Below are 72089 nucleotides of genomic sequence, written 5' to 3' on the forward strand. Positions count from 1 at the left end.
ACTTCCAACACTATGTTGGAAAGCAGAGGTGATAGGGGACAGCCCTGTCGTGTTCCTGAACGTAGAGCAAAGGGCTTCAGTTTTTCACCATTAATTATTAGATTAGCTGAGGGCTTGTCATAGATGGCCTTTATTACGTTAAGGTATTTTCCTTCTATACCTATTTTATTAAGTGTTTTAATCATAAATGGATGTTGTATCTTGTCAAATGCTTTTTCTGCATCAATTGATATAATCGTATGATTTGTGTCCTTTATTTTGTTTATGTGATGTATCATGTTGATGGATTTGCAGATGTTGAACCATCCTTGTGCCCCGGGGATGAACCCCACTTGGTCGTGATGAATAATCTTTTAAATGCATTGTTGTATTCAACTTGTTAGAATTTTGTTTAGGATTTTTGCATCAGTATTCATCAGAGATATTGGTCTGTAGTTTTCTTTCTTTGTGCTGTCCTTCCAGGTTTTGGCATCAGGGTAATGTTGGCCTCATAAAATGAGATAGGGAGTACTGTCTCTTCTTCAATCTTTTGGAAGAGTTTGAGTAGGATTGGTATTAGATCCTGTTTGAAGGTTTGGTAGAATTCACTAGTGAAGCCATCTGGTCCCGGAAGGTTTTAGATGACTGATTCAATTTCGTTACTGGTGATCGGTCTGTTTAGATTTCCCAGTTCTTCATGGTTCAGGCTTGGAAGGCTATATTTTTCTAAGAACTTGTCCATTTCTTGTAGGTTATTGAATTTGGTGGCATATACTCCTTCATAGTATTCTTGGATGATGCTTTGTATTTCTGTGGTGTCCATGATAACTTCTCCTATTTCATTTCTTTTTTTAAAAAAAAAAAGACGAATTTTTTAAAAAAGTATTTTATTGGGGAAGGGGAACAGGACTTGATTGGGGAACAGTGTGTACTTGCAGGACTTTTTTCCAAGTCGAGTTGTTGTCCTTTCAATCTTTATTTGTGGAGGGTGCCATTCAGCTTCAAGTTGTTTTCCTTTCAGGGCCCTAGGCTTTGACCCGCCACTCCTTTTGCGGCCTCCCCGGCCCTTGTCCTTCGGGAGTGGCCCAGCCCACCTAATAAACCCACACCAGGGGTGGTGCTGTGGGGGCTGGAGGGCAGGGGGAGAGGAATTGGTGGCGCCACACAGCACTACAATCTCGCTGCCCCGACCCCACACGCAGCCCCTTCGGCCCGGGCTCCCCCCCCACGCACCCCCTTCTTAGTACCCTTCCCTTTCACAAGCCTTCTGCCAGCAGCCGTTCGCCCCGCCCCCAAGGCCCAAACCCAGGTCTGCCTGCAGGCGCAGGCCTGCCTGGGCCTTGGGCGGCTTTCTCCAGCCAAGGACGTGCTGGTGCTTGACACCTCGGGACCCAGCCCAGGGGAAGACCATGGCTCTGCCTGCACCTGGGCCCCGAGACAGAGATTCCAGGTGTCCCCCGACACCGGACCAAGGGGAACGCCACCCGCCCCACCCCACCGGATAGGTCCATCTCTGATGGCCGGCACCGCGACCCCTCCCCGCCCCCCTTTCATCTCCCTGGAGCGCCGGGGGCCCTCTGTTCCCGCCTGCCTCGGTGGCCCCGCCCACAACACCAAAAGAGCCAGGACACAATGGCAGGAGTAGGGAGCACACCTGCCCTCGGGCTCCAGGAGAGACCACCACAGGGGAAAAGCAGGCAGGCGGGCATGCACACCACAAACACTAGGAGGGTGCCTGGAGGCGCTCCTCTCCTCCCGCTAGTGGGACCCCAGACTGGGCTCGGAGCCCTGCGGCAATCTGCGGACCCTGGAGGCCTGCCCCGGGGTCCCACGGTGACTGCCAGCGCCAGGGCACTGCCTCCATAACGGAGCCCAGCCCCGGGCACCACCGCACTCCGGTTGGGAAGCTGCCATTTCAACTCAACCTCAGTGCCTCTGTCCCAGTCGGTGTCCCATGCTGTGCGTCAGTCCCCCCTCCTCCCCAACTCCCAACCCTTGTTTGTCTGTCTTCTTCCACCTCCAGGGAAGTGGTAGAGGCCCCTTGGAGCCTCGGATGGCGCGAAGGGGCCTCGCTGCGGGCAAGGAGCCAAAGGCAGTCCACCCAGGCGGCGTTTTGAGGAGGCGGGAAGCAGGCGGGAGGTCGGGCCCTGGCGGAGCCGGCCAGCGGGGAGATGCTCCGGACACGAGCAGCCTGGTTCGCGCTCACCAGGCAGGACTGTCCCCTGCTCTTGTGGCGCTGTGGGCCTGCTCCCAGCGTCTATGGCCACAGCAGCTTGAACGCGCCTGATCTCCTTTGATCTGGGAATCTAAGCAGGGTCGTGCCTGGTTAGTACTTGGATGGGGGACCGCCCGGGAATACCGGGTGACCTAGGCTTCGGCCCGCCACTCCTTTTGCGGCCGCCCCAGCTTTTGTCCTTCGGGAGTGACCCAGCCAGCCTAATAAACCCAGGCCAGGGGTGGTGCTGTGGGGTCTGGAGGGCAGGGGGAGAGGAATGGGTGGCGCCACACGGCACTACAATCTCGGTGCCCCGGCCCCACGCAGGCCCTTAGGCCCGGGATCCACCCCCACGGACCCCCTTCTTAGTCCCCTTTTCTCCCGCAAGCCTTCTGCCAGCAGCCGTTCGCCCCGCCCCCAATGCCCAAGCCCCGATCTGCCTGCTGGCGGAGACCTGCACGTGCCTTGGGCGGCTTTCTCCAGCCAAAAACGTGCTGGTGCATTGCACCTCGGGACCGAGCCCAGGGGACCACCATCGCTCTGCCTGCACCTGGGCCCCGAGACAGAGACTCTGGGTGTCGCCCGACACCGGACGAAGGGGAAGGCCACCCGCCCCACCCCACCGGATAGCTCCGTCTCTGGTGGCCGACACCGCGACCCCTCCCTGCCCCCCTTTCATCTCCCAGGAGCGCCGGGCGCCCTCTGTTCCCGCCCGCCTCGGTGGCCCCGCCCACCTCACCAAAAGAGCAGGGACAAAAGGGCAGGAGTTGGGAGTGCACGTGCCCTCCGGCTCCAGGAGAGACCAGCACAGGGGAAAAGCAGGCAGGAGGGCATGCACACAACCCACACTAGGAGGGTGCCTGGGGCTGCTGCTCTCCTCCCGCATGCGGGACCCCGGGCGGGGCTCGGAGTTCGGCGGCAATCCTCGGACCCTGGAGGCCTGCCCCGGGGTCCCAGGGTGACTGCCAGCGCCCGGGCACTGCCTCCGTAACGGAGCCCAGCCCCGGGCACCACCGCACTCCGGTGGGGAAGCTGCCACTTCAACTCAGCCTCAGTGCCTCTGTCCCAGTCAGTGTCCCATCCTGTGCGTCAGTCTCCCTCATCCCCAACTACCAACCCCTGTCTGTCTGTCTTCTGCCACCTCCAGGGAAGTGGTAGAGGCCCCGTGGAGCCTCGGATGGCGCGAAGGGGCCTCGCTGCGGGCAAGGAGTAAAAGGCAGTCCACCAGGTGGCTTCTTGAGGAGGCGGGGAGCAGGCGGGAGGCGGGGCCCTGGCGGAGCCGGCCAGCGGGGAGATGCTCCGGACGGGAGGAGCCCGGCAGCCTGGTTCGCGCTCACCAAGCAGGCCGGTCCGCTGCTCTTGTGGCGCCGGGGGCCTGCTCCTAGCGTCTATGGCCACAGCAGCTTGAACGCGCCCGATCTCGTCTGATCTGGGAAGCTAAGCAGGGTCGAGCCTGGTCAGTACTTGGATGGGGGACCGCCCAGGAATACAGGGTGCCCTCAGCTTTGGCCCACCACTCCTTTTGCGGCCGCCCCGGCCCTCGTCCTTCGGGAGTGGCCCAGCCCGCCTAATAAACCCACACCAGGGGTGGTGCTGTGGGGGCTGGAGGGCAGGGGGAGAGGAATGGGTGGCGCCACACAGCACTACAATCTCGCTGCCCCGGCCCCACGCAGCTTGTCAATTGCTGCACAAACAATTAGCTGGGATTCTTTGAAAGATTCCTGTTGAATTTGTTGATTAGGTTGTGTAAGGCTTGAGGCGAGATAGTGAAGCTAAGAGAGTCAGGCAGGTTGAGAAAAGTGAGGGCTTTATTCTGCGCTCCCAGGCAAGGTTCAGCGGTCCGCAGATGGGGCTGGTGAAGTGGCTCCCAGGGCAGAGGAGGGAGGCAGATATGCGATTTGGGGGAGGGGGTTGGCTGAGTGAGGTGGCAGATGAGCAAGCCCGCACCCCCAGTGCAGATAGGGCCCCAGTGGCTGTGTCTGGAGTTGTTTATTGCACCAAGGTCTGCTGCCTCTTCTGGGAAATGCCAGGGGCCCCAGTTTCCATCATGCGAGGAGGGGTCTGACTTGGCAGAGGGGTATGACTTTGCTCCCGGCCTCTTTGACCATGCCCTTATCTGACCTAATAGGTTGAGGAATATGGCCATGTTAACAGTGTTCAGACCAAAATCGTGGAATATTTTCCCAAGTAGGTTGTCTTTAATTTATTTCCATCAGTTTTGCAGTTTTTAGAGAATAAGTTTGGCTCTTATTTTGTTAAATATATTCCTAAGTATTCTATTATTTTTGATGCTGTTGCAAATTGAGTTGAAGTATGCAGAAATGCAACTGGTTTTTATATATTGATCTTGAATCCTGCAAATCTGCTGACTTATACATGCAAATACAGCTGGGCCTTGGTCAGAGTTGTTTCCTTATAACTTGCATGAGTTGTGGCAGGAATGCACCTCTTGTTTATAGCAGTCAGCCTGTGGTAAAATTGGTTTCCTTATATGTGGTTTCACTTAAAGCGTAAAACTTACCCATGATGTTAAGTGAGGACTTACTGTAGTTCTTAAGTGGAATTCTCATAATGTCGTATACTACAGGTTATGTAATCTGTGAATAGAGAGCATTTTGCTTCTGTCTTTCCAATATGAATGGCTTTTATTTCCATGTCTTACCTAATTGCTCTGGATAAAATATTCAGTACAATATTGAATAGAACTGGCCACAGTTGTCATCCTTTCGAGTTCACTGTCTTAGGAAGAAAGCATCCAGGCTTTCACTCTTAAATATTATGCAAGTTATAGCTGTTCTATAGATGCTCTTTTCAGGTTTAGAGAATTATCTCACATGCTTAGTTGGTTGAGGTATTTTTGTTGTTGTTGTTGTTGATTGTTTTTGTTTTTTGTTTGTTTTGTTTTTCATGAAAAGGCATTGAATTTTGTTAAATGCTTTTACTGAAGTTGTAGCAATGATCATGATAGTGTTTTTTGTTTAATTAATATGATGTGTTACATTAAGTGATGTTTGAGTTTTAAATCAACTTTGTATTTCAGGGATATCTCACATGGTCATGGAATATGCTTTTTTTCTGTATTTTGCTGAATATGATTTGCTAGTATTTTGCTGAGGATTTTTACATCCACTTTCATAAGAAATATTAGCCTTTAGGTATATTTTCTTTTGATGTGTTTGGTTTGGAATCAGTGTAACACTGGTCTCATAAAATGAGTTGAGATACGTTCCCTCATCTACCTTTTGGAATAGTTTGTGAAGAATTGGCATTAATTCTTTAACCTTTGGTAGAATTCAGTGAGAACTTCTGGGCATTTCTTTATGACTCATTTTTCGTTACCTATTCATATCTTTACTTAATCGGTTTATTTCTTCTTGAGTCAACTTTGTTAGTTTGTGTCTGTCTAGGAATTATTATTTCATCAAGTTATCTTATTTGTTGGTGTACAGTTTTTCATAGTATTCCTTTATTATCTTTTTATTTCTGTAAGGTAATGCCCCCTTTTTTGATTATGATTCTAGAATTGAGTCTTCTCTCTTTTTCTCTTGATCAATATAGCTAAATGTTTATCAATTTTGCTGACATTTTTATTGATTTTTCTCTATTATTTTTCTCTTCTCTCTTACACTAATTTCTGCCCTAATATATATTATTTCCTTCACAATTTCTTTAGGTTTAGTTTGTTCCTCTCTTTTCAGCATTTGAGGATGAAAGGTTAGATTATTGACTTGAGATATTTCTTTTTCTTAATATACATATTTTATAGCTGTATATTTTCCTCTAAGTACTGTTTTAGATGCATCAGAAAACTTTATTTATTTTGTCTTTATTTTTATTCATTTCAAAATATTTTTTATTTTTAGGATTTCCTTTGTGATTTATATTTTGACCGATTAGTATATATTAGTGTGTTGTTCTGCTGCTAGTTCTGCTTTTATTCCATATTGTCAGAAAACATAATTTGTGTTATTTCTTTTCTTTTAAATTTAATTTTTTATGGCCTAGCACAATGTCTATCCTAGAGAATGTTCCTTGGGTACCTGAAATGAATGTCTAACCTGCTATTGATGTATTGTTATGGTTATTGGCTTATTTGCGTGTTCAGTACATGTTTGCATTACTTTCCTGAAGCCTATTTTTCCTCCCCCACTGTTAAGCCTCTATTGTTACTCCCCAAGGAGGTGCAGCTTTGCATGTAACTACAGTCACCATAGGATGACAATGGTTTTGGTCGTGAATTTTTGATCTCTGAACTCGAACCCGAACTCGAACTCAAACGCGGACAATCCGAACCTGTAGGAAACCGTGCTGAAGTGCTAGCAGGTGTTGCTTTGTGAAATGTTGAACCTTTGACTTCCTTGAGTGGTTTGTGCCCCCAGCAAGGCAAAACTTGCTACTCTGAGAACACAGAACCAGACAAGGTCAGGAAGTGTGGAGCTGGACAAAAAACAAGCCCTTGTGTATCCAAACATTGTAACTACTAGATTGCAGACAGTTCTGTTACTTTTTGATGCCCAGAGGATACAAGCTGCAAAAATAAACTTGGGCTGAGGCATTCTACTTAGAACTCCAGCAGTCTACTTAGAACTGCGGCAGTCTACTTAGAATTGCCTGCCCTCCCGATCCCATCTTTGTCTCTCTTCTTTTCTCTCAATCCTCACTCCCCACTTCAGGGACTGTTCCTCTCGTGGGCAGGCACCGACAAGTGGCGCCCGAACAGGGACCTGAATACTGGGGATAAAGTGAAGGACACCGCACGGAGCTGAGACGCGTCGCATAAGGTAAGGGGTGCGGTGAGACACCACGGTCAGGAGTAAAAAATCATGGGACAGGGTAGCAGCAGAATGTCTTTTACTCAAATGTTAAAAAGTGTGCTAAACGGACTGGACCCCCAGGATGAGGAGGGCCTAGATGGGGAGGGGCCAGTGAGGGTGGTAGACGGTGCAGTGACAAGACAGCAGAGTGGGGCTGAGACATGGCAGAGGGGCCGGACGAGGCCCAAGGCCACCGTCCCGGGCGGGGCGAAGTTGGAGGAGACCAAGAGCCCGTCACTTCTCTGACGGGCCCTCCTGCCGCCACCCCGCATCCCTGGGACGAGCCGCGGGCCTCGCCTCCACTACGGCCACCGCCGAGGAGTGGGAGCCACAGTGCGAGCCTGTGAAGCGCGGGGATGCGATATCCAGCTCCGGGGCAGGGCTGCCCGAGCCTGCGGGCTGCGAGACGCTGGAGGCCAGAGGCCACGGCGCCGCGGGAGAAACCCGCGCAGCTGAGCGCCCGCGAGGACTCCCGGCAGGTGCACGCGTGGTTGTGGCAGTCTTATTGCGGCTACCTCACCTGGCACAGCGGCCTGGCCGCCTTCCCAGCTTACTGTGGCCCCGCAACAATGCTATGGGGCGCTGCCGCAGTTGGTCCCCCACCAGAGAAATCCATTCAGGAACTCTTCCCAGCAACCCCGGGCAGCGCAGGATTGGACCTCAGTAGCGCCGCCTACACAGTACTAACACCTGAGATGGGAATGCGAGCTATTCCTACAGGGGTCTTTGGGCCTCTGCCTCCACAGACTGTGGGACTCATCCTAGGAAGGAGTAGTATTACCATGAAAGGGATATTGGTTGCTCCGGGAGTTGTGGATATGGATTATACAGGAGAGATCAAGATTACGACACATTCGCCTGGAGGCACTTCAGTGATCGATAAGGGCCCACGCATAGCACAATCATTGTTAATTCCACATGTCAAACCGGGTAAAACAGCAGGCCATAAATCCCGAGGCGACGCGGGCCTTGGTTCATCAGATGCTTATTGGGTCCAGGCCATTCACCACCAGGCCAGAATTACCACTATCCATTAATGGCCGTTCCTTCATGGGCCTTTTAGACACGGGGGCCGATGTCTCTGTTTTAACTGCAGATCAGTGGCCTAGCCACTGGCCAAAGCAGCAAACACTAACCCAGTTACAAGGCATAGGACAATCTCAGTCACCACAACAGAGCAGTGATATATTGTTGTGGAAAGATCAAGAGGGACATGAAGGATCCTTTCAACCATACATAGTGGCAGGATTGCCTGTCAATCTATGGGGCAGAGATGTCATGAGTCAGATGGGAGGTTACCTGTACAGCCCTAATCAACAGGTCACTATGATGATGTTCGATCAGGGACTTCTGCCTAGAGATGGCTGAGGTCCTTCTGGACAAGGGAGAAAAGAGCCTATCTTTCCCTCGCCCTTACCACAAAGAGCTGGCTTGGGATATTTTTAACGGGGGTCACTACTCCTCCTGTACCCCATGCAGATGCTATCACTTGGAAAAGCGACACACCTGTTTGGGTAGAACAGTGGCCCCTATCATCAGAAAAGATACAGGCTGCAAGGTTGCTGGAACAGGAGCAACTCGATAAGGGACATACAGCACTTTCTAACTCTCCATGGAACTCTCCCATATTTGTAATTAAGAAAAAATCAGGTAAATGGAGGTTGTCACAAGATTTGAGAAAAATAAATGAGACTATGGAGCTCATGGGGGCTTTACAACCGGGATTGCCTAATCTTTCTGCTATACCCCAAAACACATATAAGATAATCCTGGCTTTAAAGGATTGTTTTTATACCATACCATTGTGCCCCAAGGATTGTAAAAGGTTTGCTTTAAGTAACTTACAAGAACCTATGAAGAGATATCAATGGCTGGTGCTGCCTCAAGGTATGGCTAATAGCCCTACTCTATGTCAAGAATGTGTGGCAGCAGCGTTAGAGTCTACCCCGTCTCCCCACATACAATCCTTAATCACACTCTTTGTTCTAAATTTTTTAAACCTGGATGCGCGTGGCAGATCTGCCGCAGATCGCTTCTGGCATCCTAACACTCAACAAGATTATGCCCAAGTGAGATGGCAGGATCCAGTTACTAACCAGTGGCATGGGCCAGACCCAGTCCTAATTTGGGGACGAGGGCATGTTTGTGTTTATTCACAGGACAATGGAGGTGCGCGGTGGCTGCCTGAGAGGTTGGTGCGGCTTGCTGATGAGCCTCTTCGAGATCCTGTTGGTTGCGCAGATGCCTCAGGGTGAGACATACTGGGCATATGTTCCTGACCCTCCCATGCTACACCCCACTGTGTGGAACGGGCCTGAAGTCATTGGTGGGACAAATGACACTAGGCTATTAGGACATCCATTTGCTCCTGCCGTCCTACAAGCTGTTGGATTCAATCATACCGGCTTAGGCATAGGACTCCTCATATGCTTCGCAAAGACTGTCAACGTTACCGGATGTTTCCGTGTGGGCAGCCAGACAATTCACGGAGACAACCTAGGACAGAGTGTCACATTCCATCAGCCAGCAGGATGGAAAAACATCAGGGATAAAAACCCACCTCCACCACAAGCCCATGATCCTTGCAGTGAGGAGAACAGAAAAAATAGCAGATCCATCCTTTGGAGACAATGTTATAAAGAACCCGGGGAATATAGTGTCCCTGGGTTTAATCAAGCTGTTATAGATGGTCCGGAGGCCATGACACAGGTGCTGATGTCCAACATGGGACTAAGACTGGAGTGGTTGTGGGATTATGGTATACCTCCCGGCCCCAAAGACATATTTGGAAACTAGTGGGAGCAATGGATACAGTGACTATGAGTATGGACGAGGGACGAGGCAAGGTAGAAGGCAATACCACTGCTTGTGTCAAGGCTCCATATGTGCTTATGATTGGAAATTTTAACATCACCCATATTGACAGGGTCCAGTTTAATGTATCTTGTATACAGTGTAACCTAAGTAATAGCATCAATTGGTCAAATGACAAAAGTAGAGCTGTAGTTCTCCACCGACCCTCTTTCATTATGGTACCTGTTAACATTTCAGGTCCTTGGTACTCGGACCTCAGAGGAGAATTCCCCTCCTTTCTAGCTCTGTTCCATTTGCTACTGCCTTTTGTAATAATCTTTGTTGGTGTTCTTCTATTCATGTGGTTTACTCCGTTGCTCACAAAGGTAATACTCAAGGGCTTCATCGATCTCCAAACAAAGGTTCATGAGTTGAGATTATCTGCCCAGGTCCACCGTGTCGCTGACACCCGTGTATAAAGCCCCTACAATGGGTCGGCAGCCAAAGATGGGTAAGGATTTGGTAAGAATGTACATAACCTAAGACAGGAACCGTTCGCTAGAGGGATGGTCTCCTATGACGGGTAAATGGACATATCTGTACCAACCACCTAAGCCAGGCGCAACCCTTGTGTTAATTTTATATAAAAAAGGGGTACCTGTGGGAAACCGTGCTGAAGTGCTAGCAGGTGTTGTTTTGTGAAATGTTGAACCTTTGACTTCCTTGAGTGGTTTGTGCTCCCAGCAAGGCAAAACTTGCTACTCTGAGAACACAGAACCAGACTAGGTCAGGAAGTGTGGAGCTGGCCAAAAAACAGGCCCTTGCGTATTACCTTTATTGTAACTACTAGATTGCAGACAGTTCTGTTACTTTTTGATGCCCAGAGTATATAAGCTGCAAAAATAAACTTGGGCTGAGGCATTCTACTTAGAACTGCGGCAGTCTACTTAGAATTGCCTGCCCTCCCGATCCCATCTTTGTCTCTCTTCTTTTTTCTCAATCCTCACTCCCCACTTCAGGGACTGTTCGTCTCGTCGGCAGGCACCGACAGTTAGTGTAGCCACAGCAGTTATATTAGTGGCCAGTGGCTCACTGGTTACAGCTGACGGCCAACTAGCCACAGCTGACGGCCATCCAACCACAGTTGATGGCCATCTACTACCTGAGCCAGCACCCCTCCACGTGAGGCCGAGAGCCTGGAAACTGCTCTCTGGGGCTCTGTCGTGCGGGGTACCCTGCTCGCTGCGCCATTTGTCGTGCAGGGTCTCAGCTCCCGCTCCCCGCCCAAGAACGCAGGACACGGTAAGGCCAAAAAGGAACACCCACGGAGCCATAGATAGGGGAGTCAAACCAATATATTCTCGCTGGCGGCTGGGCTGGAGACACAGGAAGTAGGATCTACATAATCTGCCTAACAGCAGTCCGCGCTTGCCAGCCACCATCTTCTTGCTAGCCCCCATTCCTTTTTGCTAGCATAGCCACAGCCGTTATATTAGTGGCCAATGGCTTACGGGTTACAGCTGACGGCCAACTAGCCACAGCTGCTGGCATCTGATCACAGTTTATGGCCATTTACTACCCGAGCCAGCACCTTTCTATGTGAGGCCGAGAGCCTGGAAACTGTTTTTTGGGGTTTTGTCCCCACACTCCACCCCTACAGGTTCTCGCCTCACAATCTACGCGACAAGTGTCTTCCGCGAGGGTCCCTGTGCGAGGAGCCTGGAGGTGAATGCAATATCCTGGACACAGCCAGGCTCTCTGAGCACAGCCAGGGTTTCTCAGGGCACCACCAGTACTTCTGGGCACAGCCAGACTTCCTGGGCTTCTTAAGGTACCACCAGTCTCCCCGGGCACAGCCAGGGTTTCTCAGGGCACCACCCCAGTACTTCTGGGCACAGCCAGACATCCTGGGCTTCTTAGGGTACCACCTGTTTCCCCGGGCACAGCCAGCTTTTCTCAGGGCACTGCCACTCTCTCTGGGCACAGCCAGACTTCCTGGACACAGCCAGGGCTCACAGGGCACTGCCACTCTCTCTGGGCACAGCCAGACTTCCTGGACTCAGCCAGGGCCTCTCAGGACACTGCCACTCTCTGGACACAGCCAGACTTCCTGGACACAGCCAGGGCCTCAGGGCACTGCCACTCTCTCTGGGCACAGCCAGACTTCCTGGACACAGCCAGGGCTCTCAGGGCACTGCCACTCTCTCTCTGGGCCTATCGGGGTACCGTGCTGGAACAACAGTGGCTCACATCAAGGTGCTTACATATTATCAATGGTGGCCAGTCAAGACACAAAAGCAAACATCCGCCAGTCCCACTACATGATGGTATGTTCCCAAACAGTCAAGCGTCCATTAAATCAGGGATAGAAGGCAATTCCTCATAGTCCATAGTCATTCGCCAGGGCTGTCCTGGGGGTGAGGGATGACCTTGACCTCACCCTCATCTCACAATGAGGACTCAGCAAGCGTTTCCTCCTGGGACAAGTCCCGCATCCAGGCTGCGTCAGCAAGCAGTTCCCAGCCCACAGGGCCGCAACAACCTTCGCTTTCTCCGCTTTCTCCGGCCTCTGCTGGTTGGGGAACCATCCACATCTTCCCACCGCTCCACGGAAATCGAGCTCTCCGGCAGCTGCTCCTCCTGGTCTTCCTCAGACTGAGCTTTCATACGCACAAACTGCTCCACTGCCCTTCGGAGAGCTTTGGCCAGCACCGTATCCTGCCGACTACGCCATGTGTCACGCGGTGGACCCTGCTCGCTGCGCCATTTGTCGTGCAGGGTCTCAGCTCCCGCTCCCCGCCCAAGAACGCAGGACACGGTAAGGCCAAAAAGGAACACCCACGGAGCCATAGATAGGGGAGTCAAACCAATATATTCTCGCTGGCGGCTGGGCTGGAGACACAGGAAGTAGGATCTACATAATCTGCCTAACAGCAGTCCGCGCTTGCCAGCCACCATCTTCTTGCTAGCCCCCATTCCTTTTTGCTAGCATAGCCACAGCCGTTATATTAGTGGCCAATGGCTTACGGGTTACAGCTGACGGCCAACTAGCCACAGCTGCTGGCATCTGATCACAGTTTATGGCCATTTACTACCCGAGCCAGCACCTTTTCTATGTGAGGCCGAGAGCCTGGAAACTGTTTTTTGGGGTTTTGTCCCCACAGGCTCTGTCCCCACAACATATGATACAAAAATATTTTCCTGTAATAAGGATTTCACATGCCATATATTTTGGGATACAATTAACATGTTGTTTAAACAGCCCAGTAAATACACTTGTACTATTTATATTTTAGAGCTTATACTTTTTTTTCAAATCGTAGACGATTTCTAGTTTTATATTCTCAAGTAGATTATCAATAGGTGATAGAGGAACTTTTCGATTGAATTTAGATTCAAATTCAGCAGGAGCTGGAAAGAAAAAGACAGAATTATGTTCTTTAAAATACAACTAAGTATAAGTGTTAAGAAGAATGAGAAAACCTCTAGATGAGGCCACAGCTCACAACAGGAGATCATATTCAATACAGTTTGCCCACGGCTGCACACTGACTTGACTGCTATTGTGGCCAAGTATCAGAGCTTCTGGTTGTCTCATCCTTCATTCATTTATAAACAAGGTCGTACGACAAGCACTGAAGTTACAAGACGAAGATGACACGGTCCAGCCCTGACCCATCATCTACTATAAGCTGAAGGAACAGATGAACAGGCAATTTCCATTCAGAGGCCCCTATACCATACAAATGCACAACAGGACGCGAGTGGGACCCACAAAAGGGACATCCCAGTATTGATTGTCTGCTCTCTGGTGGAGGTGACATGGATGTTGATGCCTGAAGGACAAGGACAGAGGATGCCAGAGAGAGGGAAGACGCAGATGCGAAGACTAGTGTGGGGGAGAACACTACGGAACGAGAAGTAGTCTGGTTTAGCTAGATGCTAGAGCAAAGGGGCAAACGAGGGTTGGTAGCAAGATATAGGCTGAGATGTTTGGTGAGAACTACATTGATTTGGGTGTTTCCATTCCATGCAAAGCAATGTGGAGTTTCTCCTGAGGGTACATGGTAAACTAATGACAAAGTAAATGACTGGAGATTTAAATGTCACCCATCAGGTGACAGCTACAGTGTTTCCTCCAAAAATAAGACTAACCAGAAATTAAGCCCTAATGCGTCTTTTGGAGCTATAATTAATATAAGACCTGGTCTTATTTTCGGGGAAATATGGTAGCTTGGCCCTTCTAGGAGGTACCGTATTTCCCCAAAAATAAGACCGGGACTTATATTCATTTTTGCTCCCAAAGACACATTAGGTATTATTTTCCGGTTAGGTCTTATTTTCGGGGAAACACCATATATGAACAGTAATTGCTTAAGTATCACTAGATAAGTCTTGTTATTGGGCCTCATTACACTGGCAAAAACATAAAAGTTGATGAAGCCCCGTTTTCAACGTGCAGGTGGAAAGTTCCATAGGGATGGCAGAAGAAAGGAAGGGGACAGGCCATAAATAAAAAGAGATACATAGACTCTTGAGATATTACTCATATGACCTTGTCTTCACTATGAATGTTTATGCTTTCACCTTTTTTATTTGCTAAGGCCAAGAAAATATTTAATGTAGTATCTATTATCAGAACATGGAAAGGGATGCCATTTAATATTTACATTTTATTCCAGAAATCAATGATATCTAACTTGAATTAATACATTTTGGCAACATACCGTCTTTGTATAGTTCTTTAGTTTTTTTTTCCTGGTACTCCAGCAGCGACTGAAATAAATCAAATCTTATTATAGCATTTAAGGTAAACAAGAGACTTTACTGTAGAAATGATATATCTTATGAAATGTGCTCTTTAAATAATGCCTTTAGAGAATAGACTTAACGTATGATTTATATAAATACAAAAAAGTTTAAAAATGAATAACATAAATTACTGCTTATTTTGATTGTACATAATAGAGACCATCTATATGAGATGCTATTTAGATTAATCTGACCAACAGTGCAATTGATATTGGTCTACCTAAGATACATAATTTCAAAAGAGTGACGTTTGATTTGATTGGTACAATGAAGTTTAAACAAGTCAAGTCATATTTTACACTGAATGCATTACTTTGCAATTTTTAGAAAAATTGTCCTTTATAAATGTTTCTTGTTCTTTGTTTTTACTTTAATGGACTTTTCCTTAAAATGAGCTTTCCATTCTTGCACTTCTAGAAAAGTAATCTTAAGGTGTATTCTAGGCTCTTCATTTTTCAGCATAGAACCTTAAAGACATAAAATGATGAAAGTGGTACTCTGCCGTCATGTGAAAATTCTACTGACAGAAACAATAACCAAAACGATTTTGCAGTCTATGACTGAAACATTACCGTATTCGTATGCACAGAAAGATTTCCGAAAAGCTGCTTGAATAAAGTAAGACCTAGAGCCAGTTTTCAAATTTACTTTCTCATTTATGACTTTGTAGAGTTAGAAACAAAAAATAATATATAATTTTTAAATGTGACTTTGTTCCTTAGAGATCAGGTCCAATTTTTGAAACACTAAAATAGCTGTAGTTATAGTCTATTTAATTATGAAATGTGTGGGAGTATTTCAAACTATATTACAAGTGTCCCAGTCTAGAGTGGTCTTACTGAAACCTTTCTTCTGAAAGCTATCCTCTCACAAAATGTCCAAAGTAGTGCTTAAAATAATATCCAGAAATTAATAGACACTATGGTGACAACAATGTGACAGCCAATCCTTGTACAAATTTAGGGGGAATGTGGGAAACCGTGCTAAAGTGCTAGCAGGTATTGTTTTGTGAAATGTTGAACCTTTGACTTCCTTGAGTGGTCTGTGCTCCCAGCAAGGCAGAAGTTCCTACTCTGAGAACACAGAACCAGACAAGGTCAGGAAGTGTGGAGCTGGCCAAAAAACAGGCCCTTGTGTATTACCTTTATTGTAACTACTAGATGGCAGACAGTTCTGTTACTTTTTGATGCCCAGAGTATATAAGCTGCAAAAATAAACTTGGGCTGAGGCATTCTACTTAGATCTGAGGCGTTCTACTTAGAACTGCGGCAGTCTACTTAGAATTGCCTGCCCTCCTGATCCCATCTTTGTCTCTCTTCTATTTTTTCTCAATCCTCACTCCCCACTTCAGGGACTGTTCTTCTCATCGGCAGGCACCGACAGGGGAAGACAAATTTGTTTTCCAATATTTGCATAACACTTTTTTTTGTGAATGGCTTGATAGAAAGGGCTTATAACGTGAATAATGTGACAACAACATCACCAGACAGGCCGTGTAAAATCAATAACTAAATACCATAGAAAGGGAGAGGACTTTCATGAAACAGTTTTAAGTTATTGTTAATCAACAATATAAAATGTAAATCACATTTTTACACGACTTGAATTAAGGAACTACCAATGTAGCGTTATTATTATTTTCCCCCAAAACAGCTCTTTTCTTAAATATTTACTTCAGCACTTTCTGTCGTGTTTCCCCGAAAATAAGATGTAGCTGGACCATCAGCTCTAATGCGACTTTTGGAGCAAAAATTAATATAAGACCCGGTCTTATTTTAACATAATATAAGAATGGGTCTTATGTAATATAAAATAATATCAGACCAGGTCTTATACTAATTTTTGCTCCAAAAGACACATTAGAGATGATGGTCCAGCTATGTCTTATTTTCGGGGAAACACGGTATGTTTATTTCTAGGTGAGGAGTGTGTTCAGATGGTGGAAGTAGCTTGAAGTCCAACATTAATAAGGACAACATATCTGCAGTCTTATTATACTTTTCCATTTATCAAATATATAGAAAGGTGAGAAAATTATACACAAAAAAATGTATCAGCAAACTTTAATTCAAAGGATTTCAACTAGAAGGATTTTCTCATTACTGGCAGTTCTCACTAGACTACGTCTCGGAGAAAGCTCAGGTTCCACTGGGGACACCCACGGGATAGCACAGCTTAGAGTCTGCATCCCTCCTTTAGCTAGGTAGCTCTACACGTCTCTGCTTTGGTTTGTTTTGTGTTAATTGGGGACTACTGAGGAACAGTTTGCTTTTCCCGGATGTCAAATTGTTCTTTTTTTCAATCTAGTTGTGGATGGTGCATCTCACTGGCCAATGTGGGACTTGAACCGGTTACCTTGGTGTTATGGGCACCTCGCTCCAACCACTGAGCCAACAGGCTCCCCACCAGCAGCCCAATTCCAAGCTCAACCCATTGCTTCTCACGGGTCTATGTGGGAATCGAACTGTCAACCTTGGTGTTATGAGCATAGTGCTCCAACCACTGGGCCAACCGGCTGCCCACCATGGTTCATCTCCAAGTTCAAGCCATTGTTTTCAATCTAGCGGCGGAGGGCGCAGTTCACTGGCTCATGTGGGAATCGAACCCACAACCTTGTTGTTAAGAACTTGCACTCTAACCAACTGAGGCATGTGGCCACCCTTGGTCTCTGTTTTTATATACCGTGTTTCCCCGAAAATAAGACCTAGCTAGACAATCAGCTCTAATGCATTTTGGAACAAAAATTAATTAAGACCCGGTCTTATTTTACTATGATATAAGACCGCGTATGATATATGATATGATGTGACGTGACGTGACCGGATCTTACATTGATTTTTGTTCCAAAAGACACATTAGAGCTGATTGTCCGGCTAGGTCTTATTTTTGGGTAAACAGAGTCATTAAACAAAAAAAATTTTCTCAAAGAACGGTACTATTCTTTGATAAAAAGAATATTTTTCAGGTCTGAAAGTCACTGATTTAGTGAAAGTCCCTAATTTTGCATAAGAGGCAACCAAGACTCACAGAGATTATATAGGTCACCTGAGGTCACCAAACCAAGGAGCTGCGGGCCAGGAATGGGATAAGTCTCCCTATTGAGGCTAGCCTGCTATGCCAGCTACTACCTCATATTCCGGAAAATTCCATCAATTTCTGAGTACAACTCAAAGAAAATGAATATGCAAAACTTTGTCATGTAGCTCAATAATGTTAAAGCATGAGAAACAAAATAGTAGCTTTCTAACTCAAGTATTATCTTTAAAGTCATAATTAAAAATAAAGACAGATTAATATCACAAGTCCTATTAACAGTAGTCAAACACACTCAATTTATAAAGCATAAACATTTCTAAACACAGAAAAGGGAACTTGAAGGAGAAAATCATGAGTTAAAGAAAGCAAACTCAAGTTGAGGAAATTCTTCCTTAAAATGACTTGTCTTTTCCTCAGAATCAAATTTGGCTGACCAATATAAACCAACACAGGTAATATTCATGGTGGGGGTTAAGTATAGCGAAATGGGAAAAACAAAACAGATTTCTCTTTACCATCTAGTGCACTTATGTCCAACCTCACATCATCACAATTACATCATCAGTCTTTCCAGTGTTCCCTAGTGATTTGGGACACTTATCTCTGGATCTTGACAGAGTGGGGCTTTTCCATCTCTTATTCAGCCTTGCATGATTGGGCAACCCAACGCCTCACAAGGGAACAACGTTGGCCTTGGAATGAGGGCATTGACTTTAACATAAACAATTTTCCAATTTATGAGGAAATACTGAAAACTAAACACCTCTTTCCTACCAAAAAATAATTAAAGGAAAAATGTCCACAAGCATATTCTCTCTCATTGCTTCTGCCTTTACACTCTTTCATCTTCTGATTTCTGTGGTGAAACCACTGAGAACATTTTAATTGTGCATCATGCTTAAGAATTTACAGAAGCGTTGGCCATTCACTTTCTTTTTGTACCCAGTCCTTCCTCCAGGTTCACCTCTTTGAAGGACTTGGACTCCATTTAGCCGAAGGGCTGTCCGAAAATCCTTGGCTTTGTTCTCCTATGATTTATTAAGGGGAAGCTAAATGAAAACACAAGGTTGGAGCCCCATTTAGCACAGGCCTGTGCTATGTTTCTCTGCATTAAGAAGGCCACAGTTGTTAGATGGGTGGGGGGGAGGGGGTTGGAGATGGGGGGAAGTTTGAAGGGATTGGGGGGCGGTTGGTGACCACAGGATGGCCTCAGGGTCTTTTGAGAATTACTTTGGGGAATTTACTCAATAGTGTTTGGGGATTTTGTTGGGTGTCCGATGGACATGTTTCCTGTTTGGGAGACCACCTCAGGGATGCGGTGGATGCTTGGTCATGGCATTGTACACCAGAGACTGGACATTAATGAATGCCAACTATGATTTTATGTGTATAATGTGATGGCTCGGTGTGAGGTCGGGGTGGTGGTGGATGGGGGGAAGGGGGTTCACGTTGTGAGGGAAGTAAAAATAAAATAAAACTAAAAAAAAATAAAAGGAGGCCACAAAACACCATCAAAACCACAAACCACCCTGCATTGATCAAAATGGATATTCTTTGGAATGATGTAAACATCATGTCAAGAGAGACAACCCCTTTCTATCTCCACGATATCTACAACTCATCGGGCATCTACAGCCCAAGAAAGGATCTTCTGTTCAACACACTACGATTCCTTAAAAGACCACGCATCTGTAAAAGGGAAGGAGGGTGCACTGGATGTGAAAGGGAGGCAGGATGGAGGAAAGCACAGGGACAGCCCACAGCTGCAGTTCCAGGGGGACAAGGCTGAGCCTGAAGCCCCAGCAAAGGCAGTGGCGGTGGAGGGGACGGGGTACAGCTCCCACATCACTGCCCAGGGGAGGCTAAGTGGGGCAGCAGCAGCATCCCCCCACCCCTCTCCAGATGCAGCAGTGCTGGCACCACCAGGGACCAGTAGCAGCAGCAGAAACAATTCTCCAGTCTCACGACCACACACAGTGCTACCAGTAGACATAGGGAACCAGGTAGTAGCTCAGCGGGCTCAAGAACAGGCTCCCCTCAACCACCCACTTCCGCCACCTGCGTGGTGGTGGTGACCAGAGACCCTGGAGACCTGGATGCAGTTGCAACACCCATCTCCCTGGTCACCCAGGCTTGGACTCCCACACCCACAGCTAAGCCCCCGCCCTTGGAACCCCCATACTCAAGGAGCACCTGTGGGAGAAAACAGAAACTACACTCTTGTACCATCTACTGAAAACAAAAGAAAGACCCCTAATTTTATACCTGTTTAATTGTTCAAATCGAAATGTACCTACATAAGAAAGTATTCACTACTTCAAATGTGCCTGTAGAGGAACAAGCCACTCAGCAGCATGAAGAAGCAAGGTGACATGGTTAACACTGAGAGAAGATGACACTTCTCCAGAAACCAAGTCAAAGTTACGGAAGATTGTGATCTCTGTGACCGAGATTTCAAAACAGCAGTCATGCTCTCTGCTCATCACACAGAACAGCTAAGAGACTTGTAGGAGGATGACTTGAAGGTGGGCAAACTGGGCGAGCAGGGGAAGTGGGAAGGGAGACGTGGCCCGCATCCATGGCTGCGGAGATGCAGGTGGTGCCAGGACAGAACAGAGACCACAGGAGCCAGGAGGTGGGCTCTTTCCCTGTGTCCCACAGCTCATCTCCCTGCCCAGAGAGCAGCATATCCAGAGTTTGAGGCAGTCACCTCAGCTGAGACCTCCAGCTGGGCCCTAGGTAGGACAAAGGAAGTAAACACCATACCTGGGCCCCTCCCCCGACTCTCCCAATCCTACCCCCACCCTTCCAGAGACTCACGCTGGCCTCTGATCTGAGGAGTAGTGTCAGATTACAGAGGACCCATAGTGCTCAGGATCTGGGAGGACCCGGTTTGTAGCTACTGCGACCCAGGGAAGAAGCTGGGAAGTGTGTGACACTGCTGGGCTGAGAGAGAGAAGACTCCTCCATCCCCAGTCCCCACCTTCTCTGACCTGCCCAGGGCAGGGCAATTACAACTGTGGAGACATGCCCAGGGGTTAGCAGTAGGCAGCAGTCGCAGCTCTGGGCTTTCAGCAGCTCAGAAATCTCCCACCACACACGCACACATGCACGCACGCACACACACACGGAAGAAGTGACCTAAGACTCAGGAGACCTGGGCACAGGGCTGGTTGTGTTACTCTCAGTGCTCATATGTGCAGGCAAGAGCAGAAACTGCACTGACTTTGTAGAAACTACCATCCAGACCCGATAGCCCCACTCATCTACATCTGCCGTCCCAGGGTCACTCTGGGCACCAGGTGACCGGCTCTGCCTGAACAATACACAGAGGACTCTCTGGTACAGCAGAGGACGGCCTGGAGATTACTTGGTGGGCTTAAGGCAAGACTGGCGCTGCGTTTTTTGTTTTGTTTTGTTTTTGTATCTTTGATATTTTGCCTATGTTGAGTGTGGGTTACTGGTTGTTTTCACACGTGAGTGTATTTGGTTTTGACTTTGTTGTTGCTGTTGTGCTTGGTGATTGGCTTTGTTCTGAAATTCCCCTACACCAGGGCCCAGCCCAAGAGTCACAAGATTCAACACCTCCTGACACCAACTCCAGACCCAACCAGAGTATTATTGGGTTTGACCTACAAGTGACACACCCAGAGGGAATTCTCCACAGGCACAAGAGCCCATAGAGGCCAAGTCTAATCGGAGTGGTCCACCCTCACGCAGCAGATCATCCACCGAGGGCAGAGCTAAGTCTCACAACTAGGCAGCCTAGGATCAACCCCACCTACTGACCAGCCAAAAGCAATGGAAGTTCAACTTTACACAGCACAATATACACAACACCAGGGTCACCTTTGGAGCACACGCACAGGAGAATAGGGAAGTGGTGCAAGTCAGATATAAAGGACACACACTACATAAGATAACCCAGCAAAGACCGAGAATCCTAGGGGATCTACCTAATACATCGAAGCAAACATGGAGAGTCAACCAGAATGGGGAAACAAAGAAACATGTCCCAAATAAAAGAACAGAAGAAACCTCCAGAATTGGAACCAAATGAAATAGAGGTAACCAATCTATCAGAGACAGAGTTCAGAACACTGACGAAAAGAATGTTTAAAGAGCTTAGTGACACCATAAAGAAGGATAGAGAAATCATAATGAACAACCAGTTAGAACTAAAGAATACAACAAGTGAAATAAAGCACACGCTTGAAGGAATTACCAGTGGGTTAGATGAGTCAGAGAATCGAATCAGCGACTCAGAAGACAAGTTAACAGTGAACACACAAGCGGAACAAAAATAAATCCACGCCTATATGGCCATTTAATCTACGACAATGGAAGCAAGAATTTACGGTGAGGAAAAGACAGTCTTTTCAATAAATGGTGCTGGGAAACCTGGACAGACACATGCAAAAAGATGAAGCTGGACCACCTCCTTACACCATATACAAGAATAAATTGAAAATGGGTCAAAAACTTAAATGTAACATCTGATACCATAAAACTCCTAGAAGACAATATAGGAAGCAACTTTACATATATTACCCGGAGTAAGATTTTTACTGATACATCCCCTCGGGCAAGGGAAGTAACAGAAAAAATAAACACATGGGATTACATCAAACTAAACATTTTTTTCACAGTAAAGGAAACCATCATTACAACAAAAAAGGGTCCTACTGAATGGGAGAAGATATCTGCCATTGACATATCCAAACTTTATTAAAAAACTCACTCAACTCAGCTCCGAAAAACAATCAACCCAATTAAAAAATGGGCAGAGGACATGAGGAGACATTTTTCTAAAGAGGACATACAGATGACAAACAGACATATGAAGAAATGCTCAACCTCACTAACCATCAGAGAAATGCAAATAAAAACCACAATGAGATACCACCTCACCCCAGTCAAAATGGTTATCGTCAACAGATCAACAAACAACAAGCGCTGGCGCGGATGTGGAGAAAAGGGAACGCTAGTGCACTGTTGGTGGGACTGCAGATTGGTGCAGCCACTATGGAAAACAGTATGGAGGTATCTCAAAAATCTGAGAATGGAACTACCTTATGAGCCAGCAATTCCACTCCTAGGCATCGATCCGGAGAAATCCAAAACTCTAATTCAAAAAAATGTATGCACCCCTATGTTTATTGCAGCTCTATAACAATAGCCAAGACATGGAAACAATCAAAATGCCCATCGGTAGAGGACTGGATTAAGAAACTGTGGTACATTTATACAATGGAGTATTACGCAGCCATAAAGAAGAAGGAAATCTTACCATTTGCAACAATATGGATGGACCTAGAGAACATTATGTTAAGTGAATAAGTCAGACAGAGAAAGACAAATACCTTATGATCTCACTTATATGTGGAATCTAAAGAAAACAATAAATGAGTGAACTAATCAGAAACAGTCTCAGAGACACAGAGGAAAAACTGAAGGTTGCTAGATGGGAGGGGGGTGGGAATAAGGGGGAAGGTGAGGGGATTACAAAGCACAATCGATAACCCCAAGATTGCCATGGGGATATTAAAGTCAATTTGGTGAATGTAATCAATAATGTAAAGATTTTGTAGGGTATCTGATTACACTTGTCTCATTAGGGAGAGCACCTCAGAGATGATGTAGATGCCTGACAACTGCACTGTACACCTGAAGCTGAAGCTGAACAATAATGAATGTTAATGTTAACTACAATTGTTATGCACACACACATATACATGTATGTATATATATGTTTACAAGAAGTAGAGTACAGCATGAGGGATAGAGGCAGTGGAAATGTAATGGCTGTATGTGATGTCAGAGGGGTCGTTGATGAGGGGAGAGGGGTCATCATTATGTGAGGCATACAAATTATAAATGTGTAACTATTACATTGTTTTGTACACCTGAAACTAATAATAAAAAAGAGTTAAAAATAATAATACTCATTCACTGAAAAAAAAGGAAGACACACAGAACTAGTATCTGCACAGTAAAACAAACAAACAAAAAAATAGCACTTCTTGATGACTTTCAGGCACATATATAACACTTATCAATCAGCAATCTGGCCCTCAGCTTAAAATAACCCAGTTCAACACAGTCGAGTCATGGGCAAAGAGAAACAGGGCTGAGCTATTTTCAGCTGTAGCCCCAGCAAGAAGCTGAGTATATTATATACTATATTATATAAAATACTATATGTCAATAGTCAAAAGACATACAGTATTTACTTCTAGGGCCAAAGATTAGCACGAACCAGGAAAAGCTTGTTCACCTGAAACTAACGACATACATTATACTTCACTTAATTTTTCAAATACAAAGGAGATAACAGACTCTCTGCCACATATTATATACTCCCCCATGAAAGAATTATTATTTCATTATCCTTTTTATGCCTACTGCTGCCTAGAGAAAAAAAAATCAAACTCACTTAAAGCCCTCCTCAATTTGACCTCTACTAACCGTTTTAAACTAATTTTCTATATTGTATGCTGCATATAAATTAGACCAATTGATCCGAGCAGATGATTTGTGCTTTCCTTCCTGTATTCTCCATGTTGCTTAAATGGAATAAACATTTTGGAGGGTAAAACAAAACAAAGTAACAGCATGAAGAATGTCACTGAGATATAACAACACTCAGAAGGCAGTTCAATGACTTCAGGAGTAAAATTAATGACCCGGAGGAGAACTTTATCAAAGAGATGGAAACTATGAAACAGAACCGAACAGAACTCCTGCTGGTCAAGAACTCAAGAATGAGTATTTTTAACAACCACGTCACACGAAGAAAACGAGTTGTGATTTAAAGACTCCCTAGCACTGCCACCTTACTCATCAATTACCCAAATGTTGTCAAGACATATAGACATAAGTGAACTTCATTTTAAAAATTCAATTATTTGCTTAATGTCCCTATTTAGAATATGTACAACTGTGAAGCAACTCATTTTAAAACACTGAAATAGGTAGTGCTACGAATAAAATAAAAATTAACGATATACTCTCTTGTTAGAAGATAACTTTAACCGTAAAAACAGAGACTAATCTTTCTTCAGTATTATAAGTTTGCCGAATTAATAAAAAGGATTATATCTGTTTCATTTAATAATAAACATCCATTTGTGGTTAGGTGTTTGGCCGGCCATCATTCACTTACGCTTAGGGGAAGAAAAACTGGGATGCACAAAACTTTAAAATTTTTATGAATCATCTCCAACTAAAACCAATTAAGAATCCAAAGCATCTCAAAGCATATATTAGGCAATGATATTTAACATCTGAAATAAAATTTAAAGGCAAATTTTCAAGCATTTTAAATGTATCACTTTAGTTACATTTATTAAATAATAATAAATAACTCTTAACACATGAGAGCTCTAGGGACTTAAAAAAAGATTGTAAAATTTCTGTCTCCTTTCTATGTATATTAGCACACATAATTATGCCTTTTACCTCGTGTGCATTAGTCAATGAAACAACTCAAAATTTCATCAACGACAAACAAAGAAACAAAAACTCATAGACACAGACAACACTTAGTGGGTGAGGGGGGAGAGAGAGAGGTAGAAGAGGGAAAAGGGGGTCAAATACATGGCGATGGAAGGAGAACTGACTCGGATGGTGAACACACAGTGAAATATATACATGATGTATTATGGAAATGTACACTTGAAACCCATATGATTTCACTAACCAATATCACCCCAATGAATATATAAGACAAAACAAAACAATATTATATCAAAGAAATAAAAAACAAAGAAATATGAAACGCAAGGGAAAGAAGCTAATATAACTAACCTTGGGACAGTAATACCCCATGCTGTCATTTGAAGCCCGTGCGGTTGACTTAGGAATCACCAAATTTTCTCTTGGAGCAGGATTTCCACTGAGGAGAAACTCACTATTCAAACTTCCAACACATGGTGGCTCAAGGACTCCCCTCCTAAGAGCAGTGCTGAGAAACTCCTTCGGCTGTTCCTTTGCCTGAACATCGGTTCTAGCCTCTGCCAGTCTTTCATTAGCACTGTGAAGATTGTAAGACACAAAGCTTTGAATGTTATTTTTCCTGAATGACTTGCATTTTTTTCAAGTTGCCATAATAAATAGTAAAATAAATTTCCCATTAAACAGCATTTTAACATTGAAAATGCGTCAGGGCAGACCTACCATGCACAAGGATAGGTTTCAAATTATCCTAAACAAGCACATATGTTTCTATGGGGATGCCAGACTAAGAAGAAATTCAAAGTAGGGAGGGGAGGACACGGGCTATCAGTGAAATCGACGGATTCACAGATAATACTTGCTGCCTTCTGCAATGGCTGAACCAATAAGATTCTTGAGGATTGCCATGAGACATACATAGCAAACGAGTTTAGAATTTTTTAAAAATCCCACCAAGATATTTTCAAGCCTTTGCTGTCACCGCCCTTGGGTAACGCCCTCATTACCCTGAGGACTGAGGTGTCATTTAGAACAACAGCCTCTGGGGGAGAAGGAGGGAGCCTGGTGGGTGATCCTACTGAATGAAACCGCTCCGCAGGCGTGTAGCTTATAATATAACACTGTGACCAAGGCGCTGGGCGTGGGCTCTGCGCTTTCTGTCTTCCACACACCCCCTCAGGCTCACCACCTTATCTTTTTAGCCACTTCTTGGGTTATACTACCCTCACCCCTACGTTGTTTACCCTCTGGTATATTTCACATATATGCCTTTGTGGACATTAGAAAGACTAGAAAGAAGAGCTTGTCTGAAAGCGACCTCCAGAGATAATAACACAGAGCACAATGGAGACAGTATATGTACCAAGTGCCAGAATATACAGAGTACTTAACCCTTTGGGTTTAAGTTGTTATCTTATAATAAATAGTTACCTCATTAAAAACCATTTTGGGGAATTCTGACAAACAATTTTATAATAAATAGTGTTGTCTAAATCATAAAGCTTCAAAAACACTTTGCTTAAAGACTGGTAGATCAGATTAACTCTATGAAAACCGTGAGAAGGAAAAATACAATCATGTAAACCAAAAATGGAGAGAGATGCAAATGTCCTGAACTAACTAACATTTTAAAAGTAATTTATTCACTAACATCATTTTCCAAAATTATACTATTTAGTAAGCTTTCATTTCCTATCAATCTCGGGAATCTGCCTGGATAAAAATTATACTTCGATAGATGAATGGATAAAGAAGTTGTGGTACATATACACAATGGAATACTATTCGGCGTTAAGGAAAGATGATATAGGAGCATTTGTGACAACATGGATGGATCTCAAGAGAATAATGCTAAGTGAAATAAGTCAGACAGAAAAAGCAGAGAACCCTATGATTTCACTGATATGTGGTATATAAACCAAAAAGAACAAGACAAACAAATGAGAAACAAAAACTCATAGACACAGACAATAATTTAGTGGTTACCAGAGGGTAAGGGGGTGGGGGGTGGGTGATGAGGGTAAAGGGGATCAAACATATGGTGATGGAAGGAGAACTGACTCTGGGTGGTGAACACACAATGGGATTTATAGACGATGTAATACAGAATTGTACACCTGAAATCTATGTAAATTTACTAACAATTGTCACCCCAATAAAATTAGTAAAAAAAAAACCCATTTATTCTCAAAGAAATTATCAATAAATTGGACTATATTATAAAAAAAAATTATACTTTAGAGGCAAATTAATGAGCTCGATTGATTTTCTCTGACTTTGTTTACACTTACTTGTTTAGTTTGTTTTCCGCTGCTGTTCTAAGTTTTAATTCCTCTAGGTAGAGGTGTTTACATTCTTCCAATTCTATTTTACGAGAAGTTTCCACTTTGGAGAGTTCAGATTCCAGACGTTTAATTCTGAGTTCCATGTCACTTACGGAAGCGCCATCATGGACATTTAACGGGTGTAGGTTTTTTTGAGATGCTGCTGGTTCCTAAAGCCAACAGAAAGGATACATTTTAAAAATAATTATAAACTGAATAATTACAGTCTATTTGTATTCTTTAGTATAAGTCAATGATTTGGAGGGCAATTTAAATGTAAAAAAAGCTGATGTTTAAAATATTTGTCATCAATACAGAATGAAATAAATCTGAATCATGAAAATACTTTGAATCATCTCATTTGACTATTCCAATAAGAGAATCAATATTAAATTTTAAAAATTGAACAATATGACTTAATAATCTAAGAATATGGTGCATTTTATTTTCCTTATTTCCTAATAGTCTCGTTTTATATCAATTGGTCTTACAAATCAAACGATTTTGCAGAAAGAACAAATCTCAAAGATCAACTTAGTGACAATAATGATGGGAACTGAAATATTTAAAAGGAGAAGCAAATACCACCTTAGTTCCAGAAATGTAAAAAAAATAAAATAAAAACAACTGCCATGAAGGGGAGTAGAAGAATCACATACACTATGCATATCGAAAACGTAATTTGCAGCAAAATGAATTAAGGCGTGTTAAAAATCAATGAATTAACCTGCAAAAATAGATTTGAAAAAATTTTTCTACTACATCCTGTCTTGCTCAATCTTCAATATCCCAGAATTTACTGTGGTCTGCTTCACTCTTTTCTACCACATTCGTGACTATATGAATTTTGAGGTTTAATAATTTTTATCTCCACTCTTTTTATTCTCTACTTTTTCACATGACTTTTGTACTCCTTTCATAGATAATAACTCCTGTTTAAGATTGATTTTCTTCAACAAAACATAAATATCTTTTTATAAAAAACCTTTTTAAAACAAATTTTTTTTTTTATAATTGGGGAACAGTGTTTTTTCCAGGACCCATCAGCTCCCTGTCAAGTAACAGTTTCCAATCTAGTTGTGGGATGCGCAGCTCAGCTCCAAGTCAAATTGTTCTCTTCAATCTACTAGTTATGGAGGGTACAGTTCACAGACCCATGCAGGAATCGAACAGGCAACCTTGGTGTTATGAGCACTGCGCTCTAACCACTGAACCAACTGGCCGGCCGCTCACTGGGGGCTCAGCTCCAAGCTCTAGCCATTGTTTTCAACCTAGTTGTGGAGGGTGTAGCTAACTGGACCATGTGGGAATCGAACCAGCAACCTTGGTTAGCAAGGATTGGAACCAGCACGATGCTCTAACCATGGAGCCAACTGGCCACCCCAGAGATGGAGACATTCTGAAGATGCAGTTTCCAGTTTTGCTTTGAGAGCATCATTGTGAATGAGTAAGATAGTATGATTTGGTTACGAAGGAAGTTGACTGAGAATAGTCTAACCCCAAACCAGTATCAATTTGTGAAATAAACTCAGTTGCCATAAAACGTCATCGATACTGTAGTAGATCCTTAGAATGTGGAAACTTGAATTACTCAGAATGAAGAACAAAGAGAAAAGCACCAGGAGACTCAAAAATGTATCCTTTATTGTCATCGACTTTGCCACACAACATCTGTACTTGATTTTCTACGATTTCCTGAATGATTGGTTCAAGTTTTTCTTCTATAAAATGACTGTAAGTCACCTCTGAGTTGATAGTCTCTCACCTGTTCCCCATTTTAACTCTCGATAATTTCTTACGAAGTTGTAGGGAGTTACAAGTAACTCATCTTGAGATAGTTAGGCCTCCGTCAGCTACAAATGTTTCATGGTAATTTGAATTGCTTTCAAGAAGAAATGATTCCCAAGGTTAAGGAGAAATTACATCTCACACTGTGAATGTTTAGTGAGATGATCGCTACATTTTTTTCAACAACAAAAAAGTGTCTTAATTCGATAATGCTATCTTGTAATCCTCTCTTTCCACAATATACAAGAACATCCTAAACAGCAATAATAACAACAACAAATCTGCTGGGATTTCAGTGATACTGAGTTGGGTAGAACTACTTTCCTGTAGATACAATGCTTATTTGGTAAGATGAGGAGAGTGGATGGATGTAGTGTTTTTAAAACATGGCTACAAATTCTTGACATTTCTCCATGAAATTCCCTCCCTTTTAATATGTGCTTGCCTTAAAAAGTAACTGGATTCTAGTGCATGGAATAGGGCAGAACTGCTGTGAGAATGCTATGCCTGCGGCAGAAAATGTGATACAGCTTCCATCTGACTTTCTCTCGGGAAGCTCGCCCTGAGAACCCAGCCAGCATGTTGTGCAGATGAAGAAGCCCAGGACACACAGTGAGGCCTCCTACAGATGTTCGCGCTGAGACAGCCCCAGTGGGCGTCCCGGCCAAAACCCCGCTTCAACTGCTACACGTGTGTGTAACAGCCTTTAGATGATTCTCATTCGCAGCTTCATGGCAACGCAGCTGATGCCAAGTGGAACAGAAATGAGCTAGTCTCACTGAGCTTCACTCAACTGCATTACTGGTGAACAAAACAGATGCTGTTTTGAGCCACTAGCTTTTGAGTTGGTTTCTTGAGCAGCAATGAACAACTGCATTGATACTGATATTCAAAATGGTGTGAGGCCACAAAGAAAAACAATCTAAAACCTGTAGGAGTGCCTTTCCACCAGGAGGTAGGTGGAACCCGAAAGGATGTGGAGAAGAATGAGAACGACACCCACAAGAGCCTCCAAGAGACGGTTATTGGGGGCTTGCGGGCCCCTAAAGAGGCTGGCCACAAAGACTTCTCAGCTAGTGAAGAAAATGAGTCTGAAATCTGGATAAAAGGGGACTCTTGCTGTGAAGTAACCAAGTAAAATCCATGAGATACATGAGCTAACGAAAGACTGTGAACTGTAAAGGAACCAGGACTTATTGTGTTCAAATGTGTTTCCCATTTACAGCATCTCCCACATGCCCTGTTGTCAAATCATGCTAAAATGAAGAAATGGCTTCTGAGTGAAGATCAAATTCGCTGTGCTCCCAGGAAGACATGATCTACGGATGAGGACAAGACTGTAAAGCCTTCCTCAAGACTTCGAAAGAGTTAAAGTGGGGCCTTAAATTCCTGGAAGGCTTTTCAGAGGAAAAGAATTTTAAAGGCATGGTCCTACAACAGCTACAGGAAGCCCAAGAGCTTATCTCAAAACGATGTATGACGGTGGCTTTTCTAATGGCACGAACCCCAATAAACTCTCACGCAACTCCAAGTTTTTAGGATAATCAAGTAGCAAAAAACCACCTTGTTACCTTGGACTAATAAAAACCAAGAGAGTGAAAAATAGAGGAGGCCTGTGGGTCTTAGACATTTGGGTGGAGGAATGACGCTGAGGGATGAGCTGCAAGCACAGGTCATTTCTTATGAAAAGGACAGAACAAAGAGCTCACAGGGGACAGCAAAGGGCCATGGAGAAGCATTGGCGTGATTAGGACTAAGTCCTAATCAAAGAACGGACAGCACACATCAGGCTGTATTTCAGAATTGCTATGGACTAACGTGCCTTCCACTTTCTATTTCTGCAGGGGAAACTTCAGCAGTCGAGCAGAATGTTGGGTGTGTGGGTGGTAGATAACTTGTCTCTTCCTTTCTCATGTTTTCATATTGAAAGGAATTGTCCTCAAGGGGCTTTATCCTAGAAACCAAAACCCAGGCCCTTCATCCCCATTTGCACCAGACTAAGATGGTAAAATCTTAGTTTCGAACCTGAGCCTGATGCCATTAAATTGAGACTTGTGGCGAGTATTGTGTAGGGATGAGTGTATTTTCCATGTGGGGGGAATGTAAAGAATTGTGGCCAGTGGACAGATCAAGGTGATTTTTAAATGTGTCCGTAAATTTTGAAATATTCATTGCATAAAACCACTAGAATATGGGTCAACATTAGTGACTGGCTCCTAATGAACAGAATATGTTGAAAGACATTCCGTGTGAATTCCAAGACTCCTTCACAAAGGGCAACACAACTCCTGTTGGTTATGTCTCTGAGGATCTGAACCTTGGAATCCAGCCCCGTGTTGTGGGGAGGCTCGGGCCACAATGCGAGCCGGGTGTTCAGGTGTAGGTCTTCCTGCTGTCTGCCCCAAACAAATCTTTTACTTGTTTCTGATTGATTAATTACTTCCTGAATTTTAACAGCTGTACTCTTGAAATGTTTTCTTTGGATGGGATGAAATATTTATTCCATTAATTATATATGAAGCTAAAGGTACAACTATGCATCTCAATGTGTTTCTGAGAATGTAGGATCTATGCCAAGAACAAGATTGGCACCAGTGTTTCAGAAAAGAACCGGGTCCAACAGAATCTACTTTTCAATTGCAAGATGATGGATTAGAGAGATTTCTAAAGAGGAAAGCAGATGGTCCAGGTTTCATCTTCTCCTTCCTAGACAGTGAAATCTATGGAAGAGGCTATGGATTAGGAGATAGACAAAATGAAGAAAGTTGTCCACCAAGTATCAGATCCTATTACCGACATTTGATGGAAATGGGAGTGAAAGGGAGGCACTGGGTTAAAGATTAATGTTTTGAATGAAGAAAACAAAAGGAATGAGTCGACTTTGTAAGCCTAATATCCCATCATGTCATAAGGTCACCAAGGTCTGCGGGCCACAGGCTCCATCCAGAAGCAAAACATCTCCACAGAAGTGGAATTAAAGATATTCCCCTACATTGACATTTTATTATTCCATAAGGCATCTGGTAATATGCAAGATGACTGGGGAAGCGTTCTCATAACATTTGATTTGGTAATGGTGTACGGACAGATCTATAGATCAATAAATTGGAAAAGATGATCCAAAAATTAACCCTCATATATACAGTCAAGTGATTTTTGACAAGGGTGCCGAAAAATCCAGTTGGGCATGAACAGTCTTTTGAACTAACGATACTGGGTCTAGTGGATATCCACATGCAAAAGAAAAATTAAACCTCTATATCATACCATATATAAAATTATTTCAAAAGGTAAAAGCGAAAACTATAAAAGCTTTGAAGAAGCTTCATGTCTTCATGACTGGAGTTGGCAATTGTGTCTTAGATATGACAGTACCAAACAAAAGTAGATTACTGTACTTCATTAAAATAAAAAAAAACTCTATGCTTTAAAGGACACCATTGAAAAACTAAAAAGGCAAGCTAATGAAAGGGAGAAATATTTGAAAATCCTATATCTGATAAGCGATTTGTATCTAGGATATATAAAGAATTCTTACAATTCAACAAGACAAAGACAAACCAATTTTAATGGGCAATGGAATTGAATAATCAGTTCTTCAAAGAAGTTATACAAATGGACAATAAGCATGTGAAAAGATTGCTCAGCATCATTAGTCATCAGAAAATACATCAAAACCACAATATGGAGCAGAGAGTTCACTAGTGGTTCCCTAGGGCTAGGAAGAGTGGGAAGGGCAGACGGGCACACGGTGAAGGCTAACAGTACACAGATACTTTCCAGGGTGATGAAAATGTTGTAAAACTGACTGTGATGATGACTGCATAAAGCTTTGAATACACTAATGTGGGAAACCGTGCTGAATTGCTAGCAGATGTCATTTTGTGAAATGTTGAACCTTTGACTTCCTTGAGTGGTTTGTGCTCCCAGCAAGGCAAAACTTGCTACTCTGAGAACACAGAACCAGACAAGGTCAGGAAGTGTGGAGCTGGCCAAAAAACAAGCCCTTGTGTATCCCAACATTGTAACTATTAGATTGCAGACAGTTCTGTTAGTTTTTTGAGGCCCAGAGTATATAAGCTGCAAAAATAAACTTGGGGTGAGTCATTCTACTTAGAACTGAGGCATTCTACTTAGAACTGCATCAGTCTACTTAGAATTGCCTGCCCCCCCTCCTCCCCTCCCCCCCATTCCATCTTTGTCTCTCTTCTTTTTTCTCAACCCTCACTCCCTACTTCAGGGACTGTTAGTCTCGTCGGCAGGCACCGACAAGTGGCGCCCGAACAGGGACCTGAATACTGGGGATAAAGTGAAGGACACCGCAAGGAGCTGAGACGCGTCACATAAGGTAAGGGGTGCGGTGAGATACCACAGTCGGGAGTAAAAAATCATGGGACAGGGTAAAAGCAGAATGTCTTTTACTCAAATGTTAAAAGTGTGCTAAACGGACTGGACCCCCAAGGTGAGGAGGGCCTAGATGAGGAAGGCCTAGAGGAAGCCGGTCCTCGATATCATGACCCTGAAGATTATAATGGGGTGGTTCAGACAGAAACAGGTGCTAAGACAGGACATCTGAATCCTCTCCAGGCAGAGATTGATGGATTGCAGTCAGCAATTGCCTCCCTCTCTGTGCAGGTGCAGATGGTACAATCGAGGCAGGCAGAACAGACTTGCCCTCGTGATTCTCCTCTGCGTAAGGTTTTGCAAACCGCCTGCAAGTTAGGGGAAGATACTGGAGATTCTGGGTTGGCATTTCTAGTGATAGAAAGACAGGACGCACAAGGAAATCCTGTCCGAGACCATGTGCCTTTTGCATTCAAAAGTTTAAAAGAATTAAAAATGGCATGTTCTCAATATGGTCCTAATGCCCCGTTCACCCAGGCCCTGCTAGAATCACTAGCTACAGAAGCCCTGCCGCCTAGTGATTGGAAGCAACTTGCTAGGGCTTGCTTATCAGGAGGGGACTATATCTTATGGCAGTCTGACTTTGCAGAATTCTGTCAGAGTACTGCAGAGATAAATCAGACACAAAACATTCCTATCTCCTTTGATATGTTGGCAGGTGAAGGACCTTATAGAGACTTGCAAACACAATTAAATTTTGACCCGGCTGCTTATGCACAAACAAGTGCTGCCGCCAGGCGTGCATGCAAAAATTTTCCTATGCCTGGAAAACGTTCTGAGGACCTCTCTAAAATTATCCAGGGGCCTGATGAGACTTTCCAAGACTTCCTTTCGCGATTAATGCAGGCGGCTGGAAGAATTCTGGGAGACTCAGATGCCAGCATGCTGTTAGTTAAATAGCTCGCTTTTGAGAATGCTAATTCTGCATGCCAGGCTGCATTATGACCTTACAAAAATAAGAGTGACTTGTCAGATTATGTCTGGTTGTGCTCAAAAATAGGACCTTCTTATACACAGGGTCTTGCAATGGCCGCTGCTTTGCAAGGAAAGACTGTTAGAGAAATGTTATTCCAACAACAACAACAAAAGAAAATAAAGGGACAGGGCATCTGTTTTGGGTGTGGACAGCCGGGCCATATGATCAAAAACTTCCCTAATAAACAAGGTCAGCCTCAAAGGAAGGAGGGCCCAAAACAACCTGGATTATGCCCAAAATGTAAGAGAGGTAAACACTGGGCCAATGCATGTAAATCTAAGAGGGATGCCTCCGGTAATCCTCTTCTTCCAGGAAACAGGAAGAGGGGCCAGCCCCAGGCCCCGCAACAATGCTATGGGGCGCTGCCGCAGTTGGTCCCCCACCAGGGAAATCCATTCAGGAACTCTTCCCAGCAACCCCAGGCAGCGCAGGATTGGACCTCAGTAGCGCCGCCTACACAATACTAACACCTGAGATGGGAATGCGAGCTATTCCTACAGGGGTCTTTGGGCCTCTGCCTCCACAAACTGTGGGACTAATCCTAGGAAGGAGTAGTATTACCATGAAAGGGATATTGGTTGCTCCGGGAGTTGTGGATATGGATTATACAGGAGAGATCAAGATTACGACACATTCGCCTGGAGGCACTTCAGTGATCGATAAGGGCCCACGCATAGCACAATCATTGTTAATTCCACATGTCAAACCGGGTAAAACAGCAGGCCATAAATCCCGAGGCGACGCGGGCCTTGGTTCATCAGATGCTTATTGGGTCCAGGCCATTCACCACCAGGCCAGAATTACCACTATCCATTAACGGCCGTTCCTTCATGGGCCTTTTAGACACAGGGCCGATGTCTCTGTTTTAACTGCAGATCAGTGGCCTAGCCACTGGCCAAAGCAGCAAACAGTAACCCAGTTACAAGGCATAGGACAATCTCAATCACCAGAACTGAGCAGTGATATATTGTTGTGGAAAGATCAAGAGGGACATGAAGGATCCTTTCAACCATACATAGTGGCAGGATTGCCTGTCAATCTATGGGGCAGAGATGTCATGAGTCAGATGGGAGTTTACCTGTACAGCCCTAATCAACAGGTCACTAAGATGATGTTCCATCAGGGACTCCTGCCTAGAGATGGCTCAGGTCCCTCTGGACAAGGGAGAAAAGAGCCTATCTTTCCCTCGCCCTTACCACAGAGAGCTGGCTGGGGATATTTTTAACGGGGGTCACTACTCCTCCTGTACCCCATGCAGATGCTATCACTTGGAAAAGCGACGCACCTGTTTGGGTAGAACAGTGGCCCCTAGCATCAGAAAAGATACAGGCTGCAAGGTTGCTGGAATAGGAGCAACTCGATAAGGGACATACAGCACTTTCTAACTCTCCATGGAAATCTCCAATATTTGTAATTAAGAAAAAATCAGGTAAATGGAGGTTGTCACAAGATTTGAGAAAAATAAATGAGACTATGGAGCTCATGGGGGCTTTACAACCAGGATTGCCTAATCCTTCTGCTATACCCCAAAACACATATAAGAGAATCCTGGCTTTAAAGGATTGTTTTTATACCATACCATTGTGCCCCAAGGACTGTAAAAGGTTTGCTTCAACTAACTTACAAGAACCTATGAAGAGATATCAATGGCTGGTGCTGCCCCAAGGTATGGCTAAAGCCCTACTCTATGTCAAGAATGTGTGGCAGCAGCGTTAGAGTCTACCCCATCTCCCCACATACAATCCTTAATCACACTCTTTGTTCTAAATTTTTAAACCTGGATGCGCGTGGCAGATCTGCCGCAGATCGTTTCTGGCATCCTAACACTGAACAAGATTATGCCCAAGTGAGATGGCGGGATCCAGTTACTAACCAGTGGCATGGGCCAGACCCAATCCTAATTTGGGGACGAGGGCATGTTTGTGTTTATTCACAGGGCAATGGAGGTGCGCGGTGGCTGCCTGAGAGGTTGGTGCGGCTTGCTGATGAGCCTCTTCGAGATCCTGTTGGTTGCGCAGATGCCTCAGGGTGAGACATACTGGGCATATGTTCCTGACCCTCCCATGCTACACCCCACTGTGTGGAACGGGCCTGAAGTCATTGGTGGGACAAATGACACTAGGCTATTAGGACATCCATTTGCTCCTGCCGTCCTACAAGCTGTTGGATTCAATCATACCGGCTTAGGCATAGGACTCCTCATATGCTTCGCAAAGACTGTCAACGTTACCGGATGTTTCCGTGTGGGCAGCCAGACAATTCACGGAGACAACCAAGGACAGAGTGTCACATTCCATCAGCCAGCAGGATGGAAAAACATCAGGGATAAAATCCCCACCTCCACCACAAGCCCATGGTCCTTGCGGTGAGGAGAACAGAAAAAACAGCAGATCCATCCTTTGGAGACAGTATACCTCCCGGCCCCCAAGACATATTTGGAAACTAGTGGGAGCAATGGATACAGTGACTATGAGTATGGACGAGGGTCGAGGCAAGGTAGAAGGCAATACCACTGCTTGTGTCAAGGCTCCATATGTGCTTATGATTGGAAATTCTAACATCACCCCTATTGACGGGGTCCAGTTTAATGTATCTTGTATACAGTGTAACCTAAGTAATAGCATCAATTGGTCAAATGACAAAAGTAGAGCTGTAGTTCTCCACTGACCATCTTTCATTATGGTACCTGTTAACATTTCAGGTCCTTGGTACTCGGACCTCAGAGGAGAATTCCCCTCCTTTCTAGCTCTGTTCCATTTGCTACTGCCTTTTGTAATAATCTTTGTTGGTGTTCTTCTATTCATGTGTTTTACTCCGTTGCTCAGAAAGATAATACTCAAGGGCTTCATCGATCTCCAAACAAAGGTTCATGAGTTGAGATTATCTGCCCAGGTTCAACGTGTCACTGACACCCGTGTATAAAGCCCCTACAATGGGTCGGCAGCCAAAGACGGGTAAGGATTTGGTAAGAATGTACATAACCTAAGACAGGAACCGTTCACTAGAGGGATGGTCTCCTATGACGGGTAAATGGACATATCTGTACCAACCACCTAAGCCAGGCGCAACACATGTGTTAATTATATATATATATATATATATATATATATATATATATATATATATATATATATATATGTATATATATATATATATATATAACAAAAAAGGGGGACCTGTGGGAAACCGTGCTGAAGTGCTAGCAGGTGTTGTTTTGTGAAATGTTGAACCTTTGACTTCCTTGAGTGGTTTGTGCTCCCAGCAAGGCAAAACTTGCTACTTTGAGAACACAGAACTAGACAAGGTCAGGAAGTGTGGAGCTGGCCAAAAAACAGGCCCTTGTGTATTACCTTTATTGTAACTACTAGATTGCAGACAGTTCTGTTACTTTTTGATGCCCAGAGTATATAAGCTGCAAAAATAAACTTGAGCTCAGGCATCCTACTTAGATCTGAAGCAGTCTACTTAGAACTGCGGCAGTCTACTTAGAATTGCCTGCCCTCCCGATCCCATCTTTGTCTCTCTTCTATTTTTTCTCAATCCTCACTCCCCACTTCAGGGACTGTTCGTCTCGTCGGCAGGCACCGACAGGGGAAGACAAATTTGTTTTCCAATATTTGCATAACACTTTTTTTTGTGAATGGCTTGATAGACAGGGTTTATAACGTGAATAATGTGACAACAACATCACCAGACAGGCCGTGTAAAATCAATAACTAAATACCATAGGAAGGGAGAGGACTTTCATGAAACAGTTTTAAGTTATTGTTAATCAACAATATAAAATGTAAATCACATTTTTACACGACTTGAATTAAGGAACTACCAATGTACCGTTATTATTATTTTCCCCCAAAACAGCTCTTTTCTTAAATATTTACTTCAGCACTTTCTATCGTGTTTCCCCGAAAATAAGATGTAGCTGGACCATCAGCTCTAATGCGACCTTTGGAGCAAAAATTAATATAAGACCCGGTATTATTTTAACATAATATAAGAATGGGTCTTATGTAATATAAAATAATATCAGACCAGGTCTTATACTAATTTTTGCTCCAAAAGACACATTAGAGATGATGGTCCAGCTATGTCTTATTTTCGGTGAAACACGGTATGTTTATTTCCAGGTGAGGAGTGTGTTCAGATGGTGGAAGTAGCTTGAAGTCCAACATTAATAAGGACAACATATCTGCAGTCTTATTTATACTTTTCCATTTATCAAATATATACAAAGGTGAGATAATTATACATAAAAAATGTATCAGCAAACTTTAATTCAAAGGATATCAACTAGAAAGATTTTCTCATTACTGGCAGTTCTCACTAGACTACGTCTCAGAGAAAGCTCAGGTTCCACTGGGGACACCCACGGGATAGCACCGCTTAGGAGTCTGCATCCCTCCTTTAGCTAGGTAGCTCTACACATCTCTGCTTTGGTTTGTTTTGTGTTAATTGGGGACTACTGAGGAACAGTTTGCTTTTCCCGGATGTCAAATTGTTCTTTTTTTCAATCTAGTTGTGGATGGTGCATCTCACTTGCCAATGTGGGACTTGAACCGGTTACCTTGGTGTTATGGGCACCTCGCTCCAACCACTGAGCCAACAGGCTCCCCACCAGCAGCCCAATTCCAAGCTCAACCCATTGCTTCCCATGGGTCTATGTGGGAATCGAACTGTAAACCTTGGTGTTATGAGCACAGTGCTCCAACCACTGGGCCAACCGGCTGCCCACCATGGTTCATCTCCAAGTGCAAGCCATTGTTTTCAATCTAGTGGTGGAGGGCGCAGTTCACTGGCTCATGTGGGAATCGAACCCACAACCTTGTTGTTAAGAACTTGCACTCTAACCAACTGAGGCATCTGGCCACCCTTGGTCTCTGTTTTTATATACCGTGTTTCCCCGAAAATAAGACCTAGCTAGACAATCAGCTCTAATGCATTTTGGAACAAAAATTAATTAAGACCCGGTCTTATTTTACTATGATATAAGACCGCGTATGATATATGATATGATGTGACATGATGTGACGCATCTTACATTAATTTTTATTCCAAAATACACATTAGAGCTGATTGTCCGGCTAGGTCTTATTTTTGGGTAAACACAGTCATTAAACAAAAAAAATTTTCTCAAAGAACGGTACTATTCTTTGATAAAAAGAATATTTTTCAGGTCTGAAAGACACTTATTTAGTGAAAGTCCCTAATTTTGCGTAAGAGGCAACCAAGACTCACAGAGATTATATAGGTCACCTGAGGTCACCAAACCAAGGAGCTGCGGGCCAGGAATGGGATAAGTCTCCCTATTGAGGCTAGCGTGCTATGCCAGCTACTACCTCATATTCCGGAAAATTCCATCAATTTCTGAGTACAACTCAAAGAAAATGAATATGTAAAACTTTATCATGTAGCTCAATAATGTTAAAGCATGAGAAACAAAATAGTAGCTTTCTAACTCAAGTATTAGCTTTAAAGTCATTAATAAAAATAAAGACAGATTAATATCACAAGTCCTATTAACAGAAGTCAAACACACTCAATTTATAAAGCATAAACATTTCTAAACACAGAAAAGGGAACTTGAAGGAGAAAATCATGAGTTAAAGAAAGCAAACTCAAGTTGAGGAAATTCTTCCTTAAAATGACTTGTCTTTTCCTCAGAATCAAATTTGGGTGACCAATATAAACCAACACAGGTATTATTCATGGTGGGGGTTAAGTATAGCGAAATTGGAAACACAAAACAGATTTCTCTTTACCATCTAGTACACTTGTGTCCAACCTCACATCATCACAATTGCATCATCAGTCCTTCCAGTGTTCCCTAGTGATTTGGGACACTTATCTCTGGATCTTGACAGAGTGGGGCTTTTCCATCTCTTATTCAGCCTTGCATGATTGGGCAACCCAACGCCTCACAAGGGAACAACGTTGGCCTTGGAATGAGGGCATTGACTTTAACATAAACAATTTTCCAATTTATGAGGAAATACTGAAAACTAAACACCTCTTTCCTACCAAAAAATAATTAAAGGAAAAATGTCCACAAGCATATTCTCTCTCATTGCTTCTGCCTTTACACTCTTTCATCTTCTGATTTCTGTGGTGAAACCACTGAGAACATTTTAATTGTGCATCATGCTTAAGAATTTACAGAAGCGTTGGCCATTCACTTTCTTTTTGTACCCAGTCCTTCCTCCAGGTTCACCTCTTTGAAGGACTTGGACTCCATTTAGCCGAAGGGCTGTCCGAAAATCCTTGGCTTTGTTCTCCTATGATTTATTAAGGGGAAGCTAAATGAAAACACAAGGTTGGAGTCCCATTTAGCACAGGCCTGTGCTATGTTTCTCTGCATTAAGAAGGCCACAAAACACCATCAAAACCACAAACCACCCTGCATTGATCAAAATGGATATCCTTTGGAATGATGTAAACATCATGTCAAGAGAGACCCCTTTCTATCTCCACGATATCTACAACTCATCGGGCATCTATAGCCCAAGAAAGGATCTTCTGCTCAGCACACTACGATTCCTTAAAAGACCACGCATCTGTAAAAGGGAAGGAGGGTGCACTGGATGTGAAAGGGAGGCAGGATGGAGGAAAGCACAGGGACAGCCCACAGCTGCAGTTCCAGGGGGACAAGGCTGAGCCTGAAGCCCCAGCAAAGGCAGTGGCGGTGGAGGGGACGGGGTGCAGCTCCCACATCACTGACCAGGGGAGGCTAAGCGGGGCAGCAGCAGCATCCCCCCACCCCTCTCCAGATGCAGCAGTGCTGGCACCACCAGGGACCAGTAGCAGCAGCAGAAACAATTCTCCAGTCTCACGACCACACACAGTGCTACCAGTAGACATAGGGAACCAGGTAGCAGCTCAGCGGGCGCAAGAACAGGCTCCCCTCAACCACCCACTTCCCCCACCTGAGTGGTGGTGGTGACCAGAGACCCTGGAGACCTGGATACAGTTGCAACACCCATCTCCCTGGTCACCCATGCTTGGACTCCCACACCCACAGCTAAGCCCCCGCCCCTGGACCTCCCATACTCAAGGAGCACCTGTGGGAGAAAACAGAAACTACACTCTTGTACCATCTACTGAAAACAAAAGAAAGACCTCTGATTATATATCTGTTTAATTGTTCAAATCGAAATGTACCTACATAAGAAAGTATTCACTACTTCAAATGTGCCTGTAGAGGAACAAGCCATTCAGCAGCATGAAGAAGCAAGGTGACATGGTTAACACTGAGAGAAGATGACACTTCTCCAGAAACCAAGTCAAAGTTATGGAAGATTGTGATCTCTGTGACCGAGATTTCAAAACAGCAGTCATGCTCTCTGCTCATCACACAGAACAGCTAAGAGACTTGTAGGAGGATGACTTGAAGGTGGGCAAACTGGGCGAGCAGGGGAAGTGGGAAGGGAGACGTGGCCCGCATCCATGGCTGCGGAGGTGCAGGTGGTCCCAGGACAGAACAGAGACCACAGGAGCCAGGAGGTGGGCTCTTTCCCTGTGTCCCACAGCTCATCTCCCTGCCCAGAGAGCAGCATATGCAGAGTTTGAGGCAGTCACCTCAGCTGAGACCCCCAGCTGGGCCCTAGGTGGGACAAAGGAAGTAAACACCTACCTGGGCCCCTCCCCTGACTCTCCCAATCCTACCCCCACCCTTCCAGAGACTCACGCTGGCCTCTGATCTGAGGAGTAGTGTCAGATTACAGAGGACCCATAGTGCTCAGGATCTGGGAGGACCCGGTTTGTAGCTACTGTGACCCAGGGAAGAAGCTGGGAAGTGTGTGACACTGCTGGGCTGAGAGAGAGAAGACTCCTCCATCCCCAGTCCCCACCTTTTCTGACCAGCCCAGGGCAGGGCAATTACAACTCTGGAGACATGCCCAGGGGTTAGCAGTAGGCAGCAGTCGCAGCTCTGGGCTTTCAGCAGCTCAGAAATCTCCCACCACACACGCACACATGCACGCACGCACACACACACGGAAGAAGTGACCTAAGACTCAGGAGACCTGGGCACAGGGCTGGTTGTGTTATTCTCAGTGCGCATATGTGCAGGCAAGAGCAGAAACTGCACTGACTTTGTAGAAGCTACCATCCAGACCCGATAGCCCCACTCATCTACAACTGCCATCCCAGGGTCACTCTGGGCACCAGGTGACCGGCTCCGCCTGAACAATACACAGAGGACTCTCTGGTACAGCAGAGGACGGCCTGGAGATTACTTAGTGGGCTTAAGCCAAGACTGGCGCTGCGTTTTTTGTTTTGTTTTGTTTTTTTTTGTATCTTTGATATTTTTGCCTGTGTTGAGTGTGGGTTATTGGTTGTTTTCACACGTGAGTGTGTTTGGTTTTGACTTTGTTGTTGCTGTTGTGCTTGGTGATTGGCTTTGTTCTGAAATTGCCCTACCCCAGGGCCCAGCCCAAGAGTCACAAGATTCAACACCTCCTGACACCAACTCCAGACCCAACCAGAGTATTATTGGGTTTGACCTACAAGTGACACACCCAGAGGGAATTCTCTACAGGCACAAGAGCCCATAGAGGCCAAGTCTAATCGGAGTGGTCAACCCTCACGCAGCAGATCATCCACCGAGGGCAGAGCTAAGTCTCACAACTAGGCAGCCTAGGAATAACCCCACCTACTGACCAGCCAAAAGCAATGAAAGTTCAACTTTCCACGGGACAATATGCACAACACCAGGGTCACCTTTGGAGCATACGCACAGGAGAATAGGGAAGTGGTGCAAGTCAGATATAAAGGACACACACTACATAAGATAACCCAGCAAAGACCGAGAATCCTAGGGGATCTACCTAATACATCGAAGCAAACACGGAGAGTCAACCAGAATGGGGAAACAAAGAAACATGTCCCAAATAAAAGAACAGAAGAAACCTCCAGAATTGGAACCAAATGAAATAGAGGTAACCAACCTATCAGAGACAGAGTTCAGAACACTGATGATAAGAATGTTTAAAGAGCTTAGTGACGACATAAAGAAGGATAGAGAAATCATAATGAACAACCAGTTAGAACGAAAGAATATAACAAGTGAAATAAAGCACACGCTTGAAGGAATTACCAGTGGGTTAGATGAGTCAGAGAATCGAATCAGCGACTTAGAAGACAAGTTAACAGTGAACACACAAGCGGAACAAAAATAAATCCACGCCTATATGGCCATTTAATCTACGACAATGGAAGCAAGAATTTACGGTGAGGTAAAGACAGTCTTTTCAATAAATGGTGCTGGGAAACCTGGACAGACACATGCAAAAAGATGAAGCTGGACCACCTCCTTACACCATATACAAGAATAAATTGAAAATGGGTTAAAAACTTAAATGTAACATCTCATACCATAAAACTCCTAGAAGAAAATATAAGAAGCAACTTTACATATATTACCCGGAGTAAGATTTTTACTGATACATCCCCTTGGGCAAGGGAAGTAACAGAAAAAATAAACATATGGGATTACATCAAACTAAACATTTTTTTCACAGTAAAGAAACCATCATTAAAACAAAAAAGGGTCCTACTGAATGGGAGAAGATATCTGCCATTGACATATCCAAACTTTATTAAAAAACTCACGCAACTCAGCTCCAAAAAACAATCAACCCAATTAAAAAATGGGCAGAGGACATGAGGAGACATTTTTCTAAAGAGGACATACAGATGGCAAACAGACATATGAAGAAAGGCTCAACCTCACTAACCATCAGAGAAATGCAAATAAAAACCACAATGAGATACCACCTCACCCCAGTCAAAATGGTTATCGTCAACAGATCAACAAACAACAAGCGCTGGCGAGGATGTGGAGAAAAGGGAACCCTTGTGCACTGTTGGTGGGATTGCAGATTGGTGCAGCCACTATGGAAAACAGTATGGAGGTATCTCAAAAATCTGAGACTGGAACTACCTTATGAGCCAGCAATTCCACTCCTAGGCATGGATCCGGAGAAATCCAAAACTCTAATTCAAAAAAATGTATGCACCCCTATGTTTATTGCAGTTCTATAACAATAGCCAAGACATGGAAACAATCAAAATGCCCATCGGTAGAGGACTGGATTAAGAAACTGTGGTACATTTATACAATGGAGTATTACGCAGCCATAAAGAAGAAGGAAATCTTACCATTTGCAACAATATGGATGGACCTAGAGAACATTATGTTAAGTGAAATAAGTCAGACAGAGAAAGACAAATACCTTATGATCTCACTTATATATGGAATCTAAAGAAAACAATAAATGAGTGAACTAATCAGAAACAGTCTCAGAGACACAGAGGAAAAACTGAAGGTTGCTAGATGGGAGGGGGGTGGGAATAAGGGGGAAGGTGAGGGGATTACAAAGCACAATCGATAACCCCAAGATTGCCATGGGGATATGAAAGTCAATTTGGTGAATGTAATCAATAATGTAAAGATTTTGTAGGGTATCTGATTACACTTGTCTCATTAGGGAGAGCACCTCAGAGATGATGTAGATGCCTGACAACTGCACTGTACACCTGAAGCTGAAGCTGAACAATAATGAATGTTAATGTTAACTACAATTGTTATTCACACACACATATACATGTATGTATATATATGTTTACAAGAAGTAGAGTACAGCATGAGGGATAGAGGCAGTGGAAATGTAATGGCTGTATGTGATGTCAGAGGGGTCGTTGATGAGGGGAGAGGGGTCATCATTATGTGAGGCATACAAATTATAAATGTGTAACTATTACATTGTTTTGTACACCTGAAACTAATAATAAAAAAGAGTTAAAAATAATAATACTCATTCACTGAAAAAAAAGGAAGACACACAGAACTAGTATCTGCACAGTAAAACAAACAAACAAAAAAATAGCACTTCTTGATGACTTTCAGGCACATATATAACACTTATCAATCAGCAATCTGGCCCTCAGCTTAAAATAACCCAGTTCAACACAGTCGAGTCATGGGCAAAGAGAAACAGGGCTGAGCTATTTTCAGCTGTAGCCCCAGCAAGAAGCTGAGTATATTATATACTATATTATATAAAATACTATATGTCAATAGTCAAAAGACATACAGTATTTACTTCTAGGGCCAAAGATTAGCACGAACCAGGAAAAGCTTGTTCACCTGAAACTAACGACATACATTATACTTCACTTAATTTTTCAAATACAAAGGAGATAACAGACTCTCTGCCACATATTATATACTCCCCCATGAAAGAATTATTATTTCATTATCCTTTTTATGCCTACTGCTGCCTAGAGAAAAAAAAATCAAACTCACTTAAAGCCCTCCTCAATTTGACCTCTACTAACCGTTTTAAACTAATTTTCTATATTGTATGCTGCATATAAATTAGACCAATTGATCCGAGCAGATGATTTGTGCTTTCCTTCCTGTATTCTCCATGTTGCTTAAATGGAATAAACATTTTGGAGGGTAAAACAAAACAAAGTAACAGCATGAAGAATGTCACTGAGATATAACAACACTCAGAAGGCAGTTCAATGACTTCAGGAGTAAAATTAATGACCCGGAGGAGAACTTTATCAAAGAGATGGAAACTATGAAACAGAACCGAACAGAACTCCTGCTGGTCAAGAACTCAAGAATGAGTATTTTTAACAACCACGTCACACGAAGAAAACGAGTTGTGATTTAAAGACTCCCTAGCACTGCCACCTTACTCATCAATTACCCAAATGTTGTCAAGACATATAGACATAAGTGAACTTCATTTTAAAAATTCAATTATTTGCTTAATGTCCCTATTTAGAATATGTACAACTGTGAAGCAACTCATTTTAAAACACTGAAATAGGTAGTGCTACGAATAAAATAAAAATTAACGATATACTCTCTTGTTAGAAGATAACTTTAACCGTAAAAACAGAGACTAATCTTTCTTCAGTATTATAAGTTTGCCGAATTAATAAAAAGGATTATATCTGTTTCATTTAATAATAAACATCCATTTGTGGTTAGGTGTTTGGCCGGCCATCATTCACTTACGCTTAGGGGAAGAAAAACTGGGATGCACAAAACTTTAAAATTTTTATGAATCATCTCCAACTAAAACCAATTAAGAATCCAAAGCATCTCAAAGCATATATTAGGCAATGATATTTAACATCTGAAATAAAATTTAAAGGCAAATTTTCAAGCATTTTAAATGTATCACTTTAGTTACATTTATTAAATAATAATAAATAACTCTTAACACATGAGAGCTCTAGGGACTTAAAAAAAGATTGTAAAATTTCTGTCTCCTTTCTATGTATATTAGCACACATAATTATGCCTTTTACCTCGTGTGCATTAGTCAATGAAACAACTCAAAATTTCATCAACGACAAACAAAGAAACAAAAACTCATAGACACAGACAACACTTAGTGGGTGAGGGGGGAGAGAGAGAGGTAGAAGAGGGAAAAGGGGGTCAAATACATGGCGATGGAAGGAGAACTGACTCGGATGGTGAACACACAGTGAAATATATACATGATGTATTATGGAAATGTACACTTGAAACCCATATGATTTCACTAACCAATATCACCCCAATGAATATATAAGACAAAACAAAACAATATTATATCAAAGAAATAAAAAACAAAGAAATATGAAACGCAAGGGAAAGAAGCTAATATAACTAACCTTGGGACAGTAATACCCCATGCTGTCATTTGAAGCCCGTGCGGTTGACTTAGGAATCACCAAATTTTCTCTTGGAGCAGGATTTCCACTGAGGAGAAACTCACTATTCAAACTTCCAACACATGGTGGCTCAAGGACTCCCCTCCTAAGAGCAGTGCTGAGAAACTCCTTCGGCTGTTCCTTTGCCTGAACATCGGTTCTAGCCTCTGCCAGTCTTTCATTAGCACTGTGAAGATTGTAAGACACAAAGCTTTGAATGTTATTTTTCCTGAATGACTTGCATTTTTTTCAAGTTGCCATAATAAATAGTAAAATAAATTTCCCATTAAACAGCATTTTAACATTGAAAATGCGTCAGGGCAGACCTACCATGCACAAGGATAGGTTTCAAATTATCCTAAACAAGCACATATGTTTCTATGGGGATGCCAGACTAAGAAGAAATTCAAAGTAGGGAGGGGAGGACACGGGCTATCAGTGAAATCGACGGATTCACAGATAATACTTGCTGCCTTCTGCAATGGCTGAACCAATAAGATTCTTGAGGATTGCCATGAGACATACATAGCAAACGAGTTTAGAATTTTTTAAAAATCCCACCAAGATATTTTCAAGCCTTTGCTGTCACCGCCCTTGGGTAACGCCCTCATTACCCTGAGGACTGAGGTGTCATTTAGAACAACAGCCTCTGGGGGAGAAGGAGGGAGCCTGGTGGGTGATCCTACTGAATGAAACCGCTCCGCAGGCGTGTAGCTTATAATATAACACTGTGACCAAGGCGCTGGGCGTGGGCTCTGCGCTTTCTGTCTTCCACACACCCCCTCAGGCTCACCACCTTATCTTTTTAGCCACTTCTTGGGTTATACTACCCTCACCCCTACGTTGTTTACCCTCTGGTATATTTCACATATATGCCTTTGTGGACATTAGAAAGACTAGAAAGAAGAGCTTGTCTGAAAGCGACCTCCAGAGATAATAACACAGAGCACAATGGAGACAGTATATGTACCAAGTGCCAGAATATACAGAGTACTTAACCCTTTGGGTTTAAGTTGTTATCTTATAATAAATAGTTACCTCATTAAAAACCATTTTGGGGAATTCTGACAAACAATTTTATAATAAATAGTGTTGTCTAAATCATAAAGCTTCAAAAACACTTTGCTTAAAGACTGGTAGATCAGATTAACTCTATGAAAACCGTGAGAAGGAAAAATACAATCATGTAAACCAAAAATGGAGAGAGATGCAAATGTCCTGAACTAACTAACATTTTAAAAGTAATTTATTCACTAACATCATTTTCCAAAATTATACTATTTAGTAAGCTTTCATTTCCTATCAATCTCGGGAATCTGCCTGGATAAAAATTATACTTCGATAGATGAATGGATAAAGAAGTTGTGGTACATATACACAATGGAATACTATTCGGCGTTAAGGAAAGATGATATAGGAGCATTTGTGACAACATGGATGGATCTCGAGAGAATAATGCTAAGTGAAATAAGTCAGACAGAAAAAGCAGAGAACCCTATGATTTCACTGATATGTGGTATATAAACCAAAAAGAACAAGACAAACAAATGAGAAACAAAAACTCATAGACACAGACAATAATTTAGTGGTTACCAGAGGGTAAGGGGGTGGGGGGTGGGTGATGAGGGTAAAGGGGATCAAATATATGGTGATGGAAGGAGAACTGACTCTGGGTGGTGAACACACAATGGGATTTATAGACGATGTAATGCAGAATTGTACACCTGAAATCTATGTAAATTTACTAACAATTGTCACCCCAATAAAATTAGTAAAAAAAAAACCCATTTATTATCAAAGAAATTATCAATAAATTGGACTATATTATAAAAAAAAATTATACTTTAGAGGCAAATTAATGAGCTCGATTGATTTTCTCTGACTTTGTTTACACTTACTTGTTTAGTTTGTTTTCCGCTGCTGTTCTAAGTTTTAATTCCTCTAGGTAGAGGTGTTTACATTCTTCGAATTCTATTTTACGAGAAGTTTCCACTTTGGAGAGTTCAGATTCCAGACGTTTAATTCTGAGTTCCATGTCACTTACGGAAGCGCCATCATGGACATTTAACGGGTGTAGGTTTTTTTGAGATGCTGCTGGTTCCTAAAGCCAACAGAAAGGATACATTTTAAAAATAATTATAAACTGAATAATTACAGTCTATTTGTATTCTTTAGTATAAGTCAATGATTTGGAGGGCAATTTAAATGTAAAAAAAGCTGATGTTTAAAATATTTGTCATCAATACAGAATGAAATAAATCTGAATCATGAAAATATTTTGAATCATCTCATTTGACTATTCCAATAAGAGAATCAATATTAAATTTTAAAAATTGAACAATATGACTTAATAATCTAAGAATATGGTGCATTTTATTTTCCTTATTTCCTAATAGTCTTGTTTTATATCAATTGGTCTTACAAATCAAATGATTTTGCAGAAAGAACAAATCTCAAAGATCAACTGAGTGACAATAATGATGGGAACTGAAATATTTAAAAGGAGAAGCAAATACCACCTTAGTTCCAGAAATGTAAAAAAAATAAAATAAAAACAACTGCCATGAAGGGGAGTAGAAGAATCACATACACTATGCATATCGAAAACGTAATTTGCAGCAAAATGAATTAAGGCGTGTTAAAAATCAATGAATTAACCTGCAAAAATAGATTTGAAAAAATTTTTCTACTACATCCTGTCTTGCTCAATCTTCAATATCCCAGAATTTACTGTGGTCTGCTTCACTCTTTTCTACCACATTCGTGACTATATGAATTTTGAGGTTTAATAATTTTTATCTCCACTCTTTTTATTCTCTACTTTTTCACATGACTTTTGTACTCCTTTCATAGATAATAACTCCTGTTTAAGATTGATTTTCTTCAACAAAACATAAATATCTTTTTATAAAAAAACTTTTTAAAACAAATTTTTTTTTTATAATTGGGGAACAGTGTTTTTTCCAGGACCCATCAGCTCCCTGTCAAGTAACAGTTTCCAATCTAGTTGTGGGATGCGCAGCTCAGCTCCAAGTCAAATTGTTCTCTTCAATCTACTAGTTATGGAGGGTACAGTTCACAGACCCATGCAGGAATCGAACAGGCAACCTTGGTGTTATGAGCACTGCGCTCTAACCACTGAACCAACTGGCCGGCCGCTCACTGGGGGCTCAGCTCCAAGCTCCAGCCATTGTTTTCAACCTAGTTGTGGAGGGTGTAGCTAACTGGACCATGTGGGAATCGAACCAGCAACCTTGGTTAGCAAGGATTGGAACCAGCACGATGCTCTAACCATGGAGCCAACTGGCCACCCCAGAGATGGAGACATTCTGAAGATGCAGTTTCCAGTTTTGCTTTGAGAGCATCATTGTGAATGAGTAAGATAGTATGATTTGGTTACGAAGGAAGTTGACTGAGAATAGTCTAACCCCAAACCAGTATCAATTTGTGAAATAAACTCAGTTGCCATAAAACGTCATCGATACTGTAGTAGATCCTTAGAATGTGGAAACTTGAATTACTCAGAATGAAGAACAAAGAGAAAAGCACCAGGAGACTCAAAAATGTATCCTTTATTGTCATCGACTTTGCCACACAACATCTGTACTTGATTTTCTACGATTTCCTGAATGATTGGTTCATGTTTTTCTTCTATAAAATGACTGTAAGTCACCTCTGAGTTGATAGTCTCTCACCTGTTCCCCATTTTAACTCTCCATAATTTCTTACGAAGTTTTAGGGAGTTACAAGTAACTCATCTTGAGATAGTTAGGCCTCCGTCAGCTACAAATGTTTCATGGTAATTTGAATTGCTTTCAAGAAGAAATGATTCCCAAGGTTAAGGAGAAATCACATCTCACACTGTGAATGTTTAGTGAGATGATCGCTACATTTTTTTCAACAACAAAAATGTGTCTTAATTCGATAATGCTATCTTGTAATCCTCTCTTTCCACAATATACAAGAACATCCTAAACAGCAATAATAACAACAACAAATCTGCTGGGATTTCAGTGATACTGAGTTGGGTAGAACTACTTTCCTGTAGATACAATGCTTATTTGGTAAGATGAGGAGAGTGGATGGATGTAGTGTTTTTAAAACATGGCTACAAATTCTTGACATTTCTCCATGAAATTCCCTCCCTTTTAATATGTGCTTGCCTTAAAAAGTAACTGGATTCTAGTGCATGGAATAGGGCAGAACTGCTGTGAGAATGCTATGCCTGCGGCAGAAAATGTGATACAGCTTCCATCTGACTTTCTCTCGGGAAGCTCGCCCTGAGAACCCAGCCAGCATGTTGTGCAGATGAAGAAGCCCAGGACACACAGTGAGGCCTCCTACAGATGTTCGCGCTGAGACAGCCCCAGTGGGCGTCCCGGCCAAAACCCCGCTTCAACTGCTACACGTGTGTGTAACAGCCTTTAGATGATTCTCATTCGCAGCTTCATGGCAACGCAGCTGATGCCAAGTGGAACAGAAATGAGCTAGTCTCACTGAGCTTCACTCAACTGCATCACTGGTGAACAAAACAGATGCTGTTTTGAGCCACTAGCTTTTGAGTTGGTTTCTTGAGCAGCAATGAACAACTGGCATTGATACTGATATTCAAAATGGTGTGAGGCCACAAAGAAAAGCAATCTAAAACCTGTAGGAGTGCCTTTCCACCAGGAGGTAGGTGGAACCCGAAAGGATGTGCAGAAGAATGAGAACGACACCCACAAGAGCCTCCAAGAGACGGTTATTGGGGGCTTGCGGGCCCCTAAAGGGGCTGGCCACAAAGACTTCTCAGCTAGTGAAGAAAATGAGTCTGAAATCTGGATAAAAGGGGACTCTTGCTGTGAAGTAACCAAGTAAAATCCATGAGATACATGAGCTAACGAAAGACTGTGAACTGTAAAGGAACCAGGACTTATTGTGTTCAAATGTGTTTCCCATTTACAGCCTCTCCCACATGCCCTGTTGTCAAATCATGCTAAAATGAAGAAATGGCTTCTGAGTGAAGATCAAATTCGCTGTGCTCCCAGGAAGACATGATCTACGGATGAGGACAAGACTGTAAAGCCTTCCTCAAGACTTCGAAAGTGTTAAGGTGGGGCCTTAAATTCCTGGAAGGCTCTTCAGAGGAAAAGAATTTTAAAGGCATGGTCCTACAACAGCTACAGGAAGCCCAAGAGCTTATCTCAAAACGATGTATGACGGTGGCTTTTCTGATGGCACGAACCCCAATAAACTCTCACGCAACTCCAAGTTTTTAGGATAATCAAGTAGCAAAAAACCACCTTGTTACCTTGGACTAATAAAAACCAAGAGAGTGAAAAATAAGAGGAGGCCTGTGGGTCTTAGACATTTGGGTGGAGGAATGACGCTGAGGGAAGAGCTGCAAGCACAGGTCATTTCTTATGAAAAGGACAGAACAAAGAGCTCACAGGGGACAGCAAAGGGCCATGGAGAAGCATTGGCATGATTAGGACTAAGTCCTAATCAAAGAATGGACAGCACACATCAGGCTGTATTTCAGAATTGCTATGGACTAACGTGCCTTCCAGTTTCTATTTCTGCAGGGGAAACTTCAGCAGTCGAGCAGAATGTTGGGTGTGTGGGTGGTAGATAACTTGTCTTCCTTTCTCATGTTTTCATATTGAAAGGAATTGTCCTCAAGGGGCTTTATCCTAGAAACCAAAACCCTGGCCCTTCATCCCCATTTGCACCAGACTAAGATGGTAAAATCTTAGTTTCGAACCTGAGCCTGATGCCATTAAATTGAGACTTGTGGCGAGTATTGTGTAGGGATGAGTGTATTTTCCATGTGGGGAGAATATAAAAAATTGTGGCCAGTGGACAGATCAAGGTGGTTTTTAAATGTGTCCGTAAATTTTGAAATATTCATTGCATAAAACCACTAGAATATGGGTCAACATTAGTGACTGGCTCCTAATGAACAGAATATGTTGAAAGACATTCCGTGTGAATTCCAAGACTCCTTCACAAAGGGCAACACAACTCCTGTTGGTTATGTCTCTGAGGATCTGAACCTTGGAATCCAGCCCCGTGTTGTGGGGAGGCTCGGGCCACAATGCGAGCCGGGTGTTCAGGTGTATGTGTTCCTGCTGTCTGCCGCAAACAAATCTTTTACTTGTTTCTGATTGATTAATTACTTCCTGAATTTAACAGCTGTACTCTTGAAATGTTTTCTTTGGATGGGATGAAATATTTATTCCATTAATTATATGTGAAGCTAAAGATACAACTATGCATCTCAATGTGTTTCTGAGAATGTAGGATCTATGCCAAGAACAAGATTGGCACCAGTGTTTCAGAAAAGAACCGGGTCAAACAGAATCTACTTTTCAATTGCAAGATGATGGATTAGAGAGATTTCTAAAGAGGAAAGCAGATGGTCCAGGTTTCATCTTCTCCTTCCTAGACAGTGAAATCTATGGAAGAGGCTATGGATTAGGAGATAGACAAAATGAAGAAAGTTGTCCACCAAGTATCAGATCCTATTACCGACATTTGATGGAAATGGGAGTGAAAGGGAGGCACTGGGTTAAAGATTAATGTTTTGAATGAAGAAAACAAAAGGAATGAGTCGACTTTGTAAGCCTAATATCCCATCATGTCATAAGGTCACCAAGGTCTGCGGGCCGCAGGCTCCATCTAGAAGCAAAACATCTCCACAGAAGTGGAATTAAAGATATTCCCCTACATTGACATTTCATTATTCCATAAGGCATCTGGTAATATGCAAGATGACTGGGGAAGCGTTCTCATAACATTTGATTTGGTAATGGCGTAAGGACAGATCTATAGATCAATAAATTGGAAAAGATGATCCAAAAATTAACCCTCATATATACAGTCAAGTGATTTTTGACAAGGGTGCCGAAAAATCCAGTTGGGCATGAACAGTCTTTTGAACTAACGATACTGGGTCAACTGGATATCCACATGCAAAAGAAAAATTAAACCTCTACATCATACCATATATAAAATTATTTCAAAAGGTAAAACCAAAACTATAAAAGCTTTGAAGAAGCTTCATGTCTTCATGACTGGAGTTGGCAATTGTGTCTTAGATATGACAGTACCAAACAAAAGTAGATAACTGGACTTCATTAAAATAAAAAATAAAAAACTTTATGCTTTAAAGGACACCATTGAAAAACTGAAAAGGCAAGCTAATGAAAGGGAGAAATATTTGAAAATCCTATATCTGATAAGCGATTTGTATCTAGAATATATAAAGAATTCTTACAATTCAACAAGAAAAAGACGAACCCATTTTAATGGGCAATGGAATTGAATCATCAGTTCTTCAAAGAAGTTATACAAATGGACAATAAGTATGTGAAAAGATAGCTCAGCATCATTAGTCATCAGAAAATACATCAAAACCACAATATGGAGCAGAGAGTTCACTAGTGGTTCCCTAGGGCTAGGAAGAGTGGGAAGGGCAGACTGGCACACAGTGAAGGCTAACAGTACACAGATACTTTCCAGGGTGATGAAAATGTTGTAAAACTGATTGTGATGATGACTGCGTAAAGCTTTGAATACACTAAAAGCCACTGCACTGCATACTTTAAATGATGGAACTGCATGCTATGTTCATTACATCTCATTGAAGCTGTTACGAAAGAAAGGAAGGAAGGAAGGAAGGAAGGAAGGAAGGAAGGAAGGAAGGAAGGAAGGAAGGAAGGAAGGAAGAGCAGTGCTGGAACCACCAGAGACCAGTAGCAGCAGCAGAAATACTTCTCCAGCCTCCACCCACAGCACAGTGCTACCAGGGCCACAGGGAACCAGGTGGGCTCAGTGGACTCAAGACAGGCTCTCCCTGACCACCCCCTTCCCCTGTTCCCTCCCACGGTGCTGGTGCCCAGAGTCCCTGGTGATCTGGATACAGCAGCAACACCCATCACCCTGGTCACCCAGGCCAGCACTCCCACACTCACAGCTAAGCCCCCACACCTGGACCCCCCAGGCTCAGGTAGCACCAGTGAGAGACAACAGAAACTGTGCTATTGCATCAGCTACTGAAAAACAAAACAGAGACGTCTAATTATCTAGCTGCTGAATTGCTCGAATCAAAATGTACATAAATTAGAAAGTGTTCACTGTTTCAAATGAGCCTGCAGAAGAACAAGCTATCCAGCAGCATGAACAACCAAGGTGACATGGTAACACTGAGAGAAGATGACACTTCTCCAGAAACCAAGTCAAAGTCATGAAGATTGTGATCTCTGTGACCGAGATTTCAAAACAGCAGTCATGAAGAATCTCAATGAGATACAAGAAAACTCACAAGGCAGTTCAACGAGTTCAGGAGTAAAATTAACGAACAGAAGGAGTACTTTATCTAAGATATGAAAACTATAAAAAAGGTCCAAACAGAAATCCTGGAGCTGAATGAAGAACTTAAGAAATGAGATCAAAAATGGACATTTTAATAACAATATTACACAAAGAAAACAAGTTGCTATTAAAGATGCCATATCATTGCCACCTCAGTCATCAATTATTCAAGTGATGCCAAAATGTAGATATTGGAGTATTACGCAGCCATAAAGAAAAAAGAAATCTTACCATCTGCAACAACATGGATGGATCTAGAGAACATTATGTTAAGCGAAATAAGTCAGAAAGAGAAAGACAAGTACCATATGATCTCACTTATATGCGGAATGTAAAGAAAAGAATAAGTGAATGAACTAATCAGAAACAGTTCTGGGGACAAAGAGGAAAAAGCTGAAGGTTGTTAAATGGGTGGGGGGGGTGGGGATAAGGGGGAAGGTGAGGAGATTAGAAAACAGTCGGTAACCACAAAATGGCCTCAGGGTTTTTGAAAAATAATTTCGGGAACGTAATCAATAATGTTGTAAAGATTTTGTAGGGTATCTGATGGACACAGGTCCCATCTGGGAGACCACCTCAGGGAAGATGTAGATGCTTGATCAATGTACTACTGTACACCCAAAGCGGAACAATAATGAATGCCAACTATAATTTTATATATATAATGTGAAGGCTCAGTGCAAGGTCGGAGGGATAGTGAAAGGGGAAATGGGGGAGGGGGGGTTCACAGTGTGAGGGATATAAATGATGAACGTCTAAGTATTACCTTGTCTTGTGCACCTGAAACTAATTAAATTAAATTCTAGAGCTACAACTTCTATTTCTTTTTAATCTCCTTAAATCTCCATTTAAAAGAAAAGATGTACAGATATAAGTGAACTTCATTTTAAAAATTCAAATATTTGCTCAATTTACCTCTTTAGAAAATGTACTGTTGCTTAGCAAGATATTTTATTTTATTATTACTTTTTAAGCAAAACAGTTTAACTCATCAAAATAAAAAATGCTATAAGTAAAATAGAAATTAAGGATGTACTATTATGTACAAAGAGAACAACTTTTAACTTAGAAAGAACAAATTAATCTTTTCAGTGTTACAAGTTTGCAGAATTCATAACAAGGATTTACCTCGGTTTCATGGAAATAAGAAACATCAACATATAGTGAGTGAATGTCAATCATTCACTTACGCTTAGGGGTGGCAAAACTGGGCTGTAGGACAACTAAAATTGTTATAAACCATCGCCAAATTAAAACCAATGCAGAAGTAAGCCAAAGCATCTCAAAGCATACCATTCGTTGTTAGGCAATAACATTTCATTTGTAAAATCTAATTGAAAAGCAGCTTTTCCAGAAATTTAAAATGTGTCAGTCAATTACATTTATTGAATACAGTTAATGACAGTTAGCTCTTAAAACATGGGAGATGCAGGGACTTACAAAAGATTGTAAAATTTCTGTCTCCTTCCTACATTAGCACACATAATTATGCCTTTCACATTGTGTGCATTAGTCAATGAAACAACTCAGAATCTCACCAAGTTAAGAACAAGAATTATATCGGACAACTGAAACCCAAAGGAAAGAAGATAACTAACCTTCATGAAGTAGGTGAACGTGTCATTATTATTAGAAGTCTGTGGGGTTGACCTAGGAATCACCGACTGTTCTCTTGGAGCGAGATTTCCTAGAGGTAGGAACCCATCACTTATCCTTCCAATACAAGGTGGCAGCAGGACAGGCCTCCCAGGAGCGCTGCTGAGTAAAGTGTTCCGTGGTGTCTTCATGAGAAGCTGGGTTCTCATCTCTGCCAGCGTATCATTAGCACTGCGAAGATTGTAAGAACAAAGGCTTAGTATTTTATTTTTCCTGAATGACTTGCATTTTTTTCAAGTTGCCATAATAAATAGTAAAATAAATTTCCCATTAAACAGCATTTTAACATTGAAAATGCGTCAGGGCAGACCTACCATGCACAGGGATAGCTTTCAAATTATCCTAAACAAGCACATATGTTTCTATGGGGATGCCAGACTAAGAAGAAATTCAAAGTAGGGAGGGGAGGACACGGGCTATCAGTGAAATCGACGGCTTCACAGATAATACTTGCTGCCTTCTGCAATGGCTGAACCAATAAGATTCTTGAGGATTGCCATGAGACGTACATAGCAAATGAGTTTAGAATTTTTTAAAAATCCCACCAAGATATTTTCAAGCCTTTGCTGTCACCGCCCTTGGGTAACGCCCTCATTACCCTGAGGACTGAGGTGTCATTTAGAACAACAGCCTCTGGGGGAGAAGGAGGGAGCCTGGTGGGTGATCCTACTGAATGAAACCGCTCCGCAGGCGTGTAGCTTATAATATAACACTGTGACCAAGGCGCTGGGCGTGGGCTCTGCGCTTTCTGTCTTCCACACACCCCCTCAGGCTCACCACCTTATCTTTTTAGCCACTTCTTGGGTTATACTACCCTCACCCCTACGTTGTTTACCCTCCGCTATATTTCACATATATGCCTTGTGGACATCAGAAAGACTAGAAAGAAGAGCTTGTCTGAAAGCGACCTCCAGAGATAATAACACAGAGCACAATGGAGACAGTACATGTACCAAGTGCCGGAACATGCAGAGTACTTAACCCTTTGGGTTTAAGTTGTTATCTTATAATAGTTACCTCATTAAAAACTATTTAGGGGAATTCTGACAAGCAATTTTATAATAAATAGTGTTGTCTAAATCATAAAGCTTCAAAAACACTTTGCTTAAAGACTGGTAGATCAGATTAACTCTATGAAAACCGCTAGAAGGAAAAATACAATCATGTAAAACCAAAAATGGGGAGAGATGCAAATGTCCTGAACTAACTAACATTTTATTTTTTTTTTATTTATTTTTTTTTTTTATTAATTAATTTATTTATTAGTTTCAGGTGTACAAAACAAGGTAATACTTAGACGTTCATCATTTATATCCCTCATACTGTGAACCCCCCTCCCAAGTAATTTATTCACTAACATCATTTTCCAAAATTATACTATTTAGTAAGCTTTCATTTCCTATCAATCTCAGGAATCTGCCTGGACAAAAATTATACTTTAGAGGCAAATTAATGAGCTCGATTGATTTTCTCTGACTGTGGACTTACTTGTTTAGTTTGTTTTCCAATGATGTTCTAAGTTTTAAGTCTTCTAGGTAGAGGTGTTTACATTCTTCCAATTCTATTTTACAAGAAGTTTTCACTTTGAAGAGTTCAGATTCCAGACGTTTAATTCTGAGTTCCATGTCACTTATGGAAGCGCCAACATGGTCATTTAACGGGTGTACGTTTTTTTGAGATGCTGCTGGTTCCTAAAGCCAACGGAAAGGATACATTTTAAAAATAATTATAAACTGAATAATTACAGTCTATTTGTATTCTTTAGTTTTAAGTCAATGATTTGGACGGCAATTTAAATGTGAAAAAAGCTGAAGTTTAAAATATTTATCATCTATACGGAATAAAATAAATCTGAATCATGAAAATATTTTGAATCATCTCATTTGACTATTCCAATAAGAGAATCAATATTAAATTTTAAAAATTGAACAATATGACTGAATAATCTAAGAATATGGTGCACTTTATTTTCTGTATTTCCTAACAGTCTCGTTTTATATCAATTGGTCTTAAAAATCAAATGATTATCCAGAAAGAACAAATCTCAAAGATCAATTGAGTGATAATAATGATGGGAACTGAAATATTTAAAAGGAGAAGCAAATACCACCTTAGTTCCAGAAATCTAAAAAAATAAAAAATAAAAACAACTGCCGTTAAGGGGAGTAGAAGAATCACATACACTATGTATATCGAAAACGTAATTTGCAGCAAAATGAATTAAGGCGTGTTAAAAATCAATGAATTAACCTGTAAAAATAGATTTAAAAAAATTTTTTCTACTACATCCTGTCTCGCTCAGTCTTCAATATCCCAGAAATTACTGTGTTCTGCTTCACTCTTTTCTACCACATTCGTGACTATATGAATTTTGAGGTTTAATAATTTTTATCTCCACTCTTTTTATTCTCTACTTTTTCACATGACTTTTGTACTCTTTTCATAGATAATAACTCCTGTTTAAGATTGATTTTCTTCAACAAGGTATAGATATCTTTTTTTAAAAAAAACTTTTGGAAACAAATTTTTTTTTTATAATTGGGGAACAGTGTTTTTTCCAGGACCCATCAGCTCCCTGTCAAGTAACAGTTTCCAATCTAGTTGTGGGATGCGCAGCTCAGCTCCAAGTCAAATTGTTCTCTTCAATCTACTAGTTATGGAGGGTACAGCTCACTGACCCATGCGGGAATCGAACCGGCAACCTTGGTGTTATGAGCACTGCGCTCTAACACTGAACCAACTGGCCGGCCGCCCACTGGGGGCTCAGCTCCAAGCTCCAGCCATTGTTTTCAACCTAGTTGTGGAGGGTGTAGCTAACTGGTCCATGTGGGAATCGAACCAGCGACCTTGGTTACCAAGGATTGGAACCAGCACGATGCTCTAACCATGGAGCCAACTGGCCACCCCACAGATGGAGACATTCTGAAGATGCAGTTTCCAGTTTTGCTTTGAGAGCATCATTGTGAATGAGTAAGATAGTATGATTTGGTTACGAAGGAAGTTGACTGAGAATAGTCTAACCCCAAACCAGTATCAACTTGTGAAATAAACTCAGTTGCCATAAAACGTCATCGATACTGTAGTAGATCCTTAGAATGTGGAAACTTGAATTACTCAGAATGAAGAACAAAGAGAAAAGCACCAGGAGACTCAAAAATGTATCCTTTATTGTCATCGACTTTGCCACACAACATCTGTACTTGATTTTCTACGATTTCCTGAATGATTGGTTCATGTTTTTCTTCTATAAAATGACTGTAAGTCACCTCTGAGTTGATAGTCTCTCACCTGTTCCCCATTTTAACTCTCCATAATTTCTTACGAAGTTTTAGGGAGTTACAAGTAACTCATCTTGAGATAGTTAGGCCTCCGTCAGCTACAAATGTTTCATGGTAATTTGAATTGCTTTCAAGAAGAAATGATTCCCAAGGTTAAGGAGAAATCACATCTCACACTGTGAATGTTTAGTGAGATGATCGCTACATTTTTTTCAACAACAAAAATGTGTCTTAATTCGATAATGCTATCTTGTAATCCTCTCTTTCCACAATATACAAGAACATCCTAAACAGCAATAATAACAACAACAAATCTGCTGGGATTTCAGTGATACTGAGTTGGGTAGAACTACTTTCCTGCAGATACAATGCTTATTTGGTAAGATGAGGAGAGTGGATTGATGTAGTGTTTTTAAAACATGGCTACAAATTCTTGACATTTCTCCATGAAATTCCCTCCCTTTTAATATGTGCTGGCCTTAGGATGTAACTGGATTCTAGTGCATGGAATAGGGCAGAACTGTTGTGAGAATGCTATGCCTGCGGCAGAAAATGTGATACAGCTTCCATCTGACTTTCTCTCGGGAAGCTCGCCCTGAGAACCCAGCCAGCATGTTGTGCAGATGAAGAAGCCCAGGACACACAGTGAGGCCTCCTACAGATGTTCGCGCTGAGACAGCCCCAGTGGGCGTCCCGGCCAAAACCCCGCTTCAACTGCTACACGTGTGTGTAACAGCCTTTAGATGATTCTCATTCGCAGCTTCATGGCAACGCAGCTGATGCCAAGTGGAACAGAAATGAGCTAGTCTCACTGAGCTTCACTCAACTGCATCACTGGTGAACAAAACAGATGCTGTTTTGAGCCACTAGCTTTTGAGTTGGTTTCTTGAGCAGCAATGAACAACTGGCATTGATACTGATATTCAAAATGGTGTGAGGCCACAAAGAAAAGCAATCTAAAACCTGTAGGAGTGCCTTTCCACCAGGAGGTAGGTGGAACCCGAAAGGATGTGCAGAAGAATGAGAACGACACCCACAAGAGCCTCCAAGAGACGGTTATTGGGGGCTTGCGGGCCCCTAAAGAGGCTGGCCACAAAGACTTCTCAGCTAGTGAAGAAAATGGGTCTGACATCCGGATGAAAGGGGACTCTTGCTGTGAAGTAACCAAGTAAAATCCATGAGATACATGAGCTAACGAAAGACTGTGAACTGTAAAGGAACCAGGACTTATTGTGTTCAAATGTGTTTCCCATTTACAGCCTCTCCCACATGCCCTGTTGTCAAATCATGCTAAAATGAAGAAATGGCTTCTGAGTGAAGATCAAATTCGCTGTGCTCCCAGGAAGACATGATCTACGGATGAGGACAAGACTGTAAAGCCTTCCTCAAGACTTCGAAAGTGTTAAGGTGGGGCCTTAAATTCCTGGAAGGCTCTTCAGAGGAAAAGAATTTTAAAGGCATGGTCCTACAACAGCTACAGGAAGCCCAAGAGCTTATCTCAAAACGATGTATGACGGTGGCTTTTCTAATGGCACGAACCCCAATAAACTCTCACGCAACTCCAAGTTTTTAGGATAATCAAGTAGCAAAAAACCACCTTGTTACCTTGGACTAATAAACACCAAGAGCGTGAAAAATAAGAGGAGGCCTGTGGGTCTTAGGCATTTGGGTGGAGGAATGACGCTGAGGGAAGAGCTGCAAGCACAGGTCATTTCTTATGAAGAGGACAGAACAAAGAGCTCACAGGGGACAGCAAAGGGCCATGGAGAAGCATTGGCATGATTAGGACTAGGTCCTAATCAAAGAACGGGCAGCACACATCAGGCTGTATTTCAGAATTGCTATGGACTAACGTGCCTTCCACTTTCTATTTCTGCAGGGGAAACTTCAGCAGTCGAGCAGAATGTTGGGTGTGTGGGTGGTAGATAACTTGTCTCTTCCTTTCTCATGTTTTCATATTGAAAGGAATTGTCCTCAAGGGGCTTTATCCTAGAAACCAAAACCCAGACCCTTCATCCCCATTTGCACCAGACTAAGATGGTAAAATCTTAGATTCGGACCTGAGCCTGACGCCATTAAATTGAGACTTGTGGCGAGTATTGTGTAGGGATGAGTGTATTTTCCATGTGGGGGGAATATAAAGAATTGTGGCCAGTGGACAGATCAAGGTGGTTTTTAAATGTGTCCGTAAATTTTGAAATATTCATTGCATAAAACCACTGGAGTATGGGTCAACATTAGTGACTTGCTCCTAATGAACAGAATATGTTGAAAGACATTCCGTGTGAATTCCAAGACTCCTTCACAAAGGGCAACACAGCTCCTGTTGGTTATGTCTCTGAGGATCTGAACCTTGGAATCCAGCCCCGTGTTGTGGGGAGGCTCGGGCCACAATGCGAGCCGGGTGTTCAGGTGTAGGTGTTCCTGCTGTCTGCTCCAGCTAGAGAGCCGACCAACAGTAGGCACCAACTACCGGATACATTGCTGTACAAACTTTCAAATGATTCCAGCCTCCAGCCATCGAGCTGCCCCAAATTGAAGCTGAGGGGAACGGAGACAGATGGCCCTGGCCACACTCTTCTTAAGTATGGATCTGTGAGTCAAATAACTGTTGTTTATTTCAACCACTCCATTGGAGAGTTAAGGAAAAAAGAGGCACACCTTCTGGATTAAAAAAAGAGATAATAGTAAAAGTAACTTTTAAGTTATTAATTACAGATATCTTCTTTTATTGCACTTTGCTGTATTGTATTTTGCAACTATGTTTTACAAATTGAAAGCTTTGGACAATCATGCATTTAGCAAGTGTATGAATACCACTTTTCCGACAAAGTTGGATTACGTTTGGCAGTTTAGCAATGAAGTACTTTTTAATTAAGGTATGTACACTGTTTATTTAGACATAATGTTACCACACACTTAATAGAATACAGACTAGTGTAAAATAAATTTATATGCACAATTCTTGTGATTCACTTTATTGGGTTACTAGTGTATTGCTGTGGTTGGAACCAAATCTGCAATATCTCCGAGGTATGCCTTTAGTCTCCTTTATAGTGTAATCTAAGTAATGTGGAGATTGACTTATTAATGACACACAATGCTAAAGAGAAGAAGCAGTGAATACAAGAAAGGCATAAGAAGTTTCTCAAGGGTTCCCTTCAATGACAGCTAGGCAGGTAGGCATCTTTAGAAGCTTCCCTCAACATACAGGATAAGGAAGACTGGCAAGGAGACATATGATTTCTAGTATGATAGTTGTAAAACTAGAAATAGCCAGTTAATAACCAAAATCAAACCTTTTTCCTGATTTCCATTCCCTAAAATTCTAAAAGAGATAGGCAGCTTTCAATATTTATTCATCAATCTAGTACTCAATCTTCACTTCCTTTTCCTCGGTGAGGAAATAGAGTGCATTATGGAATCATTTTTAATCTCAGTAGTAAAACAATCATAGTGTCCTCTGGCACTATTTAAATACAATCTCTCCTTTACCGTACTTCAAGCTTGTTTGTATGGGAAGGGAAGACCATGTCTTCTGTATCTTATACCGAAATGCTTCTCCGTATCACACAAAAAGGCTTTGACATTTCATAATTCACATCACGAATCTATTATTTGTTTCTGATTGATTAATTACTTCCTGAATTTTAACAGCTGTACTCTTGAAATGTTTTCTTTGGATGGGATGAAATATTTATTCCATTAATTATATATGAAGCTAAAGGTACAACTATGCATCTCAATGTGTTTCTGAGAATGTAGGATCTATGCCAAGAACAAGATTGGCACCAGTGTTTCAGAAAAGAACCGGGTCAAACAGAATCTACTTTTCAATTGCAAGATGATGGATTAGAGAGATTTCTAAAGAGGAAAGCAGATGGTCCAGGTTTCATCTTCTCCTTCCTAGACAGTGAAATCTATGGAAGAGGCTATGGATTAGGAGATAGACAAAATGAAGAAAGTTGTCCACCAAGTATCAGATCCTATTACCAACATTTGATGGAAATGGGAGTGAAAGGGAGGCACTGGGTTAAAGATTAATGTTTTGAATGAAGAAAACAAAAGAAATGAGTCGACTTTGTAAGCCTAATATCCCATCATGTCATAAGGTCACCAAGGTCTGCAGGCCACAGGCTCCATCCAGAAGCAAAACATCTCCACAGAAGTGGAATTAAAGGTAGTCCCCTACATTGACATTTTATTATTCCATAAGGCATCTGGTAATATGCAAGATGACTGGGGAAGTGTTCTCATAACATTTGATTTGGTAATGGCGTAAGGACAGATCTATAGATCAATGAATCAAAATTAAGGATCCGAAAATTAACCTCATATGTAGAGCCGAGTGATTTTTGACAAGGGTGCTAAAAAATCCAATTGGATGTGAATAGTCTTTTGAGCAAATGATACTGGGTCAACTGGATATCCACATGCAAAAGAAAAAATTAGAGCTCTACATCATACCAGATATAAAAATTATCTCAAAATGTAAAAGCTAAAATTATAAAAGCTTAGAAGAAAGCATAGGTATATGTCTTCATGAAAGAGTTCGTAATTGAGTGTTTAAAAAAATAGATTAACTGGACTCCATTAAAATAAAATGTTTCTGTGCTTTAAAGGATACCATTGAAAGACTAAAAAGGCAAGCTAATGAAAGGGAGAAATATTTGAAAATCCTATATCTGATAAGCGATTTGTATCCAGGATATATAAAGAACTCTTACAATTCAACAAGAAAGAGACAGTGCAATTTTAAAAGGGCAAAGGAATCGAAACAACAGTTTTTCAAAGAAGTTATACAAATGTATAATAAGCATGGGAAAAGATTGCTCAGCATCATTAGTCATCAGAAAAAACTACATCAAAACCACAATATGGAGCAGCGAGTTCACTAGTGGTTCCCCAGGGCTAAGAAGAGTGAGAAGGGCAGACTGGCACACGGTGAAGGCTAACAGCACACAGATACTTTCCAGGGTGATGAAAATGTTGTAAAACTGATTGTGATGATGACTGCATAAAGCTTTGAATACACTAAAAGTCACTGCACTGCATACTTTAAATGATGGAACTGCATGCTATGTTCATTATATCTCAATGAAGATTGGAGCCAGTGCTTTGGGGTCATGCAACGGTGTTCTTCTTGGCTTTAGATCACTAGCCAGGGTTGAGACATAGGAGTGGTAACAGTATGCCCTTTTATAGAAAAATGATATAGAAAATAAGCTATATTTTTCACTGCTTGAGTCTGTAAAATTAAGAGAGAAATCAATATTGTACTGCTCAAAGCATTGAGTGGTTTCTATTTCCCCAAATTAAGTGATTTCTGGGTCCCAAACGGATTACAAATTACCTTCTGTTTTAACCTAGTCATCTGAATAGCCATTTCAGATTGATTGGGTTCTAAATCTCCAAGGAAACTAACCTGTCCATTTTGACTGTCATGTAGCATCCTTGTATTCTGAAAGAGGGTCTTCAGTCTGCAGAATTGTAGAAAACGAGTAAGTCAAATTCTTTAAGAGTAAATGTTTAGTAATTATTTAAAGAGATGATATGTCTATCATACAAAATAAACAAATCTATAAATTATGATCCTCTCCTATTTGTTCCAGTATAAGAGTTTGAAAGCATACTAATTAAATTATAATCTTAGGTAAGTAACATAAAACAATTGTGATACATATGATACAGACTTCATATTGTAAAAATGTAAGGCTCTTATAATTAAAGTATTATTAATATCCACTTAAGATTGTTAGTATCAAACATATTAAATATCAGCTATAAACCAGAGATTAGTATCCAAGGTGAAGAAGAAAAGTATAATATATGTGGATGTTTTGAAAAGACACCAAAATACCATTCGGTGCCTACTGACCACAGTCTACCAGAAGAAAAGAAAGTACGTACCAACAAGAGATCATTCAAAATAGAAAGAGAAATCGGAAAGAAAAATCTGAAGTCTGAGTGGAGGGGAAAGGAAAGGGGCAGGGCTTTAGAAGAAAGGAAATTGGAGAGATAATGTGTCACAGTCTCTTCGAGTCTGTTTTACGAAGAGATCTTTGCTAGCACAAAGTTAACAAAATGAGAAGAATACAAAACAATGCAGAGAAAGACAGTGACATGGGAGAAAAAACACTGAGGAGAATCAGAGAAAAAACTTCATTCAGTAAGCAGCAAGTAAACAGAAAGCAAGCCACGTGCGGGCTTCCCAGACGTTGGGAAAGATTCCATTATTATCTGAGTGAGATGATTACTCATCTCATTCTTTTTTAAGTCATACATATGGTTTGGTATGTATGACATATTTTATAACTGAAAAAAAAGTAGAAAGAACATAGAAGCCAAATCAATAACAATTCTGATGTTGTTAAACAATACCACAGATAGGTTTTTAGACATTAAACTGTTAGAATGCTGAAGGGAAGAACACTACCAAAAGAAGGAAAGATCACCAAAGAGAGCACAGACATCCTGCAGAAATAAAGATTCAAGGGAGACCAGGAAGAGTGCAGTTGACAGTATATGCAAAAGACACGGTCATTATAGTTTTAGGAATCATTCAAGAGTAGGTATAATATTTTGGCATTCACACAAGTTTGTGCTGTGAGTTTCTGATGTAAATTCGTAAGTAGGATAACTTGTTTAATTATGAAAATTACAGGTATGAAATACATTTGTACTTAGGTTTTCATAAAGTAAGAATTATAATGAAATAGTAATTAATGGTTGACATGATCTGAAATATTAAAACCTTACCTGGTAACCTCTGTCTCTAATTCATCATTTTTCTTCTTTTGTTGATTCATATTATATTGCAGAGATTCTAACTTCTCATAGTACTTTAATTGTTCCTTTTCATCCTCAGACTTTGAAAAACATTTTTAAAGAAAGTTAATTTTAAAAATCTAGAGACTCACTCTTCTTTCTTTAAAATATGATTCCTCATGAGCTCATGAGTAATATGTGTACACAGGTGTATAAAATGTAGTTGTAGACCTGATGCCAATAAGGACAGAGTTCAAAAACAATGACATTTCTTAAAGCAGCTGAAATGGATTTTACAGTGTCATCATTGGTTTCCTGGAATTTAAATTGCCAAACTTTCTTAAAAACAGAGGCTTTTACATGTAAAAATACTAAGTGTTAAAGAATAGATTTAAATAGTGGTTCTCTTTACATTTTAGTTTCAAGAAATGCTCCCAGAGACATTTTCATCAACATTTCAAGATTTTACAGGGTTTATGGAATCACATTTTCGTATGATAATCTTTGAAAACTTCCTGTGCAGTCCCCCTTACATTGTGATAATCTGACATGAGCATCAGATGAAGACTCTCATTCTCTGTAAGCGTTCTTCCATAGGTTTCAATTTCTCCTTTTCTAGTAAATATTTTTCTCTTTAAAGTTTATCTTCTCTATATTATGTAAAAACATAACTTTTTCTTGATTCCTGTAACTTTTTCTGTCATCCTGTTTTTCTCCTTAGACTCTAACCCTCTTTAATATGTGGTCTCATCCCCAGGTCCATATTTTCGCCACTTAATCTCTTCTTTTACATGAGAGCCTGACTTTCTGTCCTTATAATTGCGCGAAAACATTTTTCAGGGTCATCTCTTTTAGTCCTTGTCCTGCTTTACTTCTCAGCAGCAACTGATAAGGATGCCCACACCCTTTCTATAGTCTTCTCAGCCCAACTCATCTCTAAACAGCAGTCCTGGTGGTCAGGCCTTGACCCTTTTCTCTTCCTCTTTTTAAATGCTCTCAGTTCCTTACATCCCAGTGCTTCAAACCACATTCCCTCATCTACAGTGGCAGCCTTGACCCCTTTACTGAGGTCATCTGTACTTTCCTTTTTCCCCTGGAGCTCCTCATAGACAGTGTCCCTCAACCACACACTCATAAACCATGACTTGCTGTGGATCAGCTCATCTGGTACATTTCATGGGGATTCTTATCACTGTGACTGTGAACATAGCGTTATTTTCAGATCTTGGCAGCTCCTCACCCTTAGGATGTTGACCAGCATACTTTGTCCTGTTTTTCTCTCAGAATGCATACGTTTTTCATAAGGTTCACATTATCTACTATTCGCCTTTCCATTTTTGTTTGCTCTATTGAATAACTTCCTATTCCTTGGGACCTGACCTGACCTATGGAAGTGTTCTGAAATTCCTTTCGCAAGTACACTCCACCATCTTGTTTGAAGGCTTAAGTCAGTTGGAGCTATCCTTTCTTCCCAGTCCAGATGCTTCCTCTCACATTGTGTGAATCAAATATCTTAACCCAGGTACTATCTCACCTGGGGGGCTATTGATCGAATTCGTTGAAACCTGTCGTAATTAAACTTTTGATTTACAGGGTAGACCTTATGGTGGCTGATAATTCTGTCGAGATCCTAATTACTTCCCCTAGGAACCTATCGTCCCTCATTATTTTGGTATAAGCTTCATCAGTTTTGGGTGTGCTTACAAATTTTTCAATTTTTTGACATTCAATATTATTTTATATTAATTTTAGGTGTACAGCATAGTGGTTAGAATTTAAGTAATTTAACAAATTGATTCCCCTGACTCATCCAGTACCCACCTGGCACTATACATAGTTATTGTCATAGTATTAACTATATTCCCTATGCTTTACATTACATCCCCGTGACTATTTAGTAACTACCAATTTGTACTTTTTAACCCCTTCACCTTTTCCACCCTGCTCCTAACTCCTCTCCCACCTATCACCCTAAATTACCTAGTACTCATCTGATGCCATGTGTTGTTATTGCAATATCATTAATACATTCCTTATACTATACCCTGGATCCCCATGACTACTTTGTAACAACCAATTTGTACTTTTTAATCTCTCCCCTTTTAACCCACTTCACAAACCCCCTTCCAGCTGGCAACCAACAAAATGTTCTTTGTATGTATGAACTTTTTTCTGTTTGTTTGTTCTGTTCTTCAATTCCACTTAGAAGCACAGTCACAGTGCATCTTTCTCGGTCTGACACACTCCACTCAGCACTGTACCCTCCAGGTCCATCCACACCGCCACAGATGGCCAGAGCCCATTTCCTTCTGTGGCCAAGCAATATTCCATTGCATACATGTATCATCTCTTCTTTATCCATTCATCCATTGATAGGCTGCATGCCCATCTTGGCCATTGTAAAGAATCCTGCAGTGAACATATTGATGTACACATCGCCTCGAATTGGCATTTTTCGGTTTCTTTGGATAAATTCTCTGAAGTGGGATATCTGGGTCATTCTTCAACTCTTGTGATAGCCTTTGTTTAAAAGTCTATATTGTGTGATACAAGTATTGCTCCCTCGGCTTTTTAAATTTTATTTTGTTTTCATGAAATATCCCTTTATTTTCAGTCTCTGTGTCTTTTGATCTGAAGCAAGTCTGTTGTAGGGAGCATATGTAAGGATCTTATTTTCTTATCCTTTCAGCCACCCTGTGTTTTGATTGGAGAATTTAATCTATTTACACATAAAGTAATTGTGCATAGATATGTAGTTACTGCTATTTTATGATTGATGTTTTTGTTCTTCCTTTTTTGTTACTTTTAAAGAAGTCCCTCTAATATTCCTTGTAATACTGGTTTGGTACTGATGAACTCCTTCAGTTTTTTTTTTTTTTCCTCCAGAAAGCTCTTGATCTGTCCTATGATACTAAATTATAGCTTTGCTGGGTAAAGAAATCTTAGTTGTAGGCATGTCTTTCATCACTTTGAATATTTTGTGCCAATCCCTTCTGGCCTACAAAGTTGCTCTTGAGAAATCACCTGCTAGTCTTATGGGTGCTCCTTTACAGGTTACTAACCGCTTTTTTCTTGCTGTTTTAAAAAGTCTTTATTTGCCTATAAACTTTGGCATTTAATTATGACGTATCTTGGTATGGGCCTGTTTGGGCTCATCTTCTTTGAAATTCTGGGCTTATATGTCCATTTCCTTTACCAAATTAGGGAAGTTCTCAGTCATTATCAAGTACATTTCGAATTCCTTCATTTCTTCTTCTCGTAGTACCCCATATGATAATGTTGGTATGCTTGACATTCTCAGAGGTCCCTTAAACTGTCCTCATATTTTGGATTCTTTTTGCTGTTCTGACTGGGTATTCTCTGCTACCGTATCTTCTAAATCACTCATTCGATTCTCTGCTTCATCTAGTCAGTTTTCATTCCCTCTAAGACATTCGCTTTTTCAGTTATTTTATTCTTTACTTATGACTGGTTCATTTTTATGTTTTCTATCTTCATTTTTATGTTTCCTATGTCTTAGTGGAAGTTCTTCTTGAGGTCCCTGAGCATCCTAATAACCAGTGTTTTGAACTCTGCATCTGATAGATTGCTTGTCTCTATCTTGCTCAGTATTTTTCTGGCGGTTTCTTCTGTTCTTTTAGTTGGCATGTTTCTTTGACTCCCCATGTTGGCTCCCTCCTTCTGAATGTTTCTGTGTATGAGGTAGGACTGCTGTGTCTCCCAGGCCTATTTGAGTGGCCTTAGATAGTAGGTGTCCTGTGGGGCCGTGCGGCACAGCCTCCTTGTTACCCAGAGCCGGGGGCGGCAGCTCTGCCCCTTGTGTGAGTTCTCTGTGCTCTCCCAGGCCTATCTGAGTGGCCTTATATAGTAGGTGTCCTGTGGGGCCGTGTGGCACAGCCTCCTTGTTACCCAGAGCCGGGCGCTGCAGCTCTGCCCCTTGTGTGAGTTCTCTGTGCTCTCCCAGGCCTATCTGAGTGGCCTTATATAGTAGGTGTCCTGTGGGGCCGTGCGGCACAGCCTCCTTGTTACCCAGAGCCGAGCGCGGCAGCTCTGCCCCTGTGTGAGTTCTCTGTGCTCTCCTGTTGTAGTGCAGCCTTGGGCCTTATATAGTAGGTGTCCTGTGGGGCCGTGTGGCACAGCCTCCTTGGTACCCAGAGCCGGGGCGGCAGCTCTGCCCCTGTGTGAGTCCTCTGTGCTCTCCCAGGCCTATCTGAGTGGCCTTATATAGTAGGTGTCCTGTGGGGCCGTGTTGCACAGCCTACTTGTTACCCAGAGCCGGGGGCGGCAGCTCTGCCCCTTGTGTGAGTTCTCTGTGCTCTCCCAGGCCTATCTGAGTGGCCTTATATAGTAGGTGTCCTGTGGGGCCGTGCGGCACAGCCTCCTTGTTACCCAGAGCCGGGGGCTGCAGCTCTGCCCCTGTGTGAGTCCTCTGTGCTCTCCTGCTGTAGTGCAGCCTTGGGCCTTATATAGTAGGTGTCCTGTGGGGCCGTGTGGCACAGCCTCCTTGTTACCCAGAGCCGGGGGCGGCAGCTCTGCCCCTTGTGTGAGTCCTCTGTGCTCTCCCAGGCCTATTTGAGTGGCCTTATATAGTAGGTGTCCTGTGGGGCCGTGCGGCACAGCCTCCTTGTTACCCAGAGCCGGGCGCGGCAGCTCTGCCCCTTGTGTGAGTTCTCTGTGCTCTCCCAGGCCTATTTGAGTGGCCTTATATAGTAGGTGTCCTGT

This window comes from Rhinolophus hipposideros (assembly GCF_964194185.1).
Source record: "Rhinolophus hipposideros genome assembly, contig: HAP1_SCAFFOLD_30, whole genome shotgun sequence".
Classification (NCBI taxonomy): domain Eukaryota; kingdom Metazoa; phylum Chordata; class Mammalia; order Chiroptera; family Rhinolophidae; genus Rhinolophus; species Rhinolophus hipposideros.